The sequence below is a fragment of the Coffea arabica genome, chromosome 9e, assembly GCF_036785885.1.
Source record: "Coffea arabica cultivar ET-39 chromosome 9e, Coffea Arabica ET-39 HiFi, whole genome shotgun sequence".
Lineage (NCBI taxonomy): Eukaryota > Viridiplantae > Streptophyta > Magnoliopsida > Gentianales > Rubiaceae > Coffea > Coffea arabica.
Window position 1 is genome coordinate 3,916,189 of NC_092327.1, and position 72,089 is coordinate 3,988,277.

The window sequence follows — 72,089 nt, forward strand, 5'->3', positions numbered from 1 at the left end:
AAAAATCAGGGGTTGGTTCAACTCCTATAAATACCAGCAAATTTACAAAATTCTTGAAAAACCATGACTGTTCTGTTTTGTACATGAGATAGCAGTGATTTTGAATTGAAAATTTGACTAGCCTATGAGTTGAATTTCATGAAGATGTCTTCTAAAGTCTATTAGTACTTTGAGTCTATTTTCTAATGGTATAAGTTTTGTATTTTTTGACCTATGGAACTCAAATTATACTTTTTCAAAGAATGTCGCCAAAGCTGGAAATTTTGTCAAATGAATTGAGTGGAACTTGGAAAACTTTGAGAAAACTTTTCTAGGTCTTTAACTTTAATTGGTGTGATTTTGGATGGTTTTGTGGCCTTAAACAAGTGTACTTCATAACCCTAGAATGCACTTGGACATTCTTCGATTGGCTTTCAAGTTTGTCTTTGAGTTTTGAGGGACCGATTTTAGATAGGTGTATGGCTCATGATTAAGGCTAAAGTGAGCACCTTATTAACCTAAGTTTTGAATGATCGGACCATGACATCTTGTCTTGGTTACTTTTAGGGTTTAACGGTGGGAACGAGCACGACCCGGAGTCGAACGTTTAGCTTTGATCTACGTTAAAAGATGAGTGTTCCTTGCATGTGTATACTTTAAATGACTATGTGGAATGTTATGAATGTTGTCTAAATGTTAAATGCTTTCCAATAATTGCTAAATGGATTTTCGATGGGCGAGTGTGCACTTTATTGCACTCGACCCACGCAAAAGTGAATTTTCAATGGTTGAAAGCTGTCGCGCCCCATTTTTTAATAATAAAAGTATAATAAGTGAGTGAAGTATGGTTTGAAAATGGTGATGTGTGTGAAAATGAAAGGGAAAGGCCATGGGACTTTGAAATGCGACGTTTTGGCAAAAAATAGTAATCTAAAAAAGTTTTGGTAAAATGTAGGAGTCGCCACTCGGTATTGAGTTAGGGTGTACCAAGTCACCCAAAAAATGTGGATTTAAATGTAAAACCTTTTTAGATTGACTCCAAAATCTACGATAAATCAGAAAAAAATGGTTTGGGGGTCACAGTTGAAGAGAGGGAAGGCAAAGACAATGTCTAAGGCACCCTCTCAACCTAGCCTAAACTAGTTGCATGATTTAGTCATAATTTTCCTAATTTCTAACCAAAAGATGTATCGCATTTGGATGTAACTAATATGAATGCAATCCTAAACCTAATGAGGGATCGAAAGGGACAAATATCTCTTAGAGGCTCGATCGGACTAGATCACATGACTTGTGATAGCCAAGGATAAGCCCTCCAAGAGGTCACGAGTAATGCTCATGACAAGAAAAATGAATGGAATGAATGTATGCAATGTGAAAACATGAGCTTATGTGAAGTGAAAAAAGTAATAATAAAAATAATAGTGTAAGTAGGAGTGTGCAAATGGGGTGTAAGGTGAGGGATGTAAAGTGATAGTGTGAAGTGCACGTGTGCTCAGTGGTAGTATGTAAAGTGCCAGTGGTAGAGTGAGAATGTGTAAGATAAGAGTCATGTGAAGTGAACATGTGGAAAAAGTAATAGTATATGAAGTGAGAGTGCAAAGTGATAGTGAGTAAATGAAATGCATGAACCCTAGAGGAATGCAAGCAAGATGGGTACGGGGAGACCCTAAATCGTGACTTTTGCTTTTCCTTTTGGTTAGAAAAAGAATAAGCGTGCTAAGGCTATGTGTAGCCAAACTCGTCCGTCCCCCTTACCAAAAGAATAACTCCCTAACCTAATCAGGCAAATGACCCTAATGACTAGAGTGAAATGCAAAATCCTAAAGATCATACTTTGAATGTGGGAAAAGGGTAAAGAATCATGCAAAAACGTAAAAATGCTAAAAAAGGAAAAATGCATGAAATGTAGTGAAGGCATGCAAGTATGTACTAGCGAGAGGCGACCCTATTGGGTCTAGCATTGGACTAGCCCTTTACTAACGCTCTCTCACAAGCATTGGACTTGTGAGAGCTCGAGGGGAAGACCATGACTAGCATTGGACTAGCCACGGTAACGTACATTCCATCCACATAATCAGATATAATGATAAAAGCAAATAGACATGCGAGGCACATATTTTTACATAGCACGTAGCACATAAGCATGCTTATCTAGATGCAGAAACCTAGGGAAAGCGGTAACACATAGCACATAAGCATGCAAAACACACAAAGCAAACAAGCCCTAACTATTACATTTGAGGGGGGGCCTACTACAATCTAAAAGGGGAATATGAAATGAAATAATTAAAATAAATACCTAACTATTACAAACTTGGCATTCAAGTACCTTTCAAATGATCAAAATTGAACTAAAATAAATATACAAAATTAAAGCCAATAAAACAAATAAATAAATAAATGAAATAAAAAAAAAACATTCAAGAGGCATGCAATTACACACGTAAAGTCACATAGGGCACGTAGAGTCAAATAAAGTAAGAAATAAGGGATAGAGTGTACCTCCCTTGAGTTGGAGCCTTGATGACACGAATTTACTTATTTACCCTCCAAAAACAAAGAAAGGAGTCAAGGCATCACTTTAATTAACAAATAATCATGAAATTGAATCCGTTAAATCACGTAAGCAACCTATATTCAAGAAATAAAAACAAGAGAGAACTTAATTGCAAGAACCAACAAAGGTTTGGGGTCCAATTATAATTATCACAAAGATTCGGGGTCACAATTAAAGAAAAAAAAGTTTAGGGACCTATTTGCAATTAAATTAGGGACCCAAATGAAAGAAGTTAAAAGTTTTGTAGGGCCATAGTGAAAATATCCGAAAGTCAGGGAACTGGAATGAAATTTCGTCACCAGACTTCTTGACTTAGTAGGCCACTGGGCCGTTTTCTTTATTTGTTTGCGCCGAAACCCTCCTAGCCCAACCGAAACCCAAGCAAAACAGACGGTTTAGCCCATCTTTAGTCCAAGCGAAACCCCAACTAAAAACATATGGGCTTTATCCCTCAAACCCAAATTATAAATCCAGAAGAAAATATACCAAATCCATTACCAAACCCAACCAAATAAACCTCTTACCCAAAATCCAATTTCCCTAAGCCCAACAGGATAAAATCAACAAAATTATTAAGCCACAATTATGATCTAAAAACAAGAATTAATCTAGCTAAAAGACTACTCATGCATATTAAAAGATGATTAAAATCTGAAAGGGAGAAACAAGTTCACTTTTCCAATTTTTCGGGTCATTATCAGAACAAGGGGGAAGATTAAGGGGTTCCAGTGTAACACAAATAGGGACCTAATTGAATGAATTGTGAAGGTTTTGGGGTCGAATTATGAAGTTCTAAAACTTTGAGGGACAAATCACAGAGAAAAGGCAAATTTCGGGACTGAAATTATAAATTTAGTCAAATGATCATCTTCTCCAAGCGGATTGAACATCAATACCGCCATTACTGTTCGTCCTCAGACAAAACATCAGAAGGTTCAATTGGTACTCTCAATCAACAAAAATGAAAATCACGCAAGTTCAACTCTCAGTTGGGCATTTCATCGAGCAACAAATAGGCATTAAAATCTCACCGAATTATTGCTCAAATTGAGATTAATCAGCCCCAAAAATTGTTCAAAAACAAGAGATTTCAGTCCAATTCAACACATAAGACACATATAATCTAAAATTATGAACATTCAGCATGAACTTTGCACCAAACAAATGCATGGCAGACATACTCTAAAAATTTCCAAAAACCTACGCTTGAAGGAAACTTGAAGTGCAAAGAAAAGGGTTAACTTACAGCGTTTTCTTTCTCGATGAAATTCGCAGGCGGCAATGAATTCCGGTGGGACGGTGGCGGCTTCCTGCGAGCGGCGGCGGCTTCGGTGGTTCTTCTGATGAACCCGCTTCATTCTTCTAATGTTCCTTCACTTTCCCTTTGTTTTTTTCTTTCTTTTCTTTCCCGAATTCTCCCTACTTCCCTCTGCTTTTTTCCTTCAGCTCTGAAGCTTTCTCTGTTTCCCTTTCCGCCACCACTATATGCTCCCCCTCTTTTCTAGCTTTCCAAAACTATCAGATGGAACCCTCAGCTCTCGTTTCTTTCTAGCCTTTTCTTGCCCGTCTGTTTTTCCTCTTCGATTCTCAGCCGTCACACATACCTCTCTACCCCTCTCGGTCTTCTTTTTTCTTGTCTTCCTCGGCTCTCTTCCCTCTGCCCGAAAACTTCCCAATCCCCCCGAGCTTCCCCTCTATTTTTTCTTCAGCCGAGCCTCCCTCTCGGTTCTCCTTCTCCTCTGGCGGCGTTGTTCTCTTTTTTTTTCTTTCTTTCCTTCGCTCCCTTAAGCTTTTTTTCCAGCCGAACCTCCCCCCCAAATGCTCTCTATCCTCGGCTCTCCCTTTTTCTTTCCAGTTTTTCTCTTGTCAAACCCCCATCGAACTCCCCAGCTCCCTCTCACTCAGTCGTTCCTCCCCTCTCTCCAAAACCTAGCCTCCCAAAGCCCTCAATCCTTTTATTTTCTTTTTTTTGATTTTTGTCCTCTCAAAATTTCCTAAACCAGCCAAGTGTCCCAACACCTCACCTTCTAGGTGTTGTGTTGTCAAAGACACAAAGGGACACTTGTCCCACATGCAAGCTTACACCTATTCACACATTTTCCTTATTATTTTTTTTTGTATTTTTCCTTCAAAATTAATTTAGGTGAACAAACAAAATCAAAAAATGATTAAAAAAGATTTTTTTTGTGGAAATTTTCTTTCTCTGAAATTTAATACTAAAATATGTCTAAAATAAAAACTGAGAGACTAGAAATGAATAATAATTAATATTTAACCAATGAAAAAATAAAAATAATAGCAAATAAATCTAAATTAAAAATTTGGTGTCTACAAATGCTACTTGTGCATGAATGTAAGCCTTTTGGTTGAACTGGACCCTTGCCCTTCGTTGCCAGTCGACTCGAGTTAGAAGCGGACTCGGTCGGGCGGCTGGTGATCCTGGGACAATGTTTGGTATACTCGAATATTACCACAAAGTCTGGTGAAGAACTGGCCAGTGAATTCAATGCAATGAAATCAATGAATGAATGACAATGAATACTGGAGGAGTTTTCACTATTAAATGTTTTCAAATGACGGAGGAATAAGAGAAATGGTTGGCGACTGAATGACTAAATGAATTGCTCCAAGTTAGCACGTATCCTTCCAATGAATGAATGTTTATTTCTTGAATGACTGTTTATTATTGTGCAAAGTGTTCAAACTGTTAAATACCATACTTCCATGGTTTCTCTACCTGATTGCTTATTTGAGAACCTCACTGGGTTTTTAACTCATTTCTTTAGTTTTTTTTTTCCTTACAGGAATGGAGGTCCGGAGCAATTAAGTGTGAACTAGAGAGTATAACCCTCTTGTACTTGTACTCTTGGTTGATAGAATGTATTTTGACATTTGATGTTGTATCATACATTTGGCTCTTGGATTGTAAATTAACTTTGAATTGTTGGTTGGAAATGGAACTTTTATGTTAATTTTGAGGCTTGAACGGCTATTTCAAGAACGTTAATGAGTGAGTCTTGGCGAGAGTTGGGCAGGCAGTCCGCCAAACCCTTGGGTACGCCCTAGGGGGAGGTGGGATCGTCACAAAATGTCCTCCAACAATTAAGATATCCTCATCACCCTTTTTCCTCTGTTTAAACTTTTCTTTTGCCTTTTCAAATCTATTACCTTATTTAGGTGTTTGAATTTTTCAATTATCTTTTTGATGTTTATGCATTGACTAAAGACCAACTTCAAATGTCCTCCAACAATTAAAATGTCATGTCTCATGGGATTGTCCTATACCCTAACAAGTACCTTTTTCATGAGACTGACCTATACCCTAACAAGCCTTTTTCCCATGGAGATATGGGAGTGGAACTTTTAATACATTATAAATTTTTGTAGAGATATGATAATGGAAGTTTTAATACTTTATTTGGAACTTATTAGCCATCTTATTACCGTCCCAATATGCTTCCCTTGATTCAACCTTAAACCAATGTCCCACTAATCCTTTTGACAATCAACTAATATATTTTTCTCTCTCCTTGTTATCTTATTACTACTGTAATGAATAGAGTTACAAAAAATACCCTTTGTAGATACCTCAATTATGGTCAAAGAGTTTATCTATGTGATGGATTCAAAGAATATATAAATCCCTCGACTCCAAATACTGCAGTGCATCAACACACTTAGATATTTTAATTTGAAGCAAGTTTGATTACATTATTGTAGCCATATGCTTGATTCACATTGATTAACAAGTTTATGCTAGTAAAAAACATATTCTCTTTTTCCAACACTAATACGTGTTAGCAAAACTAGAATTTAGTGGAGGAATAATTAACACTTGTTTCGTTTTAACTTAAAAAACGCATTTGATTGCTGCATAGGAGTAGAATTTCTTAATGATTCACTTGTCACCATAAAATGAATTGTAAAACAACTAGTGAAAAGATTATAAGGAAAAAAAAAAGATAAGATGTCGAAAAAAGTTATGAAAATAAGGAAAAGGAAGCAAGGAAACAAGAAAAAGTGATATGAAAGATGCAAAAAAAATTTGAGAAAGAAGAAAATAATGAAAATTTTGAGAAAAAAATCATGTAGTAGAAAAAAGTAGTGAAAATATGGCTAATTACCCAAAAGATAGGGTTAATTCTAAAGTGATAACCAGAATCATCTATGTATGAAGAAACTACAATGTAACTAGCGTGGTAATTATACAAAAGTTTATTTAATAAGTAAAAGTGTACATTCAAAGCTAAAATAAATATATAAAATCTTAATTGAGAGGACAAAGATTAATCATTTGTAATAAAAAAAGGCTATGTGAATGACAAAAAATGTTTACTCAATTCAAATTTATAGTTTTCACGATTTTGTACTAGTATTGTAAAGTTCGATACTAGACATTGAATTTTATTTGTCTTTTGACTATGAATAATGTGAAACGTATATTATCAAAACTTTCTTTTATTTTTAAAATATAAACATAAATTACAATGTTGTAATAGTTAACATGCCATATCTACTATTTTTGCACCATTTTATATGATTATGGACTCAATTTAACCTTTTGAATTTCAATGATGGTTCATATGACTTCACACAAATAAAATCCAATTAATATTGTAGAAAATTTTGTCGTCCTATTAGGATAATTTTGTAATATTGAGGTGTAAAATCTAAGAATTGTAAAGGGAAAATTGTTCAAAACGTCCGTCACATTTTGTAAAATGACTTTTTTCGTCCCTCACTTTTAAAAGTGTATTTTTACGTCCCTTACAAATTCATATTGGTCAAATTTGATCCTTTCTTAGATTTTCGACTAGTTTTTCGCCTGAATTTATCACGTGCCTTGCACATGATCATTTTTTAGGGGTAAAATTGTCAAATTAAAATTTAAATAATTTGATCTATAGTCTCTTACATTTCACAACATGAATTGTTTCGTCCCTCACATTTTGCAAAATAAATTTTTTAATCCCTCACATTTGATAAAATTAATTTTTTCATCCCTCATTAACCATGTGTATAAATAATTTTTTTTAAATCCATGTATATATCTATTTGATTTCACCTTTGTTTTAAAGAAAAAGTTTTTTTCCATTAAACTGAAATCATGGTTACACTAGATGGATGCATTCACATCCAGCCACGAATCCGTGTACTAAACATTGGAAACCCTAACCGATCCATTCTAATATCCCCCCTGACCAATCGTGGAAGATCCAAGAACTTGTTGAACACCTGTCCTGCGCTAGAGTCAGCACCAAAGTTTGCAAGACGATCAGTCGGTGCGTTTGCCTCCCTGTAACAGTGTGATACCGTGTGGAAATACTGTTTGAACCTAAGCAACTCATCCAGATCCCTTTGCAATCGCCATGGGCAAGCACTAATCCCTTGAACAATCTGAATCAGGGTGAGAGAATCAGCCTCTACGTGCAACTCCAAGTACCCTCGAGCCACATAGTGTCTTATGCCCAGTAGCAGCGCCCGAAGTTCAGCCTGCAGGTTGGTCCTCATCCCGAAGTGCTCCGAATAGCCGAACACAAAATTCCCTTGACTATCCCACACTAGACCAACCCTACCACTCTATCCCGGGTTCCTCCAAGAGCATCCATCTGAATTTAAGTTATAGCCCCCTTACGGAGCTATCCAGCAGACTGGCTGAATAACCACCCTTTTTTGACGATTACCCAACTCACTAAGCAACCCTTCCCATGAGGGATCCGTACACTGGACCCCCGGGAAACGTGCCTGAAAGAAGTCATGCAGTAGCTGGACTATTCGACTCACCGTCTCCCTGACCCTTATCCTTCATCCTTCAAAAACCCTCCTCATTCCTTGCCTTCCATAATTCCCAGCAAATCACCGAAGGGAGAATATTATTTAAAAAGTTTAGATAAATATTACTCCCCCTCCTTAACCAGCAAGACCACACCATATGTCGCACCATATGTAGTCCACTAAATTCTCCCGCAATAATCTCGAAATGACGCCAAACTAATCTTGCCCCTTCCCCTGAACAAAACACGTGCTGCAGGTCCTCCTCCCGTGAGTCCTGGCAGCACCAGCATCTAGAGGGGCCACGTACCCCAAATCTCTTTAATTGGTCCATAAGAGGGAGCCTCCCCTGCAGCAGTCACAACATAAAGAAAGAGACCTTGACCGAAAGCCCCTTCTGCCATATACAGGCAGAAAACCAGGAGCTGTTATCGCCCTGTCGGACAAGCGAGTATGCCGATGATGTGGAGAAGGTGCCTAAGTTTGTCAATGCCCATACCATGCTATCCATGCCCCGACGGGGTGAGGGGTCAATCTCCAAAACTTGCCTGACCAGACCCTCATCCAAATACTGATGAAGCATGGCAACATTCCAGACCTCCCGATCGACAAAATCAGCCACCAAATGGTCGTCGAAGATCTCCACCTTGTCGCATAACACTCCTGATCCCAACCAGTTGTCGTGCCAAAAATCCATCACACCTTCTCGTACGACCCAGCTAATGTTGTCCTCCCCTACTCACTGCACCGCCACCATCCTCTGCCATGTATGGGATTCCCGATGCCCTTCATCAGCTAGACAAAGGTGCTGCCCTGCACAATATTTCTTCGACATAAACTCTGCCCATAGTGACTGTTTTTGCTGAAATTTCCACCAGAGTTTAATGGAAAAAGAGTCGAAGACCTCTTGCAACCCCCGCAGGCCAACACCCTCCTCTTCCCACGACCGACACAAATCCACCCATCACATCCAATGGAATTTGTCACCCGAATCCGATGACCCCACAAGAAATTAATGAATAACTTCTCCAGTGCCAATAAAATCCCCTTTAGAGGAGACGCAGCTGCAAGCAAATGAATTGGCATTGAGGATAACACTCTCTTAATCAACACCAACCTACCCCCAGCTGACAAACTCTGATTCTTCCATGAAAGGATCCGAGCCGCCACCGCATTGTATGTATCAGCATAGTAGACCTTCTTACGTCTTCCAACGTACAGAGGGCAACCTAGGTACTATATCGGAAAAGCACGTTTATGAAACCCAAGTACCTGTCCAACCACCGCTGCCCTCTGAGATGGAGTCCACGGATGAGTCAGAAAACAGCTTTTCTGGGGATTGACCCGCTGACCCGATGCAACACTATAATCATCTAGAACCCTTTTAACTAATTTTAGAGAAGACCTCCCACCACTGGGAAAGATGATCACATCATCGGCGAATGCCAAGTGCGATACTACAGGACATTGAGGAGGAACTCTAAAAGGGGTGAAGCCCCGCTGTGTGACTAACGAATTTAGGGCTCGAGATAGCACCTCTACTCCAATAACAAATAAGGCCGCTGAAATGGGATCTCCTTGTCGTAAACCCCGTGAGGACCTGAAAAAACCTTGTGGAGCTCCATTAACCAATACTGAAAACCAAACATTCGAGATTAGGCGCCATATCATGTCTATCCAAGTCTCACTAAACCCGAAATGCCACAGCACCTGTAGGAGAAAAGACCACGAGACTCTATCATAAGTTTTCATTATGTCTAACTTGATGACCACGTTCCCACCCCGATTTGATTTCTTGATATCAGTTAATAACTCCTGAGCCAGCAAGAAATTATCTGCAATATGTCTCCTTTGTACAAAACCGTTCTGCTATAGAGATATGAGCCGGGGTAATAGCGTAGCCAACCTCACCGATAATAGCTTGGAGATGATTTTATTAGCAAAGTTGCATAGACTAATTTGCCGAAACTGCGTGAAGTCTTGGGGGTTTTCCACCTTGGGTAATAGAACAATCGAGGTCACCGTGATACCCCTAGGGAGCTCTGCACCGCAGAAAAAACTCACAACTGTCCTGTACACATCCGAGGCCACCACCTCCCATGCGAAGGTAAAGAATTTCCCTGTGAACCCATCCGGCCCGCAGCGCTCTTCCCATCCATGGCAAAGACTATAGTCTTGACTTCTGTAAGAGAAGGAATCTCCGTTAACAGTGAGTTATCCTTGTCAGTGACAAGTTTCGGAATGGTCTCCAGAATGGCATTGGATGTTGAGCTCCCCTCTGCCGTGAAAAGTTCCTGGAAGAACCTCACGGCAGTATCACCAATCTGAGGCTCCCCCTCGATCCACTTTCCATTCGTCTTTCTAACCCGATGAATCACCGCTCTACGTCTCTTTTCTGTTACCAATGAGTGAAAGTACTTGGAGCTCCTGTCTCCGTCCAAAAGCCACTTCACCCGCGCCTTTTGCCTCCAAAAGCCCTCCTCAATGACCAGCGCGCACGTCAACCGAGCTCGAGCATAATATAGCTCGCACCGCAGCTACTCAGTCGGGTCCAGGTCATACTTCAGCTCGGCATGAACTACCTCGCGCTTTGCTTGACGGGTTCCCTAAAAAATATCACCAAACGACGTCCTAGACCATTGTTTAAGAAAGTGTTTAACATTCCTCATCTTCGTGGCCAGTATATGCAAGGGAGAACCACTGACTGACTGAGACCAACAATCTTTAATAACCCCCAACAAGTTGTGATGAGTGGTCCAGACATTCAAAAAAATGAAATGGCCTGGGCTTATTGTCCAGCCTCGTCACCACTGACAGTAACAATGGAGAGTGGTCCGATAGATCACGGCCCAAATGTTGAACCATGACTTGGTGCTGCAGCTCCAAAGCACGCCCACTTAGTTGTAATCGGTCAAGAAGCTTCCAAATCCGAACAGCACCCCGAGCGATTATTGCACCAGGTATACCTTGATCCAGAGAATCCCGCATCACTGACTCCAGCCATTGACATGAAATTCAAAAAATCTAACCCTTCCGACAGTCTAAATGGCAAACTGCCCCTTTTCTCCCCCTCATTTGTGACCACTTTGAAATCCCCCACCAAAAATCACGGGTTCAAGGTAGGCTTATCCCTCAACAAGGCACTCCACAACTCCTCCCTCCCCTGGTTCGTACACTTAGCATGTATGCATGACAAAATAATGGACTCTTGAAAAAGGTGAGATTGCACTTGAATAGTTAAGTGCTGGGGCGATTCCCCAACATTCTGACAAGTAAACAAAAACCGGTAAAACACCCAAACGGAACCCCATTGATTGGTCATACAACAATCCATTCCCAACTTTAATCTAATATCAGTTATAGCCTCCAACCTCAACTTAGGTTCAACAATAACCACCAATTGTAGTGCATACAGTTTAATAAGTTTCCTCATCCGTTTTAAGTTAGGTGCTCGAGTCACTCCTCTTATATTCCAAAACAGTAACTTAATCATCAGAGAGCACAGAGAAAGTATTTGTAGAGCAACTAACCATAGATCTTAGAGTTCTGTCAAACAGGAAGCCAGCACGAAGACCTCGCGACTTTGCAGCAATTCTCTCCTTACGACCCACGGCCTCCTGCACATGATTGCCAGAGATCGCCATCGTATCTATATGCAACGTCTCTAGTGGTGACACCTCCCCTCTGACACGATCCCTGGGACACCCGCCCCTGGGAGATAAATACTCACCTGTCGCTGAGCTTCCTGTATGTCATCAGCCATCGTTTCATCCTCTAAAGACTTTGCTGGCCGCTCAGCAGCCTGCACCACAACAACCCTCTCGGGCAACCCCTTTCCCTTAACTTGATGCTTTCCCCGCCTCCCCCAGAAATTGTCAACTCCACCCAAGCGCTTGCCTTGTCGACTGCAGCAAATACCTTACCGTCAGCCGTTGTTCTCCTCTCCTGCTCCACGATTGGAAGCGTAGCTATGGTGGGTTGCCACCCCTGTTCACCTTGAACTCCCTTATCCCTCAGTTCGTTGTCTTGCGCCTCCCCAGAGTCCAGCATGCCGCGTGAAGCAAGCCCCGAGGGTGCCACTATTGCCTCAGGATCAGTCGCCATCTCCTGCAGCATCAAGGAAGACCTTTCCCCAGTGCCCTCCGTTGGCACCTGACCTTGGTCGCCTGTGACAGCAGACGCCTTCAGCCGAAGCTCTCCTGTCCTAGTTGTCTTGGCCTGCTGGCCTGTAGAACTCCGCAACTCATGTTTTAGAACATGGCAGGTCTCCTTGTCATAGCCTTGGCAGAAGCAGTGTGAGCAATACCTAGGAGGATTTTCAACCACCAGCTCCTGCCAGAAACCCGCATGGTTACCATTCCCAATCCAAACCCGCGAAGGCATTGGTCTCAACAGATCCACCTCCACGCACATCAGCACCACACTTGGCCTTGACACAGCCAGGGTGGCCGCATCAACCAACAAGGGATTTCCTACAATGGAAGCAATCTGGAAAAACACCTCTTTGTTGAAAAAGTGCAGTGGAAGTTTTGGTAGTTGGAGCCACAGAGAAACCACCGAAGACTCCTTGTCAACATGGAAAGTCGAGGTCCATTTGAAAACTCTCATAGAAGCGAAAGACACATACCAGATCCTCCTAAACCATATGCAATGGAAATCCGCTTCATTGCGCAACTGAATCAGAACATTTCGCGCGTCCAACAAGCCCACCGTGGGGTTCTCTCGCAGATCCAGTGACGCAAAAAACTTTCGCACCTCTTCCATCTTCGGTCTGCCTCTGGAGAATTTACCAACCAATGCATAGCGAAACAGACTAGCTAAAGCTTCCACTGCTGCCTGTGAAAATATAACCGCTGGCTCCCCTTTGTGCGTAGCCTTCTCTGCCACAATGGAAAGCGAAGGCTGCGATGAGTTCTGTGCGAATAGCTCAGAAAAGGACTTGCGTTGGAAAGTAGGGGACACAAGATGCCCCCCATCAGGTGGATGGAGGGCTGCCATGGCTGGCCGCACCACCCCCTTGCACTAGCCGCACCCATGGACAAAACCCTAGCGCCGTAGCCCTCCCTACTATTTTGGAAAAAACCCCACAGAAAGTGTCGCCTGCAAAACTCTTACCCTATCAATAATACATCACTTCCACTTAGCTACTTTGCATGCCCTGCATTCCTCACCGATGCCGACGTCGCACGAGGTATAATATGGGTTTTACCTGAACAATACGAATAGCATATAATATATCTCTATTTGATTTCACCTAAACAGACTAATTGTAATTATATACATGCGATTCAATAGATATATACATGGGTTTAAATCTAACAATTGTGTTTTAAACCCATATATATATATTTGATTTTACCATGTGAATCTCTTCAATATTTGTAATATTTCTCTTTTGGTAATAATTCATTTATTGAGTTGTGTAATAATGTCATCTAATTAATTGGTCTTATTTCGAATTCTATAGTCATCTTAACAAATTACAGTTTAAATCTGAAATTTTTACTCGCTAAAACAGTTGAATTTCTTACCTTGTAATTGTCTTAAAATTTGAAAGTGTCAATCACTTACTTCTATTTGTCATACTTTTCTTTTGTTTATTTTTCTGTCCAAATTTAATTCGATATAAACACTTGATAATGTTTAGGATTAAATGTCTTCTTTATTTTCAATTTTCGAGTAAAAGGAAATGAATATCAGTGAAAAACTAATAATTTTTTTAAACTCCTATATATATCTATTTAATTTCACCTAAACAGTACATTCAGACAAAATCAAATAGAGATATATTACATGCTATTTGTATTATTCAGGTGAAATAAAATATATATATATATATATGAGTTTAAAAAAAGTTATTTGTACACATGATCAATGAGGGATGAAAAAATTTATTTTGTAAAAGATGAAGGATGAAAAAATTCATTTTGTGAAATGCGAGGGATGAAATAATTCATTTTGTGAAATGTGAGGGACAAAAAAGGTTATTTTATGAAATGTGAGGGACTATGGATTGAATTATGTAAATTTTGATTTGACAATTTTACCCTTAAAAAATGATCATGTGCAAAGCACATGGTGGATTCCGACAAAAAACTAATCGAAAATCTAAATAGGGACCAAATTTGATACATGTGAATTTGTAAGGGACGTAAAAGTATACTTTTAAAAATGAGAGACGAAAAAAGTGATTTTACAAAATGTGAGGGACGTTTTGAATAATTTTCCCAAAAGATAGGACTAAGATCCTTAAAAAACATCCATAGTTCCTACTACTTCTTTTGTAGCAAAAATAAATAATGTAATGAAAATGAATTTTCACGTATTACAACCTAAAAAGTGTAAAAAAAAATATACAACTTCGTTCCCCACCCCATCTTGGGGTTTGCCAAAAAAAAAACTTCAAATCCTTTTTATTTTGATTCTTCCCATGGCCTTTAAGTAATTCCAAAAAAAAAAAAAAGTAAATTTGCAACTAGTACATCTATTAGCACAATGTTACGACATTTTGAAAATGTAAACTATTTTTTCGATTATAAACCAGTCGAAATCACTATAAATTCTTGCCCCTATTTCTGTTTATGTTTTTACACTTTAAATTTAATTATTTCCACTCCAGTTTGTTTGATCTTATTGTTATTATTCTGATTTGGGGTGTTTTATTTGTATTCATATCTATTTATAATTAATCTTTGGCTAGTTTTTGTTAATTCCAAGACCCCTCAAACATCAATCCACTCCTCTAGGTTGGTTTACAGGGACAATACAATCATTCATCTAAAAATCTTCAATTTAGTTGTGCTTTCACAATGTTCATAGTTGAATATGCTTTTTGGCGCATAGCAAATAGTAACAAGAACAATCAATGCCAACTTTAAAAGCATATACACCAGAGATTTTTTTTTGTTTTGACCAACTTTTGTGAAAGATCTCTCATTTTATTCAACTTTGAAAAATATACTATTTAATGTAATATCATTTATGTATGTATCAACCTCAATATTTTCTGGTTAGATAAGGACGACAAATATTTATTTTAATTTATATTTCTCCATTCAGGAAAGCATCATTGCTTCTATTTGCATTTCTACATTAATGAGACACAATATTAACTTATAATGTCTCATCTCTCATAGTTAAACTACAATAAAACCTATATAAATTAATACTCAATAAATTAATAACCTCTATTGAATAATAACATTTCTTGGTCCCGACTTGGACTAACGAGCTAAATTATTAACTTTGATAAAATAATAAGATAATAATTCGGAAAATTAGGCATATGTAAGAGGAATGTTTTTGTCTTTCTTTCCCATGAATAAATAATATATCCATTGATCTAAAAAAAAGATAATATTTTTTTGAAAACTTTCAATAACCATTTGGTCCCATTCATATTGTAAATTGATGATTCACAAAAATTACATATCGTATTTTCCTAAAATTTGAGTCTACTATTAATTTGTGAAAACCTTTTACATAGGGAGCCATAGTTTAATGTTTAACAGTGAGATACATGAGAAAACTTTATGTTTATTTATTATAAAAAGACTTCCTTGTCATACACACACACACATATTATTAATATGATTCATTGTATGCATTTAATAAAATGGAAGTGGGCATCTATCAATAATAGTATTCTTAATCCTTTTGACCTCTTAATAATAGAAAAATGATATTAGTTACACACGTACATTGAAGATATTAATAGAATTAAATTATACATGTAAATCAAGTAGATACGAATTTGTTTATATTTCCTATATTTTTAGACTCCTTTTATTAATAAAACAATAGTTGATTAAATAAGTATTTTTTCAATTGAACCAACTCCCTTTAGAGGAGTTGGCCACCACATTAATTGTGAGGTGGGAGATCAAGAGTTCAATATGCCTCCCATCAATGTGCCTCAATACGAGATTTGTTCTAAATTCATACGGGTGTGTGGTGCACCCATCTGATCTGATGGTGGTTCAGTCCCCGTCATGTTCTCCTGACTCAGTTGAGCCATCCCATAGAGTAGGCTCCCCCTCCCCTTAGGAGTAGGAGTAGGCTAGGCTGGTCTAGATGTGCCGTTACGTAAAAAAAAATATTTTTTCAATTGTAAGTACACGATAAATGAATAAATTATTAATTTATTGATTAATTAATACCTCTTAAATTAATAGAATTTGTGTGGTCCCAAAGTTATTAATTCATAGAAGTTTTACTGTACTCTTATTCATTCACATACACATGGTTAAGTGTCAGCATTGACCATAGCCTTTAATGTGTATTGTGGAAGATTTTTGAATAGTTCAAAACTTCAAAAGAGAACAAGAAATTATCAAAAAATTCAAGCATGGGATTTACCATACATAAATCAGTAGCTTGCACGTTAAATTCAATAATTAATTCAGACCATTCGAGAGTCAAAACAAAAAGTGTTTTGAGGGTGCTTAGTCAAAATTATATTATAATTCCACACCACCTTTATGGAATTTTTGACTTTAATCACTTTAAGGGTGATAACCCTATATTTTATGTGAATACAATATTTGATGAGCATATTAATATTATTAATTCCTTTAACTATTTGTATCCAACCATTATATTAGCACATACACATTAAAGTGATTCATACTCATATGTGCTAATTTAATTTTACACCCAAAATCAAGAGAACAGAATAATATGGGCAATATAAAGTAATAATTACAAATTATTGGAATATAACACAAGTTAAAAATGAGAATACTTGTATAAGGCATAAGGATGCGATTTTGTCTTACTATAATATTAAATAGTAAATCTAAACTCATAAGCTAAAACAATAAGTTAAAGAAATAGTCCTTATCTTTGGGCATGGAAAAATTTGCTAATTTAATATCTAGCAAACTAACTTGCTCAATAGATTTACTAAATAATTAAATCATTAGGCGAGCAATCTATTGCATCACCATATCCTACCTTTGGATTAATAATGACATGCTAGTGTTTACTTCATAAGCGAGAAACAATTATTCACTTATAAAACCAAAACAAAAATATTATATTCAGTTGGGCCATATTACAAATGAGTGACAATTATTTCTTTGTATATATGTAATAAAGAAGTTATATATAATATAATAACTACTTCATGAATATAGAAATATAATACCTTTCGGCAAATTATAGTTCTATAATCATGATTTGACATGAATATAGATAACTATTTAATAAAATTTATATTGGTTTAATATATACTAACTTGGTTATCCCATGAAAAATTATTAAGAATACTTTTATTTCAAATTACCCAAGTACGCATTTATATATGCTCTCTCAAAATTTGAGCCTTATCATGAAATAAATGTAATTCTTAATATCAGTACAAAAATTTCATCCGAAAATTCTGCACATATCAATTGTCATTGACAAATAGCATGAAGACAAGTAATACTATATATGCACTAAATAATTTGGGCTTCTAGTTTTAGCTGAAGGATTCAAAAATGGTTCACCATGGCATAAACTACTGAGACCATGGAAGTAGTATACAATCAATCATCATAATTCAAGTGTAAACATTGAGGTTATTGCAATAAGAGCACATTTATCAGCGGTATATAATCGCTTGTAAATGGTGTTTCAGCCCAAGTACAATTTACGCATTCAAATTGTATTTTAACATCATATAGGCCGCATAAATATTCTAACATGTGTGTGTCAAACATAGGAAAGTATTGTGTCCTAGTCAATGAAATCAACGTGCAGAATAGAGGGAGCAGTAATATGAGCATATGGAATTTCGTGTTAACGACTAAAAGTACAGCACACATACAGGCACACATATATCCCAAAGTTGGCTATGCAATTCTTCGCATCAAACTTTAAGCCTTTATAATGGTTTCATGGAACTTTGTTCATTAAAATTCACGCCCACTGGTGCCCCGTGGGAGAGCAGGGCGGGTTGGCGAGAAGTTTAGAAACATGGAGCAGGGACCATGCCCCTCTGCCATCCCTACTGCAGCCTTGTGAACGTTTTTTGGCATCTAGGGTTAATGACAAATTTTCCCCCCACTGGAGAAAAAACTGCATTTAACATAAGTTTAATCTTTTGGTGTTTTACCTGTTATGATCATTAAATAACAGCAACAGTCATTGACATGACTTTACACCATATTCTTCATTTTAGGTTAAAAATGAATAAACAACTAAATAATGGAAATTTATATATATTTATATCAAAACTAGATATATTTTAGGCTTGTTATTAATGAGTGACTACTTTTGAGGTGAGGTATCAATTTTCGAAACAAAATGAAACAATGGTTAATGATGACAACTAGCAATTGTAGCAAATATTTCTTTAGTGGGGCATTGTTTTCGTGAGGCGAATCACATGGCAGATGCTTTGGCCAAGGTTGGGGCACAGTCTGAGGATATTGCCATTTATACCTCACAGTCGGAATTACCAAGATTGGCGAGGGTAGGCTTGGGTTTAGATAGGTCACAAACTCCCGTCATACGCATTAGAGTTGTTCGCAAATAATGCCTGTATAATTTTGCTTTGTGGTTATTAATAATATAAGGGGGTGGCATCCCTCTCCACATATGGGGTTAGCCAAAAAAAAAAAAAGGGGGGTCAAATATATAGGTTCCAAGAGCAATTGATCAACAAGAAAATAATTTCAGAAATGAAGCTTAAAATAATTTATTTTCATATAGTAACACTAACATTTCAAGAATAGAATCGCCATGGCCCCATAATCAAAATTACCTTGCTGAAATGACTTGGACCATCTATGCTAGTTTTCAAGATCAACTAAATACTTACCAACCTAAATTAGATAGGACAGGATAATTACTCAGAAACTTCATAATTTATACTAAGAGGAAACGATAAAATGTTGTCTCCAACAGCAATAGTGTGTCGACCAGATGCCAAAAGGCTGTAACCTTTGTAGTCAACATACCGCAAACTCTTGCAAGCATTCAAGTTGAATTTAACTTTGGCACTCTGTCCAGCTTGAACAAAAACTTTGTTGAATGCAACTAACTCTTTAATTTGGGCATCTCTAATCTCTGATGGAGGACTCCAATAAATCAAAATTGTCTCACTTCCATCTCTTTCCCCAGTGTTTTTCACCTCAACACTGAATTCAACATTTTGATTGTCACATGACTCAAGATCATCAATTAACACACCCGCACAAGAAGGCTGGAAAGCAGCATCAGTGTAATTGATTTGACGGCAGTGTTGATACTTGTTCAGCTTGATATCAAGTGATCTCTTTGTGGCAGCCAATGAGTAGTTGAATGTAGTATAACTTAAACCATATCCAAATGGATATACAGTAGAACCGTTGAAAAATTTATACGTTCTGCCTGGATAGCCTAAGCTGTCAATTGGCCTTAATGGCATAGATGTCATGGGTAACATGTCAACATACTCATTCTTATGCCATGTAAGAGGTAATCTTCCTCCTGTAGCAAAGAAGTGAATTTAGTTAGTACAAGTGTACCGAAACATTTTGTGTAAATTAGAAAACAGTAACTAAAAGGGCTAAACCTAAACATATGTGTACAAAAATATTTTTACCAGGGTTATATGCCCCAAAAACAACATCTGCAATGCCATGGCCACCTTCCTCACCAGGATATCCAGCCCAAAGAATTGCACTAATATTTGGGTGGTTCTTGGCAAATGTGATGTCGACACCACCAGCAGACATGATTACAAGAATGACTGGACCCTTGGAGCGGGTAGCAACTTGATTTATTAGTTCAGTTTGGTAACCAGGTAAGAGGAGATCTTCCCTATCCAGACTCTCAGCCTCGATAGATAAATCTAACCCTGCCACGATTACGGAGGCATCTGCATTTAGTGCTGCACGCACGGCTGGGTAGATCATGGTATCATTTTTGCAAACAACACCTTGACACCCTGTTGCATATGTGACTTTCCCATATTGCTGGAATCCATCAATTGGTGCAGTGAATCTACATGGAACACCTAAAAAAATATGTAGATATGCACAACATTTAGTAATGGTATTAATATTTCAACATTCAAACTAAACACATTGCATCTTTCTTGATAATTTTGATAATTTTTTGGTCGATGTACCTGCATAGTTGCCAATCATGGCATCAGTAGCATTCGCATGTGGCCCAACCACGGCAATAGTTTTAATTTTTTGCGAGTCCAGTGGCAAAGTTTGGTTATCATTCTTTAGAAGAACAATGCCTTCTCTTGCAGCTTGAATAGCTAAATTGATATGGTCTTGGGAACAGATATGATCCTTGCTAAGATTGTCAAACTTTGGGCTACCATCAAAGAACCCAAGTCTCATGAGAACAAAATAGAGGTTTCTTAAGGCCTCGTCAATGTCTGCCTCCCTCACTTTCCCTTGGGTTACAGCGTTTGCACCATAGTCTGAGTAAAAGCTTCCACAGTCTAGATCCAAACCTGATACATAAAGAAAGGAAAGAAAAAAGTAAGGGAAGACCGATGAGATGTAAGATTAAAAAAAAAAAAGAAAAAAAAAGAAAGCTAAGACTAGCCTTTAGATTAAATGAGCAACCAAATTTGTTAGTTATCCATAATTAAGTTCTCCATTAATTACAATTGGAAAAAAAGTAAAACAGCAATTAAATTATCCGTGCACATGCTATCAATAATTGGACGGAAAATAATACCGAAACGAAAAGAAGACAGAAAGAGTATAAAAGTGTCAATTAAAAGTTGACAAAATTTCCATTAGATGTGAATCAATTGTAGGGTAGAAAATAGGTCAGCATAAGCATAATAGGTATATAATTCAGCAGAATATTTCTTGACTAACTATTATGCTAACTTGTACTCTATCCATAAAATTTTAATTAAGCGCTATGGATTAGACACTAACCAGCTTTTAATGCTTGAGAAACTGCATCTTCTGCATCATCATTAAGCCATTTATGACGGTCACGCATAACTTCAATAGAATCACAATCAGAAACAATGTACCTGAAATAAGAAAGAAAAGGGATTGAATTTGGATTCTCAAATCAAGATTAACGAATAACCATAATTTAGGAAAAAATTAGAGTTTATTTTTTTTACCCATGGAGATCCCACTCTCCTCGAATGGTGTCTTTTAGAAGTCTTCGGTCTGCACAGGCCGGAATGCCATTGATACGATTGTAAGAGCACATCACACTTGTCACATCACCCTCCTTAACACACATCTCAAACGGTTTCACAAAAGTCTCTATCATATCTTGCTCTCTCACCTTTTACAAAAATTACATGAACATAAAGAGTTAGAAACATTGGAAATTCCAATATACAACACCACACAGAAAAATGGACAAATAAAATATTTAGCAAAAAGAATAAAAATAACCCAAAAAAAAACTAAATGTATCTAATTAGGACTCAAGCATATTCATTTTGGAAAAACAAACATTATGGGAGAACAATCCTTGGTGAATAAATGATTATAAATTTCTAGTGCTTGGTCAACTTGAAATATCTTACTCTAGCATCAAAGGATTCGCGGACAACTCCAAGCCAATTATCGACATCATATGCTGCATAATGCTTGCAACAGGCAGCAACTTTTAGGGGTCTACTGTTCAAGTCTGTGACGTTTTCAGTTCCCTCAACATCCTGCAACCCTCTCACATAATTAGCAGCATATCTCCCTACGACAAATGGATCTTCCCCAGGCGTCTCCAAAGCCCTCCCCCAACGAGGGTCCCTCACAACATTGATATTTGGACTCCAAAACGATAGTCCTGCATGGCCTACGTTGTGCATCGCTCTTGCTTCAGTAGAGACAACCTGCAAATATATATGAACCTCAATCATTAGTGTTTTAGTTCCATAACATTTTGCATGACAAATTCTGGAGTGGAAATCCTGATTGTGGTGGGCTATAGTTTTAAACGTTTTAAATTCTGTACCATGTCCATGTTTGCTATATCTGACGCTACATGCAAGTGTAACAATATACGAATCATAGTTTGACAAAATCTCCGTTTTCCCTCACATTGCTTCCGAACAGCCAATTTTATTTAGATGTATTACAGTGGTTTTGGAACTATTAAAAAACAAAAGTCGACAAAAGTTGAAATAAGAAATAACTTTAAATATTATAAAAATAAAAAACTCGAAGTAAATAAATAACTTTAATGCAATTTTTTCTTTATGTAATAGAGATTTCAACTTAGGGTATTCACCCTTTTTTTCTGTCGTGTAAATAAAAGAGCTATTTTACAAGCAACTACCAATAACAAAAAAGTTGTTCTACTGGCCATATGTCCTGGCTAACTCACATGATAGTACGATACAAGAATACAATGTCACGATTAAAACGAATAGCTAGGGTCTTCAATAAGATTTTCGGGACAGAAACAACGAATTGATGGTGAAGATTTTCATGAGTTAAAAATGTGTGTTGCATTTCTGTGAACAAGTGATTTACCTGACCAATTGTTTTCCATAGTGTCTCATTGAAAGATGCAGCGGTGAGGATGACCATGGGGAAACTAGTAGCACCAGGAACAACATCATCAAAAAATGATGCTTTACTTCCTTGTTGGCCGACGTTGGACACACCATGCAATGCTTCCGACCACCACTCGTATCTGGGCAGACCAATTCTAGGGACTCCCTTGGCAGTGTCACCAATTTGTTGCACTTTTTCTTCCAAGGTCATCCTATCAATCAAATCCTTGACCCTAATATGGTATGGAAGTGACGAATCACAATAAGCATATTTCTTGATGTCCAAACCAAGCTCAGAAAACCTTGATGGATGACAAACATAGCTGTAGCTAGTGGTAAGATTGAATGGAGAATCATCAATGGGTGATTCTGTTGTATGAATTTCCCTAGCTTTTGCAGAGGACAGACAACATAATGCTAAAGCTAGAATGGAAATGAAGCTAAGTTTTGCCATTGAAGAAGTATTGGTGAAAAGGATGTAGCAGCCTTGTGAGTTTATATAGAGTCGTGAGTGGTGGGATACGTAAATCACAATCAACCGTTAGAGAAAAAAGACGAAATATCAGACGTAATATCAAGTGTGATTTCGAAGGAGTGACTGGATCAACTGAGTTATCCTTATCAAATTACCAGTTGTAATTATGTTAAAATCTACACGGGAATCTTAGTTTATCCACATCTAATCTTATATAAGTATGATAATCTTATATTATCCAAACAAAGTAACTACTCTTATCTGGTATTCTGTTGGTAATCATTGAAATTAGTGTTTTGCCTAACTATATCATAGTTAGATGGTATACATTCTGCTGCATAGACACTTATTCTTTTGGTATTTTTGTAAACATTGGTAATGGGTGGAATATTCCAAGTTCAATTAGTTGGACTAATTTTTTTTAAGTGTTATTATTGTCAATGAACTCTGCTGGGACTCATTGTGGCTAGTTGCTTGTTGGCGAAACTCTATTCGAATTTTCTAAAGCTTAATGATCCTTGGAAACAATTGTGGCAGGTTCAATTACTTGAACTAATTTGTGGCTGGAATGATAGTTTTTTATGTGTATTTTGGTTTTTCTGAAGTGTTATTATTGTCAATGAACTCTTCTTGGACTCATTTGTCGCTGGTTCCTCTGCCCAAAATTTTCTTATTCTTAATGGGAAACAATTGTGGTGTGAGGATAACTGTGACACCCCGCAATTTTTTGAACTAATAAGACGCATTAGTTCAAATTTACCATATTTTAGAGATAAATTTTATTTGGGAGAAAAATTTTAAATTGCAAATCTATGAGCTATTTCTATAAAACTGTGAATCGTTAGGAACTTTAAAGAATATTATTAGTTAAATCTATTAGTAAGAAATAAATATAAGAAATGATAACTATGAATTAACTAAAGTGATGACTATGCAATTATAAAGAAGAGATAAGTCTGAATTTATTATGTGGTGGTTATGTGAAAAAAAAAAAGGTAAGATTTAGATTGGTCTGAATTCATCACCAAAGTCTTTTCCCAAATAGCCTATAGCTAAACCCTTTTTGTGGTGAAAACCCAAACGTCGTCACCAAAGTATTTGTGACAACAGGCCCAATCATCACAGAAGAACAAAACTAGTAACAACAATGCATCCCAAAAATTGCTTTTCAACAAGAGTCACAACGGAGGGAAAGGATGGATTAAGTGGTTTCAAATAAAGAAATGTAAGTGAGAGATTTTGAATTCAAAACTTTTCATTTACACTAATAAAAAAAAAAATCACAGTAACGGAGTTTTTGAGGTGAAGCCATTGTCACGGGTGACAAGAAGTTGATACAAAGCATAAGTGCTTTCATTCATGCTTGTTTCATTTCATTGCAGTCACTCCCAATTCCTTCTAAGAAATAATCATCCTCCTTCAAGATGGCTGCTAAAAAGCTAAAAGAAACATGATTCTAATAAAATTGTCCACATCATTATTAACATGTAAAAATCGTCAAAGACATAGGTTTCAGTACAATTTCATTTGAAATTCTTGTACAATATGCTCAAATGTATTTCCAACGAGATCTGCTGCATAATTGAAACCTCCATGATCAGCATATAACCTGTAAGTGCACAAAAGGTATCAATGCATTAGAAAGAATGAATAAGGTAAGAATGCCAAGTAACCAATACCAAAAGAACTCAAACTTTAAAACTAACATATGTACACATAGCTTAACTATTGAAATTTGAAACCATTCAACATAGAAAATAAGTACCTAGTTTTTGGCTGAGTGACTTTAAAGCACGCATGGTACAGATTCATTCAGGATTGTGCTATTTCGTGCACCACCTTAGCATTTGTGAACAATAAAGTTTCTAGACTCAATGGTAAATGAAAACTTCCTAGTTTCAGCTTACATTCATGTAGTGCAACATTGTAACAGCCAAACCATTCACAGCAGTCAAATCAAAAGAAAAATAAATCTAACCTACAAATCTGATAGGAAAAAACTTAACTCACAAATCACAACTAACCATACTCCCATTCAAATGAAACTGTGATAGTCCATAAACACATACTAGCTCACACTTACGTGTTTTTATTGATCATAACACCTTGCGAAGAAATAGCTTTCTGCCAACACACATGTAAAAGCAAAGAAAAATGTAAGTTTGGAAAGAAGTACATGAAGAACTGAAGATGATAATTTCAACAGCCAAAACAATTATTTCACCCATATGCATATTTACCTAGTAGCAAAATATCTGAAAATTTCTAGGACGAAGGAGAGGCAAAAATATAGGTGCACATTTTAGTCAAACTTGCATGTATATGATGATCCCAATATTTTCTCTTACAAGCTCACACTCACATGTATATGATGATCCCAGTATTTTGCCTCACACCTTTTTCCTATAAAATCAGTTGTATACAATTTGGATTTGGAGTAAACCTACCAGATATTCAAGAAATCCCAAAAGATATAGATAGCTGACATGCAAGCTCGTATCATCATCAATTTCCTCCAGCAACCACTACCCAAAAGCATTACACAATCTAGAGCAAAATGATTTAATTTCAACTTACATAAGATACTAGGTACTCAAAATAAAAATTTACAACCTAGAAAAAAGATAATGTTTAATTGCATTTTATAAGGAAACCGAGCAAATAGAAAGCACACATACTATTACCAGCCTCACGATTACACTATACTCCTAGTTAAGTTCTGACTTGATTGATATCAAAGGATTCAAATCCTTAAAAAACATAAACCCCCAAGAAGAAATATAAACAACATAAACTTGGAAAGCTCAAATAAAAAGAATGACAAGTAGACTATATCATAATTAATCTCCGGGAATACTGAAGTCAAAATTACATTAAGTAAATGCTTCTTACCTCATAAGCAATTGTTCAAACTCTTACCATTATATTCAAAATCCATTACTTCAATTGAACCCTGTAAAGAAATAACCTCTAGGGAGTAGTAACTGAAGCAATGGAAGATTTGTCAGGTTCCCTATACACTGTTTATACTCAGATTTATTTTCTAAGGAATAGTAATGACCATAGCATATAGCTATCAACCATTAGTAACTGTGGGGGTGACACAACCTCTAAGGTTGTGTCATGTAGGATACTCAATTCAGTTATCCGCGAATGATGATTTATCTCAGAATAAAAAAAATTCAAGTCAATATTATAATGGAAGCACTTTGTAATGATGTTTCTAACAATTATGCAGTTTTTAACCTGTCTACAAGATTATACTGAAATGTCCCTAGCATCACTATCATCAGACAAAACAAAGGGGAGACCAGCCAGAAAAACACCCAATCTGAACAGTTCCAGAAAAGTTTGAACAATTCTACTTAAGTTTCCTACCCATCTAACCATCTTGGACATATTTTCACTAGAAGACACACCTTATTAAGGAGCATCATATCCACTAGATTATACAAATCGCTGCTATAAAATAAAACTGTTTTAGAGTACGCCTGTTTACATATTTACATTATATTGTCCTTAGCTAGTAAGGGTCTGTAGGTTTTCGGCTGAAATGCTTTTTTGCATTTTTTTTTTGTTGGTTAACACACAGGCCAGAGTGGTCGCTGCTGATTGAGCAGAATTTATTCAGTCCATCTTCCTCATTAGTCCCCTCCTTACCTCATTCATATTCGTAAGCCAGTAGCAATGCAGAAACATTCGTACCTGCAACAGGTAAGCCACTAATGTCTAAAGAAAAGCAATGAGAAGTTGAAGTCTCAATAGTTTAGAAGCTACTTATCAATAAAAACATGGACTGATAATGATTTGCATGCGTGAATACATTTCCTCTGTGGAATCATTTTTGTATATCACATCATTTATTTCTCACCATTACAAATGATTATTCGACAAAATATCTAACGTATGGTCAGAAATGGAGAAGGAAATTATGGATGCTATTCATATATTTTGAAACAAACACTTGTATATGAGCTTTTCATTAACAAGACTAAATGAATTTCAAACAAGTACACAAACGATGCAGAGAATGACAGTAATCAAAGTGATTATCCACTTAAATATGCATCTACACACCATTCTTGTTGATGAAATTAGCCAACTTTTTCAACAACAACAACAAAGCATTCTCCCCCTTGGGAAAAAACAAATTGAAGACATGATCTTCCCCTGCAACCTCCACAACCTCCACATCTCCACCCCACTCACTCTTCTCCAAAGCCTCTTTATAAAGCCACCCCCTATCTTTCAGAATATCCTTTCCAGCAACATAAATCAGCACCCTTTTGCAGCCTAGCCTCGGAAGGTTTGGTTCCATCCCAGGATTCAGCAATGGATCATCAACCCCTGCAGATTTTGGGTGAACATAATGCCAGATGCCCTCAACATAGGCCTTTGCCTGTAATTTCGTTAGCTCAATACCGATTGGCTCTTTCCCCCAAAAATAAGGACAATTGAGAAAAATCCCATCCAGATTAAAGCCGTCCAGTTTCTCCAGTCCAACCCTTAACGTGTTATGACCTGAATTCATGGGAAGCTATTAAACTAACTACCAGAAAGAGTCAGCAGAGGAGGTAGCATGAGAAATGGGAGCACAGGGGAAGAATCACGTGACCAAGCCTGGTCCTAACAGAATGAAGAGTTTTGGCGGGAAAATTAGTTAATTGCTAGCAATCTGGTATTTGAAACAACACTAGGATTTGTATAAGTATTACATCTGCAATTGTAATAAGCATCAGATTCATTGTTGCTTAATTCTCTTCTCAATAATATCTCAGTCTCTCTCATTAACTTTTCCCTCCTCCCTCTGAAATTCTTCTTCTTTCTCCCTCCTGATTTCTCTTCTTCTATCTTCCCTACTGATATAATTCAGTTTCTCGACTCCAATCTTCAACAGTGGTATCAGAGCTTGCGGTCCTCGGATTGCAAGTTCTTCCACAATCCATAATGGCAGAAGGTACACGCATGAAAAGCTTCGAAGAGCAGCTTAGGAAACAGGATGCCAGGATTCAAGCGGTTCTCGATTCCATGATAGCAGACAAGCAGGTCATGGAGGAAAAGTTGGAAGTTAATCAAAGGGAGATGCGGTCCTTACTGGAAGCAAATAGCGCAGAACTGAAGAACTTTGTGAGTAGCCAGATCAGCTCGATTTTGAGAAGTTTGCAGGGGGACAAAGGCATTTTGGGAAATCCTAATGGTTCTGCAGAAAGGACTCCTAACAATCGAAATGCGGGAAATTCGAATACCAGGCATGGTGAATTTGGCAATTCCTCTAGAGGAGAGGGGCAACACTGGCCCATGGGGGTCCCCAGGTTGGATTTCCCCAGATTTGATGGCCACAGTCCTAAGGAGTGGGTCAGGAAGTGTGAGAAATTTTTCCAACTATTTCGCACTACTGAGGAGCAGCAGATGGACCTTGTGGAACTGCACTTAGAAGGAAAGGCGGATCTCTGGTATCAGAATTTCAAAAAAGATAGGGGAATAGTCCAATGGAAGGATTTTGGATCAGAAATATGTAGGAGGTTCAGCACTGTGGGAGAGGCTGATGCAGTGGAAGAGTTTAGCAAACTCAATCAAACCTCCACTGTTTTGGCTTACCAGGAGAAGTTTGAGGAGTTGAGGTCTATTGTAATGATCCAGATGCCAGAACTGACTGAATCCTACTACATTTCTAGTTTCTTAAGTGGACTGAAGGGGGAAATTAAATCTGCCGTGAAGATGCACAGGCCAGACAGTCTACAGTCTGCCTTTGAGATGGCCAGATGGCAGGAACATCACTTGGATCTGGTTCACAAGTCCAGTAGGCCTATACTCAGAAATACCATGCACTCAACCTCATTTGGAATTAACAAAGGAGGAAATGGAGCTCAGGATCCGGGAGCAAGACAAGCGGGAACATCACCAACAGAATTCAACAGGAAGTCTAATTCACAGCAAGTTTTCAAGAAAATCTCCCCCACTGAATTCCAGTACAGGAAGGATCACAACCTATGTTTCAGGTGTGGAGAAAGATTTAGTCCAGGTCACAATTGCAAAAGCAAGGGGATCCACATGATGATAGTAGGGGAGGAGGAGAAGGGTGAGGAAAATCACACAGCAGAAGAGGAGGAGGTTATTGAATACATGGGAACTCAGCAAGAGCATGAGGTGATGCTAACCTTGCATGCACTGTCAGGGGAATTATCCTCAAGCATTATCAAAATGCAAGGGGAATATATGAACCAGCACTTGACAATCCTGCTTGATGGGGGAAGTACTAATTGCTTCATCAGGAGGAGTGTGGCTCAGCAATTTCCAGAAAGGGTACAGAACCACAGGCCCTTCAAGGTCAAGATAGCTGATGGCAAGGAGTTGACATGTGACCAGTGGATTCCAGGGATGCAGTGGAGCATGCAGGGCCACAGATTTGCACACGATGTGTTTGTATTGGACCTGGAGCCTTATGACTTGATCCTTGGAGTTGACTGGATGAAGTCCTATAGTCCTATTACTTTTGATTTCAAGAAGCTGAATCTGTCTTTTGAAAAAGGAGGGGAGCAAGTGGTGCTAAATGGAGACTCCAACAATGCAAACTTAAGGATGCAGCAAGGTCCCTCAGCTCACAAGTATGTCAAACACAAGATCAGGAAGGCATTGCAGCAAGCATGTATGGTGAAGATTCACAACTCACAGGTAATTTCTGAACCAGATTCTCTTACTAAGTTGTTGGCTAAGTATGATGATGTCTTTGCAGAACCAAACACCCTTCCCCCAAATAGATGCCATGATCACCAAATTCCCCTCAAACCAGATGCCCAACCATTCAAAATTCCTCCCTACAGATACCCTCATGTACAAAAAAATGAGATTGACAGACAGGTGAAAGATATGTTGAACTCTGGCCTTATACAAGTTAGCCATAGCCCCTTTGCATCACCTGCTCTTTTAGTAAAAAAGAAAGATGGGAGCTGGAGGCTTTGTATTGATTATAGGCAACTGAACAACCTCACTATTAAAGATAAATTTCCTATACCTATTATAGATGATTTATTGGATGAATTATATGGAGCCAAGATTTTTTCTAAAATTGATCTGAGATCGGGCTATCACCAAATCAGGATGAATCCTGATTGACATCCATAAAACTGCTTTTAGGACTCATTCTGGTCTATATGAATTCTTTGTCATGCCATTTGGTCTAACAAACGCCCCAGCCACCTTTCAAGCACTAATGAACTCTGTCTTTGAACCTTATATAAGGAAATTTGTTCTTGTGTTCTTTGATGACATTTTAATCTATAGTCCAGACTCCAAGAGTCACCTACACCACTTATCCATAGTTTTGGAAACCCTGAGACAACACTCTTTGTTTGCAAAGATATCTAAGTGCTCTTTTGGTCAAGACCAAGTAGAGTATCTGGGACACATAATTACTAGTGCAGGGGTGAAAACTGATCCATCCAAGGTGGAAGCTATGCTGTCCTGGCCAACGCCCTCCTGTGTAAAGGCTCTCAGAGGATTCTTGGGCTTGACAGGTTACTATAGGAGGTTTGTTAAGGGGTATGGGGAGATTGCTAAGCCTCTTACTGAACTGCTAAAAAGGGATCAATTTGCATGGAGTACTGCTGCAGAAACTGCATTCCAACAATTGAAGCTGGCAATGAGTGCAGCACCAGTGTTGGCATTACCTGACTTCTCAAAGCCATTCCTGCTGGAAACTGATGCCAGTCAGAAAGCCATTGGTGCTGTTCTAATGCAACAGGGGAGGCCAATAGCTTATTACAGCCAAGTACTGGGACAGAATAATCAAGCCAGGTCTACCTATGAGAAGGAACTCTTATCACTCATCACTGCAGTTCACAAGTGGAAACACTACTTGATGGGACACCATTTCATTATCAAAACTGATCATGAGAGTCTCAAATACTTGTTGGATCAGAAAATTAACACCTCTCTCCAACAAAAATGGCTGGTTAAACTTATGGGAATGGATTATGAGATTCAATACAGAAAAGGGAAGGAGAATATAGTTGCTGATGCCTTGTCAAGGAGGGGTGACTTGGAGAATATAGCAGAAACATCTGTGCATACTATCACTGCCATCAAGCCTCAGTGGTTGACCATGGTAGCTGAGAGCTACAACAGTGATGAGATGGCCAAGGAGGTTCTGCTGAAGTTAGCTATGGGAGCTGACGCATTACCAGATTACTCCTATAACCAGGGAATTCTAAGGTTCAAAGGAAGGGTGTGGATAGGAGCAGATTCTGAATTAAGACAAAGGCTGGTTTCCTGTTTTCATGATTCTAGTCTTGGGGGACATTCTGGGAATCTTGGTACTTATCAGAGGATTAAGAGTTATCTATACTGGCCTGGAATGAAGAAGGAAGTGGAGCAATATGTACAGAGCTGTGAGGTCTGCAAAAGGAGCAAAAATGAAAATTGCCCCTATCCAGGTTTGCTGCAGCCACTGGCCATACCTGACCAAGCTTGGCAACAAATTTCTATGGATTTCATAGAAGGATTACCCAAGTCCTTTGGTTGTAATGTGATCTACGTGGTGGTGGACAGATTCACTAAATACGCCCATTTTATTCCAATGACCTCTCACTATACTGCTAAAAGTGTCGCAGAGGCATTCTTTGATCAGATTTTTAGGTTGCATGGCCTACCAACACACATTGTCTCTGATAGGGACAAGGCTTTTACTAGCTTGTTCTGGCAAGAGCTCTTCAAAATGCTAGGCACAGAATTAAATCTGTCATCTGCATATCATCCTCAGTCTGATGGACAGACTGAGAGGGTGAATAGGTGTGTGGAAAATTACCTGAGAAGTATGTGCATGTATCAACCAGGGAAATGGAGGAAATGGCTACCTGCTGCAGAGTGGTGGTACAACACTAACCACCATAATAGCTTACAAATGTCTCCCTTTCAGGCCTTGTATGGTTACAAGCCTACTCAGATGAACCTGAGGCCTGATAGCACACTAGTAGCTGCAGTGGAGGATTGGGCACAAGAACGAGTGGGCTGGAACTCCTTGCTCAAGGAGAATCTGTTGAAGGCTCAGAACAGGATGAAACAAATGGCAGATAAAGGGAGGAGTGACAGGGAATTTGAAGTAGGAGAATGGGCTTATTTGAAGCTTCAGCCTTACAGACAAACTTCTGTAGCTGTAAGAAGGAACATAAAACTGGCGGCTAAGTATTATGGGCCATATCAAGTAGAGCAAAAGTTGGGGACTGTAGCTTACAGGTTGAAGTTACCAGCAGGATCAACCATACATCCTGTTTTCCATGTCTCCTTACTCAAGAAGTCACCTAAGGGGGCTCCTCTTAGCACTGCCTTGCCTACCCTAAATGATGATGGGGAGTTTGGTGTTGCTCCCTCAGCAGTTATAGACCAGAGGACAATCTTTAGAAAAGGGCAAGAGGTCGAACAGGTGTTGGTGCAATGGGAAAACATGGAACCTGAGGAAGCCACCTGGGAAGATTGGACATTCATTCATGCTCAATTCCCTACTTTCCAATTTAATCAATCCTAGAGACTAGGATTATTTTTAGGGGAAGGCATTTGTTATGACCTGAATTCATGGGAAGCTATTAAACTAACTACCAGAAAGAGTCAGCAGAGGAGGTAGCATGAGAAATGGGAGCACAGGGGAAGAATCACGTGACCAAGCCTGGTCCTAACAGAATGAAGAGTTTTGGCGGGAAAATTAGTTAATTGCTAGCAATCTGGTATTTGAAACAACACTAGGATTTGTATAAGTATTACATCTGCAATTGTAATAAGCATCAGATTCATTGTTGCTTAATTCTCTTCTCAATAATATCTCAGTCTCTCTCATTAACTTTTCCCTCCTCCCTCTGAAATTCTTCTTCTTTCTCCCTCCTGATTTCTCTTCTTCTATCTTCCCTACTGATATAATTCAGTTTCTCGACTCCAATCTTCAACATAACGCCATGTTATGTGCTAAGTCCCAGCACTGTCCCCGCCAAAAAACACCCTATCAAAGTCAGCATAATCCCTGAGGCATATCTCAGGACCCTTGCCATTCGAATGAGAGGCAACCCATTTGACTGCAATCCAACAATCTTCATAAGCTGTAGGTAGAGGGTGCGAGCCGATAGTTAATTGAAACTGCTACAACACCAGCTTCTGCAACAACTGTGTTAAGGTGCGTGTGATATGCAAGAGAGAAGGCAGATTCGACCAAAAAACCTCCACCGTGGAAGTAGAGCAGAAGAGGAAGTTTTATATCCTGTTGGGCGTTTTTGGGCAGGTAAAGCCTAGCAGATATGTCTAGTTCTGGTGATATTTGGACATCTTTAGATTCAACTCTGGTTTCTGGATCCACTGATGCAGCTACAATATCTTTGCCTACTAATCTTTCAACTCGGCCATCCCTGTATACTCGGATCATGGGAGAGAAGTCATGGAGTATCTCAGTTGAGTTTGTATCCATTGTTGAAATCGAAGGTGAAGAATGGAGAAAGCACTACCGAGGTTTCAGGAATCAGAATAAAAAATGAGCAAATATTGGTGAAAAGCTTTTGCAATTGTAACTGCAACTATTAAAGAAGATTGTATCAACGACTTTTGGATGACTGTAATTCTCAAGATTATAGTATCCATACTACTATTCCAGATTAAGGTCAAGATTTTAACTAATTCACTGATAGGACAATTTTCATTTGAAATCTTTACTCTGCCTGTCCGGGAGTCAGTATTTGCCAGTGGCGGTAAGCAAATTAGTCATCGTGATGAGAATGGAGCAACCTACCTTTGTCTAACATGTGCTACTAGTCAAGTTCGGTTTGGTTCAAATACCTCGACAATGACAAAAGTCAATCGCAGCTGGAAACAAAAGAATAATTTTATAGGTTAAACTGAAAATTTTCTCCATAAACTGCAAAAACAATTACACTTTGCCTCCCCTAATTGGCTTTGTTTGGATAGAGTATTATTTCAAATAATTATTTGGAATAATTACTGTAGCACTTTTATGATGTGATATATGTGAGATAAAAAAATGGTTGAGAATATAAAAAGATGAATTGGGAAATGCGTTTATGATATGAGCGAAATTTTTTTTTGAAAAAATTATCTATTCAAATGTTTTTGGCAGTTCAATTGAGAATCCTTCTTCTTCTTCTTTGCCGAAGTGAGGGAATTCACTAAGCTAGTCTTAAAAGTTAAAAGTTAACAATCAAACTTGCTGTTCACCTTGTCACTACAGTAAATCAATCAATGCAGTCCCTATCAAGGAGATGAGCAAAATATGAGGTGGGGCTTTTAATTAGGAAAAAATGCCGTTGCTTTTGGTTTGGATGGATTACATGCTTCATAATCATACAGAATCTCATAACCAGTGTTAGAGAGGAGGGAAATGAGGAAGGAAATTAAAATATAGCTAAAATAAGGGATTTGTTTCAAAACACGAAAGAGCGGGTAAACTGCCTAAAAAATTAATTAGGGGAGGCAAAGTGTAACTGTTTGTGGTTTATGGAGAAAAATTGCAATTTAGGCCATGTTTGATAATCCAATTCAGCATTTAAAGTTAATGGGTTCAGGTCTTAACATATTCAAACCGTTTGATAACAAAAAATTGAACATCCGAATTAATTAAATAGCACTAAATATTTTAGACAAAACTTGTTTCCAAAATTAAGTGATAACTTATTCACTTATCATCGAATGTAATATTTATTTAAATATATTAAATTTAATATTTAATAATTTAATAAATTAATAAATTTAAATTTCAACTTCAGTTTTATCAAGCGCAACTTTAACCTTAAAATTATGCTTTTGTTTCCAACGACCATTGAATGTTGTCATTGTTGAGGTGTTTGAACCGAATGGAAGTTGACTTGTAGTACATGTCAGACAAAAGGTAGGCGGCTCCGTTCTCTTCCCCATGGCTATTTTTGACTCCCGCCACCGTCAAAATGCTGACTCCCGGAGGGGTAGAGCAAGGATTTCAAATGAAAATTGTCTTATCAATGAATTACGTAAAATCTTGACTTTGCACTGGAATAGTAATATGGAAACTACAATCTTGAGAATTACACTCAAACAAAAGTCGTTGTTACCACAAACCTTCGAAACAAGAATTCTGCAATAGCGTGAGCGATGAACGAATTCCAATTAGCATCGAATTGACAAACTGGCTTACAGGATGCACGCTGTGAAGCCATGTTTCCACTAATGCTATGTTTTCCTACTAACTAGATTTTTGTCCGTACTTTAGCACGTCTTTTTATTTATTTATTGTGAATTTATACAAATATAAATAATTTAAATACAAAAATTAACAACAATCATACATATTCATCTATATTAACTTTAAAAAATTAATGTATTTTAAACGTTTAATTATTTACTAATTTTTAAAAATTTGTTTATATACTTTCATTATAATATAATTGTATATATCAAATCATGTACCCCATATCAAAAATTTGGTAGATATTTATTTTTTACAAATATTTTTTCAGATAATTTAAGTTTTTGTAATGACCATATATCTAGAACTATATATTCATATTTAATTAAGTAGAAAAAAAATCTAGCAATTCATTTTTTTCAGCAATAAATATTCAGTTTTCAACAATATTGGTAATAAATCTATCAGTGTAACAGTTAATTCTCTTTTTTACACTATGTTAATTCAATTCAGGGAAGAAATGATGAACAATTTCAATACTAATCAACAATATGGTGGTGAAAGAAAGTAATTTCGGATACGTAACATTTCAATAATTGTGATTAAAGAAGTAATTTGGAATATGTAAGATTTTAATAATTGTAACTTGAAAAAGGTTTTACTATAGTTCTATATGTAATAATTTAATAGAAAGCAGAATCATTAAGATAAGATTAGTTTTTTTTAAAAAAATATCATTAAGATAAGATTTGTTATTTTTTAAAGTTATTTTAAAATTAGATATAATTTTTAAACATATAATATAATCCAAATAGAATTTAATATGGATAAAACTCAAGTGATGTATAATCTGTTAATTGTTTTTAATTAGACATGTACATAGAAGTGACAAAGATTAAAATATCTACTCTTATATACATATATATATATACACTATATAGATTCATGATTCTTCTTTTCTCAATAACCCACAATAAACTCAATCATAAATAGAGGGCTTGCCATTAGAATTTAATGACAAAGTCTAAATTACACAGATACCCAGAAGCCTTTTAAATCTCAATTTCTTAAAAAAAAACTGAGGCACAAGGGTACACTTGCTTGATCATCTGTAAATCAGTAAACGATTAAAAAAAAAAGAAATTACAACAATGGGAAGCAACAACATACCTGTAAGGGGGCAGAAGAGAAATTATTTCTCCAATGGAGCTTACTCTGGCTGAGAAATTGAACTCCTCCAGTTACTCCCACCCTATCAATTGTGACTTAATTCCGTTAAATGGTTCATTCATGTGTTTGTAGTGGAGGCTAGGGGTGGGCAAAAAATCCGATCCGATCCGAAACCCGACTAACCAATTCGATCCGATCGGAAAATAGGATATTCGATCCGATTTTTCTTAGCGGGGCAGATGCGGGTCGAGTACCCGCAAAAACGGATACGGATACGGATCAACAAAATAAAAATCCGCGGGTACCCGACCCGCAGGGTATATTATATAAATATTAAAAAAATAAGGGTTCATTATATAATTTTATAATTTTTAATCCTAAGTGTAAGTAAATTGGTTCACAACCTCATATTTTAATCTCATATGATTCGTCTCTCCTCATCTTGTCAAAAAAAAATGAATATTTTTGGTGAAACCTGAACCAAATGAATAAAACAAAGAAAAATTTGTGAAACTCTATCATAAAAATTGTTCATCCTTTTCATCATTTTTCATTTTTATTCTACTTCCATCGATCTTTCCTGCAAATTTTTCATCAATTCAATCAAAAATTTGTGTTTGGAGCTCCAATTTTCTGTTAGCTAGATAATTAAAACATTTGTGTCTTTCATTTATTTATTTATTTTATTGCAATTGTGTCTCTTAAATTTGTCTCCTTTATTTTAGTGCAAGAAATTTATTTTTCTTTTTCATCACCTTTAATGCAACAAGGTCTATTCCAAAGATGTAAGACAATTGGGGAAAATTTTTCAAGATTATTTTGGTTATACTTTCTTCAAAAATTATTAGCTCTGTTCAATTCTTTTTCGAACTTGATTCCACAATTGACTCATTTTGGATGCACTCTTGTACCATAATATCCTTAAGGAAGTTGGAAAAGTTGTCATATACTTATTATCCTTGTGTTTGTTATGTTGTAAAATAATGAAATGCGTGAGAATGGTGATGTACTCAAAATTATCATAAAACTTCGTTTTATCCTTGTGTTTGTTATACTTGGAAAAGTTGTCATATACTTATTATCCTTGTGTTTGTTATGTTGTAGAAGGATGAAATGCGTGAGAATGGTGATGTACTCAAAATTATCATAACATTTCGTTTTATCTATTAGATATTATAATTATAATATGTACTAAATTTATGAAATCAGTTTGATTATTGGATGAAATGTGTGAGAATGGTGATGTATGGATTTTGATTATAATATCTCTATCAATGTTAATTGGAAAGCATGCTTTTTTTGATTGAAAAACATGTTGATATTAAGTGAAAAATATTTTTATTGGAAATAGTTTTTTTTATTTAGGGGCGGGTACCCTATGACCCGCCCTTTTTTTTCGAATACCCGCTCAATATTAGGAGCGGGTTAAGGTCACAAAATAGCTGATCCGATATTTTAGGATCGGATCAGCCATATCTTGTTAGGGGCGGGTACCCTACTCATGTCCACCCCTAGTGGAGGCAACTTATTTAAACAAAAGCCAAAAAGCCTAACAGCATAAAGAGCCCAAAAGCCGGAGAGCATAAAGTCCACTTGAAGAATAAAAATGTAACCCAAAGACTGCGAAATCAATTTACCATTTTCCTATGCATTACATTTTCTTTTAATTTTTTTTAAATAAAAAGTTTTAAATCTGATATCTCCTACTTACGATCCTTCCCAATTTCTTATCCAATGCGAAGCAAACAACATACTTGTAAGAGGTACAAGAGAATTATTTCAACAACATATAGGGCAGAAGAGAATTATTTCACCAATGGAGGTTACTCTGGTAATGGCTGAGAGATTGAACTCCTCCACTAACTCCCACCCTATCGATTGTGTCACACTTCCAGTAAATGATTTATTGATGAGGTTGTAGTAAAGGCAACTTCTTCAAACAAAAGTCCAAGAGTATAAAGTCAGTTAAATGATAAAATATAATTATAAAAACTTACCAAAAGGCTGAGAAAGTAATTTACCATTTTTCCATGCATTATATTTTTTTAAAAATTTGTAAGTGAGAAATTTTGAATTCAGAATCTCTTAATAACAATCCCTCCTACCTTACCATCCAACACAATTCCCCCTTCCCCCATTTTCCCATGCGTTAAACCGTTTTACAATATGCTAAACCAATTTATTTAAGCAACCAATCCTAAATCACTAATTTACCCTTCCATGAGGTAGAAGAAATTTATCAGTACTTAACCTCTTCCCCCACAAACTGCTTCTTATATCTGAATAGGATAAAGGACTAATCACAAAAACTTTGTCATAAAAAATACTTTTTTTGTAGTGATTTTCAACACATTACAGCACAGTGCTCTAATTTATCCCAAATTACTATAATCTTGAATATTATGAATGAAAGTACAGGAAAAATATTTTGATGATGGGTGCAATGTGCCCATAACAGAATTTAGAGTGTACTATGGCATATTCTAATGATTTTAAGGTGTAAAGTATTCAAAATTAAGAGTGCGGAAAATAAAATATTCAAAAATAAGAGGGCAGGGTGTAAAGTGAAAATTGTTGAATATGTAAGGGGTGAAAATTTGGCATTAATCCCACAATCAAATATAGTCGAAATAAAGAGCAGAACGTAATTATGAAGTGTAAAGAAATCGATAGAAATATTATTCGAATTGGTCGTTGTTTCAGGAAAAGACTAGACAGTATCCAATTGAGTTGCCTAAAGAAATTTGAAGATACAACCAAAAGACAATATGACAATTTTGCTAAAGATTTTCGTTAATTATTCTCAGTCAAAAAACAAAGAACTAAAAAGTGCTTATTTATTTTGCATTAAAATATTCTAAAATTTGTTATGGCCCAAATTGTACTTTTGCCAGTATTTTCTTCTAAAATATACTTGGCAATCTGGAGGAGCATTCAGAAAATAATGTAAGTTGAAGTTGGGCCAATAAAAGTTTCAAAACGCGTACAAGACAGAAAATTGTAGGTAACCAATATGCATAAAAGTGTATTGATAACAATTGGATTTATCTTTTGTTTAATTAGAATTATCTTCGTATCACTAAAAATCCAACTTAAATTACAATGTTGAGGTCTTGAAACAATAAAAAAAAAAGTTAAACAAAAGTATTCTGTTTTATGTGTCAATCTGTATGGATTAGCGCACACACATTTCTTTATCAATTCCAGTGATAAGAAAAGATGATGTCGGATGTCATCATGAAGTATTCATGGATATACTCTTCATTTTTTATTTTTTATTTTTTGTTGATAAGCAACCCGCAGTTGCTATTCAAGAATGCGCACTAGATAAATCCACCCCATGCAATAGCACACGAACCAAACGGAGAGTTAAGACGCACTAAACTATGCAACGCGCGAATGTCCCAAGAGAGATTCGAACCCGAACTAGCAGGAAGGCATGACACCAATTCTACCATCTCGGTCAACTCAAGGAACAATATCTTCTTCATGTTGACATCATTTTGTTTTTAGTTCTCTTGGGAACCTTTGTTCATATACTTACCAATTACTTTTAATCTCATTTATTGATTCTTTCTTTCCATTTTCGTATGTTGTCATTTATTTATTTATTTATATTTGTGGTTAATTAAACTATGGTGGATTTCAATTTTATATTCGTCTCATCCCAATCGAAAGATGAATACTAATGTTAAAGTAATAATGTCGGGATCCTTTTTCTCTCTTATGTTTCTATTAACTCTTTTATCACATATTATAATTCCTTATGACAACAAGAAAAATCGGTTGATTTGCTAGTGAGAGGATTTCATGAGCAGTATTATCATATCAAACCAATTGTTCTGATTTTTTTGGTATTGAAAGACTTCAAGAAGTATTAGCTTGTACATAGAAAATGTGTAAAAATCAACATACACATCCCAATTGTGTCCATCTGAAGTCTGAATGATATTAGTGATTAAAAATGTATGTGTGATATAATATACTTTCCTTCCTAATGCGTCATGCAATCTCAATAGTATTTTGACCTGAAATCTAAAGGGGAGGGTGGTGGCAGTGGTGGAGGAGGGAGGGTGGTGGTGGAGGGTAATGGGTAGTGGTGCGTAGTGTGTGGAAGAAGAAAGGTGGGATTTTTTTTTGGTTATTTTTAAGTATATTTGAGATGTTGTGTTTTTGGAGTTGTTTTTAGAGTTCATTTCTATAGATTTGAAAAACAAAAATAATTTTTCAAAAACACTTTAAATCTAAATGGAGCCTAAATTGTTAGTTAGCAAACATATGTATACTTTCTTTGTTTCTTAATTGACAAAATGGATCTGTATTTTTCTTTGACTTCAATGAATGTTATTTTGAGAACTCTAGATGCATTAAGCAAAATGTGTATTAGATTTGTGGAAGAAGTTGGATGTTTCAAAAACTCGATATAATCACATTATGTGCTCTTAATTGAATTGCAATTAACTTCATTAAACCTCTTTTTTTGTTTTCTTTAACTTCACTAAACCTCTTACCTAAAGAGTGTGCCAAATACAAAGATTTTGGTGCATTTGTTTTAGGTAGACACGTACTTCTCAAATTTTTTTTAAAAAAAGGATTAAGCTAACAGGAGCCATCAACACTCGTTAATACACTTGAATTACACCTAATTTATTATATGAATACACACAATTATAATTATTGCACTTGTGTATTTAGATACTTTCCCAAATTAACTATGGTTGTGTATGGATTATGAGTATTCCATTGAATAATTTGTGATTATTCGGTCAAATAGTCTGACCGAATAAGAATAACTCAATCCCGTATGGATAGTCGATTTAATGAGAATACAATATAGGATTCGCGTTTGGATAATATATATTCTATTCTGCAAGTATTAAATTTTTTCTAAACACCGCTTTTTTGGTTATATCACATTATTCACCTCAAATTGCAACCTCTTTGAATGAAAGTTGATATTATGTGATTTTATTTTGCGGCGACGAAATAGTTCTTCATAAAATTATGATATACCAAATTAAATATAGATTACAGTACTTTCAATACAGAGACGTGGTCTCACACTTGTGAAGCAAGCATAAAGGAATTAGGAAACATACAGACATGACACAAACAAGCAAATTTTGAGGAATTTAAAATGATGCAGTAGTACTTGGATTAACCTTATTCGCATCACACTAGTAGTAACACACAGTAGTCATTCGCTTCTAATCCCTCACCTTCGCCTCGCACTCCGATACGCATTCCACATTCCATTTGCCATTGCATCTCTCATTTCATGCCATTCATTGACCTCTTCTTGCGAGGCACTTAGGGGTTGAATTTCTGGCATTGGCGGGACCCCACCTTCTCCTTCGATATCCATCTCTTGCTCATGATCATTGAATATGTCATCATCTGGTAATTCGTCCCGTATGAAATTGTGTAGAGTGCAGCAAGCTATCACCACATTTATTTGTGTACTCATATAAAAATTAGGTACAGGACCGCGTAGGATGGTGAATCTCCTTTTAAGCACCCCAAAGCATCTCTCAATTACATTTCTAAGTGATGAGTGACGAGTATTGAAAAGTTGCTTCGGGGAGGAACACCCACGCCGACCCTGTGCAGGTTGTCGAGGTGTTCCACGATAAGGTGCAAGAAATCCAGGAACATTTCTATATGCCGAGTCCACAAGGTAGTATTTTCCTACAAAATAAAGTGGAATAAAGGTAAAAAATAAGTAAGTACACACTACGATTTCTTTAGTCATTCACTCACATACAGTGCCAAGCACATAATTGGACAAAAATTTATAAAAATATTGTCATGCACCTGGAGGGGGCATCGGAAAATGTGTAGGTCCTGTTAGTGCTCCGTCCAAGACACGTGCATCATGGGCGCTTCCTTCCCAACCAGCATAAATATATGAAAAGCGCATATCAAAATCACAAATGGCTAGTACATTTTGAGTTGCTTGTCCATGCCTATTCGTGTACGCCGTTTGCTGTCCAGGTGGCGGATGTGCTGGAACATGTGTACCATCTAATGCACCTATAGCATTCTTGAACATTTGATAAGCTAGTTAGTTGGTAAATGCATAATGAAATTTGACACGATAATTGGATATTAATGCACAGCGTGTTGGAACCAAAGGGTAAGCAATACTTTATACTATTTTACCGTAAACCACTGGGCAAATCTCCGATCAGTGTAAATCTTAGGATGCACTTCGTTATGTCCTCTTGGACGAATGAGAATTTTTCCCAACTCACAAAGCCCCCGTAACACCTCATGAATGTTCCGGCAGATGGTCTCCGGGGAATGTTGGAATCGTTCAGCCAGGCACCGCATTCGATGATTGTGGCTTAACATAACTAATGTCATGCACACTGCTTCCTCTATGAGGACTCTTTTCTGGGGATTTTGCGGTACATATCCTCCACTCACAAGAATGTCACATAAGCGCATGAAGCTATCCACCGTTATTCTACAGTTCTCAAGTACTCTTGCAGGATGACCATTAATCACTTCGGCCACATACGCCCGGCAATATATATCCTGCTAGACGTTCAGCCACAGGGTTGAATAGAATAACCGTCGCCCATTGGATGAGTTGCCAGTCGTCGTCATCATCATCAGCATTATTCGAAGACGATCCCCAATTATTCCAACTGTTATCCATATTTGTATTTTGGCTGTCGATGAAACCTAGTACACCACCTGTCCAAACGAAACTTTAGCTAATCTATTGAACGGATGACTCCAAAGTTAGCTATAACATCAACAAATTTCATGCAGTAATATACCTATTGCCTAGCTAATATACCTGTTGCTAATAAATTTGTCTAGTTTAGCTAATATTTTTAAGAGTTTAGAAATGTAATATACCCTAGCTTAGGTAATATACCTTAGCTAATATTTTTTAATAGTAGAAAAAACCAAAACTGATTGTTATAGTAATATACCTTAGCTAATATTTTTAATAGCTTAGCTAATATACCATTAGGCTAATATTTTTTAATAGTAAAAATAACCAAAATCCTATTTTTATAGTAATATACCTTAGCAAGATATTTTTAATAGCTTAGGTAATATATCTTAGCTTAGCTAATATACGACTGGGCTAATAGTTTTTAATAGTAAAAATAACCAAAAGTAATTTTTATGGTAAAAGATAGCTTAGCTAATATTTTTAATAGCTTAGCTAATATACCTTGATTGATAGTTTTTAATAGTAAAAATAACCAAAAGTAATTTTTACTATTAAAAGATAGCTTACCTAATATACCTTAGGTAATATATTTTAAAAGTAAAAATAAGCAAAAGTAATTGATATAGTAATATACCTTAGCTAATATTTTTAAGAACTTACCTAATATACCATTAGGCTAATATTTTTTAATAGTAAAAATAAGCACAACTAGTTTTTACAGTAATATACCAAATGTAATAGTTTTAATAGCTTAGCTACTATACCTGGGCTATGGCAAGAGCTAGTTACAGGAGCAATAAAGCCGGGGATGTACCAGAATGCCTATGGCTTCAACACTGCCTCGGTTTCTGAAGCTAGTAGTTCGATATAGGAAGTCTTGTACACACTGATGAACTTATGGCTTTATAGAAATTTGACAGCTCTCATGGAAACCAACCAATTTCATCTATCGACTGTAGACATGGTGAAATAGCTGCAGCCACTTGTTCATAAAAAAAAGCTGCAGCCAAATAATGCATTGCATGTCCGTAGCTTATTTTTGATTGATAGATCACTGATGCTCGGACAAATAAGCACGCGAAGACAGCAGTGATTTTGACTTAAAGGGGCATTGAATATGTTAAAGGCGTGTCCGAATATCCCGTGAACTACTGTGTTACCCATGTGCCGTTTCCTGCAAATAAGCTATCGGCCAAGCACTGCAATATCCCCTAGCAATCAAAAGAAGGAAAATAATCTAGCATAGTAGTAGTCCATGTGAAATGCTGCCCGCATGTTCAGGCGTGGGCCTGTAGTATTTGAATGAGAGGAGTAGTGTCATATGCTATTTGAAAAAAAGAGTAGTCAGTTAGTGGGTGTCAATAAGGCACCATTGTAGTCACATTGAATTGAAATCCCGGCTGGAATCTATCTTTTGTAAATGTACAAACTTTATACACACAACTGCGTAGACATGTTAAGGCATAGGAACTTTATATTTATAAATATTGGTCCTATATATATACATATATACAAATGCTTGCTTTTGATTCACAACAATAAGAAACGAACCAGAATGTGAGAGCTGTACTAAAGCCAGCATTTAAATAACCACAAGAGTAGCCAGCATTTAAATAACCAGCATTTAAATAGCTAGCATTTAAATAACCACTAAAGCCAGCATTAATCAATTGGCCAATAAACCAATGCCAATCAACTAAGGGGCCATCCAGACTCCCTGCGCATAAAGAAACTATCTAACATTTTTAATAGCTAATATAATTGAAGAAAATGAAGAAAATTCCACATAAATGAAGAAAGTGAAGACAAATAGGCATTCAAAGCGAAGCAATACAGAATGTTCATAAGCCGCAGGAAAGTTAGTGTCTCAAATACAGACCTAATCCAAGTCTAAGTCAATTGTCAAGCAAAGTACATATAATATCCGCAAGACTGGGAATTTTTAGTCATAGACAAGCAATCCAAAATTGGTCCTCCAAGACACAGTTATAGAACCCAGCCAAATTTCCATTAGATGTCCAGTAAGGCACCATAAACGAAACTCCAATTATAGTTGCCTATGCAGCAACTATTTCGGATCAAGAATGGTATCAGCATACCAATATTGGAAGCCTTCATCCGACTGGAGAAACATGTGGCACCACCTCTCGGAATTTTCAAACTCTTTCATGCAAGCAAGACGTTTCCGGGACCACAGTTCAACGGGCTCATGTCTTGGGTAGCATTTGTCCCAAACTTTTAGCGCCGCTATGCACCAGTCATTTCGTCTAGTGTTTTCCTCAATTTTGATCATGGACAGCTTGCCGATGTTCGTTGCTGCGTCTCGTAGAGCTTCCCCGGTCTTCTGAGACTTAGTGCTCCTTGAACCATCGTAGGATGATGTCCCCCGACTCGATACTGGGCGTTTACCCGGCCTACTAGCAACGAATTCAACTTCTTCATCCCGCACTGGAATGTAAACATCCTCCCCCCAAAAGTCTGAGGTTGGTCCATCAACCTTTGCCTTCCCCTTACGCCTTGATGCGGCCGCGGTGGTCTTTTCAGCAGAATAAGGAGAGTGGTGGACATCACTCTGAGCAGACGAATAGGCATGCTTTCCGGTGGCTGTTCGGCTCTCTAGAATTTCTCCCAATTCATAGAAGCAACCGCAGCTGCGGCCTTCTTTGAACCTCCCATAGAATTTGTTTTCCTGCAATCCATGTGAAATGCCAACTAGTTCAACTGGACAAGCTGATACGGTTTATATAAAAAGCATTCTTGTTGTGTACTACTAAGCTGTTATTTCAAATAAAGAGATTACACATCACCAGGCCAGCAATCAATCGTGATAAGGCCAGAAATGAAAGACATATACCTATAGCATTACACAGCAGTCAATCCAAGCCAGTAGTATCAGATACGTAGGCCAACAATGAAGCATAAGTCGGCCACAATTAAATTACACAGACCAGCCCAATAATCACCTTAAATTATTACTGTACCAACCTAATCAATGCATAGGAATTTGTCCTCCCCTCTCAATTACATTTAGGGGGCAATAGTACTCTACAAGATTAATAAAGTAGCCTCCAAACATAGGGGGGAAGCCTTAAAGTGCACATCAATACTATCAACCTAGTGCGGCAGCAATGAAAGTCATAAAACACTAGACCAAATATTACATAAGTCAAACTTTCAGCGACCCTGAAGCAGTGACGGCTCAATATTCCATAATATATCACATAAAAACACAGGGAAACATATCTATCGAAGCCTAAGGGCATTTTGAGATACAATTAATAGAGACATTGAAAAAGTTTACCCGCTTTAGAGCGCTCCATTTTTCCTTCGTAGCCTGAAAGCATAGAAGCTCTGAATTAAACCCAACTCCCGTCTCAGCCGTGGTTTGGGACATCCCCGATAAGCGGACGAAACACTTCCACTCGGATTCCAACCTATAGAATTTTGAACGGTACTGTTCCCACCTCAAATTGACGTGGCACTTGTCGTTCATGTGTAGGCTAAGATGGTGCCAGTTTGACCTCCCCTTTTGGTGCTTGTCCCAAGTACCATTCCTGTGCCACTCTACAAGTGTTGCAACGAAAGTTGACTCAAGCGTAGGGTGATTTTTCCAATCGGCCACTTCAGATTCATCATTCATCTAATGCAATAAACCAGAATAATCCATAGTAAATAACATTTAGATTGTACAAGGAAACACATAATAGAGACAAATGGGTGCTGGTACTTCATAGTAGGAACCGTTTGCATACCTTTACGAAATAGTTTCTCGCACAAGCAGCCAAATCGTTTGAACCGCTCTCGGAATGTGCTTGCTGGACTGCATAAAAGTGAAATATACGCAATGGTAGTAAATTTGGTTCCATTAATGAAGACAAATAGGCATTCAAAGCTGTCAGCAAGCCCAAGTGCACAATTTTTGGGTGAACATAGTATGAGATCATTAACGAATGGATAGAAACTGAAAATAATAGCAACTGAAACCAAAATTATATGTCGAGGAAGGTCTTACCGCTACTCTTTCGTACTCGACGGCGCTTATGTGGCATATAAACCAGGATACAACGAAAAATGGCAGAACCTAAGAGCCACACACCAACTGGCTGTTTTAAAAAAAAAAAGGGCAGAAAAAATGAGAATTTGGTGACGAATAGTTCGTAGTAAAACCTTTAACATACCAGCAAGCCTATTATGATGCCTTTAATTGGACAGAGACAGCAGACTCTACATCGTGGACTACATAGAAAGGTAAAAATCAAGAAACTTAGGATCCAAAATGCAGCTACATGGATTAACCTGGGCAATAACCCTTTGCGTCAACTGCGCTTGGGATGCTCTAGTAATGACACTTCAATTATGTTTAGGAGCTGAATCAGATGATTCACAACAAAGGACTTGAGGATGGTTCTATACTTCTATCATTTCTGTCTACCTTTAACATATTAATATATTTTTTTACAAGTGTGCAAATAATCTTGGATAACAAGACATATATGTTACATATCCAAAAAAAAAATAAAAATAAAAAGAAGGCCACACTTGTTATAGATTGTATTGAGATCACAAGTTTCATATATTATCAGATTGTATTGCAGTAGAAGCATCAGGAACTTACTTTCCTATGTAAATTTAGATTTATTTCAAATATGTCATGCAACTTGGAATTAGGACAAATTTGTTATGGCATATATACCTTAGAAAGAAATTTAAACCAAGAGTGCTCCTCCATCCTGGCATTCTATAATACTTTTCGTTATGCAGCAAAAAGCTAGGGAACATTTTTAAAGCAATTGGCCCCTTTAAACTGGCCTTCTTTTGTCCCACATACCTGGTAACTGGCGAAAAATGGCCACTTTTTTTTGGTATTATTTTACTCTATTAGACATTGTCAGGTCAGCAATGTGAAGAGAATAAATTTGAATCATGAATGTGAAACAGATATAACTTACACTTCAGTATCTATCCACAGTTTTCCATGCCAAGAATTTAAATAGTACTACATCAAGGCTTCAAGGAAATGGAGCATGGTAATTTTTTTTGTGTAGAAATTAAGGAATGAAATTATCATCTGAGGTTACATTTTGTGCAACAAAGAAGACAGGCTGCAGTTCCACAGGATTTCTTCTTGGAGCCTGGACAAAAGAACCACTGCATCTTCTCTGCTGGACGGTAGACTTAGAATTTGGATTTCAACAAGTCTTACGAGTTTTTGATGTTTCCACCTAGTTTGAGATGGTAACAACTAGGTAAAAGAAACCAATTTTTTTTATCCATAAAAAGGGATCAGTGTACTAGTTCTATAATAAAATATTTAGACAAAGTCCTAAATTCACGTTCCTACTGTCTAAATTCATACCGTTAACGCAGCAATGACTCATACCATTAGTATTAACTAGAAAATGAAATTGAGAGTCGAAAGTGTAAATTTAAAATGGAGGCACGTGAATTCATCTTTTATATCCGGGATTGAAATTGTGCTACTGAACGGATGAGTAAAATTTTTGCATAAAGAATTAAATACCAATTCATAAATAAAATGAGTTAAGAATTGGCCGCCGCTGTGAAAGAAATTGACGAATCAAATACTGCTGCATATTCGTGTTTACACAATTTTCAGATTGTGCAGGGAAGCTAATTTTGCCAGTGGAGCTACCGAACGCTAATTACAGAATACAGAGAGGACTCGGGCACTACATACCCATTTGCTTCTTAACATAATGGCAAACTGGAATGGATCAGAAGAAATTTGAAAGAAAAAATCCCATATTCATCTGCAAGAATGGGGGAAAACGCACCTTGAGGCTCAAAATTTGGAAGCCACGCACACAATATAGTAGGGGCTAGATAGAAAGCATCAGCGCCGGCAACAGCCGCTGGTGTCACTGCTGAAGCTTAATCGAAGCCAAATTTGACAGCTTTAATGCAGATCTGTTCTTCTTGTTAATGCAAACTTCACAAATTGCTGGTCATTTGCTTGGCATAACAATTACTAAACCCACCGGCTGAGATAAATGATATGTCAGTAGAGGTTGGGGGTGATGAAGAGGGGGGGTAAAGAAGAAGAGTAAAGGACTAGGCCAATTTGTCGGCTTCTCCCTGACACAAGACAACGGTCAGAAAAATTTTCAAGCGCTTTACTGTTTTGGGTCTGAAAAAGTTGGATGCATTATTCGGTCAAGAAAAGTTGTAAAATATTGTGAATTTACTGTTCCAGAATATAAAAAACAAAATATTATCAGTCCAAACAAAGCCTATATTTTTCTAAAAATTTTGCACCGGAGTTCCCTCTTAATGAATACCTAATGGATACTAGTTAGGCAAACCAAAGGTATATTAATTTAAATTTTATGGTTCATATGACTCTAATTCTAGCAAGTTGGTTCATATTGCTAGTGCCGAAGAGGTCCGATCAGATCCCACCAGAAAGTTCTTTATTTGAGCTTACTTCATTTTTGGTAAAGTTGAAAGAAAGATCACAGAGCCGATTACCTGAGCTTCTGCAGTCAATTTCTTCAAACAGAGCCGATTACGGTGCTCATCAACAACAGATTGGGACTTTCTCTTGGCCGAATTTTCCAGCTTCCAAGCTAAGGAATTATTTCTTCATTGGCTGAAACTTTTCAAGAATTGATAGTACAATCCTATTAATTGATTTCGAGGTCCGTTGATTGTTGACAAAAGCACTTAGAATTCATATATTCCATTTTTTATTTTTAACATTTGATTGCTGGCAAAAAATTTTCGGGTTTAAATTTGGCCAAATTTCAAGAAACATGTGAGTTAAAACCATGCCTACCAAAAGTTTGAGAAAATGTCCAAATTAGCAGAAATAGGAGATACTAAAACATATCCAGGGCTGCTAGAATAACCATCTCCAGGGGATACGTCTGGACACCATGTCTGACTTTCAGCCTCCGACTAAAGGGCTAGAGGACTCCCCATCTACAAGGAAGTCCTTTGCTCAACTGTTTACCCAACCACCCGCCTCACCCATTCAGTTTCGACAAGTGACTTCCTACAAAGGAGAGGCAGCGGTATTCTTCCCTAAAGCTGAGGTGGAAAAACTCGCTGCACCATTTTGATGGGCCTTAGTGGGGAAATTTTTCCATGGCAGACCATCACTGGAGGAGATACGGAAGTTTTTCTCTACGCTCAACTTGAAGAATCAGATAACCATTGGCCTGTTGGACTATCGTCATGTGCTGTTGAGATGCACGGCAGAATCGGACTTTACCAGAATCTGGACGCGAGGGATTTGGCAGCTGGCCAAATTTCCTATGCGAGTTTTCCGATGGATGAGAGATTTCCACATTCATAAGGAGTCCTCCCTAACTCTAGTGTGGTTCTCATTACCTTTTTTGCCGGTCCATTACTTCGACAAACATTCTCTTTACTCGATTGTTAGTCCTGTGGGAAAACCGCTCTTCTTGGATGCAGCCACAGCCTCTGGAACGCGGCCAAGGGTGGCGCGGGTTTGCGTGGAAGTAGATTTGATGAAATTGCTTTGCTCCAGAGTCTGGGTGGCAGTGGAAGGAGAGTCTGGCTTCTGGCAAAAACTTGTGCCTGAAGACCCGCCCGCATATTGCTCTGGGTGCTGGCGCCTAGGCCATACGGTGGCCAAATGCAAGAGGAACGCTAAGGAGCACGGGGTGTCGAAGCCCAATGCGCAGCCTTGGGTGCAGACTCAAGCTGTAGCCGACCCACCATCACACGTGCACGGTCAGACGAGAGTTGCTGTGGCGCAAGAGACAAACGACACTTTTGGTGAAAGATGGGTACCGCTCCATGTACAGCTAGATGCAGGGAAAGAAACTCAGGAGAGGCAGGCTCCCAAGTCGCCGACGGGGCAGGAGTCTGAGAGTGATGCAGGGAACCAGCAGGATAACATTTCTCCCGAGTAGGCCGCAATAGAGGCTAGGCCGGTTGATGCACAGCAGGAGGAGCACAGTGAGGAAGGCGTACTCCAAGGGCACCTCTCCTCCAGAGCAACAGTCGACGGGAAGGGTGAACTACCTCTATTGAGTGACTTGCGCGAGGCGCTTGACTGGCGTGAGGACTTCCATTCAGGCGTGGCGGAGGCGGTGGATGCAGGCCATGTTAATGCTGGGTCAGCATCGAAAGCCTCTACTGAATCAGCATTGCCGCAACCAGCTAGCGAGGATCAATTGGAAGCGCAAGAGCAGCTCCATGGCATTGAGATGCACGCCATGCATGGAGGGGTTACCTCCTCGGGTATGGCACGAGTCGAGCAAGTGCCGATAGACATGAACATGGACACGAATGAAGGAAGGGCCATCCACCTGATTGCGAGCAACCTATCTCCAAGGATGGTGACTATACTTGAAAATGAATCAACTTCGTTGGTAGTGGAACTGAACATTGATCATGCTGGGGGATTACACGATTTCACCAAACCGAGGGGAAGGGGTGCTTGCATCCGTCAGCCGTCTGATAGAAAACTCAGGTCAACAACATTTACCCATAACTCTGACCAGGATTTACATCATGATTAACGCACTTTTATGGAATATTAGAGGGGTGGCTCAAGCCCCAAATTTGCGTAGACTTCGTAAATTAGTACGATTACATGATGTCAAATTTTTGGCTATATCAGAACCTAAGCAACCCATTTGTAATATTGATCACATTCGCATGAGGTTGTCGTTTGATTCAGTAGTTGTTAACCCTTCAGAAAATCTCTGGGTCTTCTTTAGTAGTCCTTTTATATGCTCGGTTGTTAGTAGTTGGGCTCAACATATTACGCTGTCGATTTATCATCCGTGGTTGTCAGGTCTTCTGTTCTTCTCATTTGTTCATGCAAAATGTACAATGGAGGAGCGTCGTGAGTTATGGCACCACTTGCTGAGGGATAAACCAAATGCTTCTCCTTGGTGCATTGGGGGTGATTTTAATGTGGTAACAACTCCACATGAAAAACGTGGAGGACGGCCTTATTCCATGGCAGAATGTGAAGAATTTCTGATGTTTATGGAGGAGGCAGGGGTTTTTGATGCGGGATTTTCTGGATCGAGTTTCACTTGGAGTAATAACAGGAGGGGACGAGCTCGAATTTGAAAAAGGTTGGATAGATTGTTACTCAATGAGGAGTGCCTAAATGTTGCTTCAGCAATATCTGTTGCACACCTGGCACGACATCCTTCGGATCACTCTCCGCTAAAATTCTCCTTTGTGTCACGATTAGACAATAAATCACGGCCTTTTCGCTTCTTGAATGTATGGGCAGCAAGGCCAGACCTATTGGAGGTAATTCGACGTGCATGGAATGAGGACATGCAGGGTTCACCCTTGCGGATCTTGTGTTCTAAATTGCTGGCGACACGGCGAAGCATTTAGGATTGGAATAAGCAGTCATTTGGGAATGTATTTGATGCGGTCCGGGAGGCAGATGCGGGAGTATTGAGAGCCGAGGCTACTGTGGAGAATAAAACATCGGAGGAGACGTAGATTGAGCTACAAAGAGCTCAAACGGAACTTACAAGGTCGTTAGCAATCGAAGAGCAATTTTGGCGGCAGAAGGCAAGAGTGAAATGGCTTCGTAGTGGGGACCGGAACACCAAATACTTTCATGCGGTGGTTAAGTAGAGGAGAATGCACGAAATGATACACAGAATTAGGAAGACAGATGGGCAATGGATGGAGGATGAAAATGCAATAGCAAATGAGGCGATTCTGGAGACACGACCTACGCCTCGGGTGGACTACTAGATTTAATTCCATCCTTGATCACGGGGGAAGACAATTCGATGTTAGAGGAGGCGCCGACACTGGACGAAGTCAAACGAGTTGTATTTACAATAGATGGGGATAGTGCTGCAGGCCCTGATGGGTATACGGGCAGGTTTTTTACCTTTGCGTGGGACATCATTGCTAGTGATGTCCATAGGGCAGTGGTGAGTTTCTTTTGTGGAGCAGAGCTACCTCAATTTGTAACGTCTACCTCTATAGTGCTTCTTCCAAAAGTTCCGAATGCCCAAGATTTCTCCAAATTTCGACCGATCAGCCTTTTTAATTTCTTTAATAAACTGATTTCCAGGATATTGGTTGACCGTGTAGCTCCGATTTTACCAAAACTTATATCCCCTCAACAGACGGGGTTTGTCAAAGGGCGAGCCATCACGGAAAACTATTTATTAGCCCAGGAGCTGGTGACAGACATTGGTAAGAAGTCGAGGGAAGGTAATGTGGCTTTAAAGATGGACATGACAAAAGCATATGATCGCATATCTTGGATGCATATTATTGCTGTTCTACGGAGATTTGGCTTTGCGGAAAGATTTATAGACATGGTGTGGCGTCTAGTTTCGAACGTCTGGTTCTCGATTCTTATTAACGGGGTGTCTCAGGGATTTTTTAGATCTACCAGGGGATTACGGCAGGGGGATCCCCTATCCCCCGTGCTTTTTATTATTGGGGCGGAGGTGTTATCACACGGTTTAAATAATTTAACTCAGCAAGTGGGTTTTTTGGGTTTTAGGGTCCCAAGGGGTTGTTCTACTATTACGCACCTCGCCTTCGCAGACGACGTGTTAATTTTTTCGAATGGCTCAACCGCTGCATTGAAAAACGTTATGCAAGTTTTGGGGGAGTATCAGCAGTCGTCGGACCAATTGGTAAATGTCCAAAAAAGTGGGTATCTAGTGCACCCGTCTATATCCTTGGCTCACAGAAGGGTGATTGAGCGAGTTACACGATTTTCAAGGCAGGTTTTTTCATTTCGATATCTTGGTTTCCCTCTATACATCGGCAGGAGTAAACCGTCATACCTCGAGGAGGTTGGTCAGGCTATGCTGAGTCGAATCGTCTCCTGGAAATCTAAGTTTCTTTCCTAGGGAGGGAAACTTACCTTGGTCAGGCATGTTTTGGTGTCCATTCCAGTACATTTGCTAGCAGCGACTGTGATACCAACCTCGGTGTTCAAAATGGTGGAAAAGGTATGTGCAAATTTTCTCTGGGGTGAATCAGAGGCAGGGTTGAAATACCATTGGATTGGATAGTCTCACTTGTGTTACCCGCTTGAGGAGGGAGGAGTGGGGATTAGACATTTATGTGATGTGTATGCGGCATTCTCTTGCAAACTATGGTGGCAGTTTAGGACGGGCTCATCGCTTTGGGCAAGTTTTCTACGGGCTAAATACTACAGAGATCTTCACCCATGTCAGGTTGAGTTCAGTCGGCAGGCCTCGGGGACATGGCGGAGGATGTTCAGTGTCAGTCGGCAAGTGGAGTTGTCTATGGTCTGGCTAATCCAGGATAGAACTTGTCATTTTTGGATGATAACTGGCTGGGAACTGGCGCATTGTTTCTTAAAACCACAGTGCATCCAACCCTTTCTTTCAAAGATTTCATTACAAATGGGAAGTGGGATGCAAGTTTGCTCTCTCGGGTCATTACTCTCAACATTCTCCCTTCGATTTTACATCATCCGGTTCCCCAGCATGGGCGGGCGGATGAGGTCATTTGGAGCTTGTCTTCATCTGGCAAATTCTCTCTATCATCGGCATTCGAGGAGATACGGCAAGGCCGAAATTCCTCGTTTGTTCTCTCTCACATCTGGCATTGTCGCATTCCGACAAAGGTGTCATTCTTCATGCTGTGCTTGTTGCTCGGACGACTGCCAATCCCAGACGTCTTCGGTAAGATGGGATTTCATTTGCCTTCCAAATGTTTCTGCTGTCATAATGGAGCAATTGAGACATTGGAGAATCTCTTCTCGGAGGGACAGATCGTGATGGAGGTATGGACATATTTTACTGGCTTAAGTGGCCTCCAGACTATCATGTCACCTTTGCGGGCTCAGATAGTGGCTTGGTGGATGGTGGGTCCGAGAGCTGAGAAAAGGCGTATACTCTTCAGGATTTTGCCTTTTTATATTTGTTGGCACATATGGAAGGCAAGGAACCAAGCAGTATTTGAGGGGACTCGGATGTGCTCAGTCACTATCCGACAAGCAATTATGTCAGACGTTGCGGCAGAACTGGAAATTCAATTTAATCAAAGGCTGGGAAGGGTCACGTTTCCCCAACTATATGACTGGTCGGGTCAGCAAGTAAGCGGAATCACCTATCAGATTGTACGGTGGCAGGCAAAGAAACATGGAGTTTTAACGTTGAATACGGACGGGTGTTCCAAAGGCAACCCAGGTTGGAGTGGTGGGGGAGGGATATTGCGGGATTCTTCGGGCAGCCCGGTATTCGATTTCTCGGCATTCTTTGGAAGAAGATCCAATTTGCACGCGGAAGCTCTGGCAATGCAAACAGGGCTGCAGCTATGTGTAGAGAAGGGTTTCAGCAGTGTTGACATCCAATTGGATTCTCAGGTATTGGTAGGGATTGTACAACGTCACTTTCAATGTCCGTGGCAGATTCGTCGAGAAATACAGCAGATCTGGCAAATGGTGGGAGATGTGACGCAGGTTTCTCATTGTTTTCGAGAGGCTAATCATGTGGTGGACATTCTGACTAACGAGGGTGTTTATCGTCAACAACGTGCATGTACTGTCTATGAGAATATCCACAGTTATCCAAAACTAGCTAGGGGGGAAACCCGCCTAGATAGGCTAGGCATGTCAGCTGTTAGGAGGACATCAATGGAGGGAGATTGACCGCTGATTTTCAAGGATCATCCTTCAGATTGACTGGAAGAGCTGAAGTTGAAAAGGGAACATTTAATCTTAATTTTGGATTTTAAATGTTTAAAATTTTCACTATGATGTAAATTTGTTGTTGAATTGTGGGTTGCTGGTAAGGAGTTTAGTCCCTTTACAAGGGGAAACTCTGTCGAAATTTTTATATAAAAAAAAAGAAAAAAAAAAGTAACTCAAAGGTCATTGTTACTAAAAAAAAAAAAAGTTGTGTATATTGTCCTTTTCTTATGCTTCAGCAGGGAGAAATAGTGCTTCCCACAACCATTGTAAGTCTTTAAAATTTTACAAAATTATATAAAAGTACAGTAATGTTGGTATTCTACTAAAGTAACCTCTGACAATTAAGATGTTGAGAACTTCTCCACAAAATGGATCTTGATCCTTTATCATGTCAAATTTAAAAAGATCTTGGTAATTACAAAATTTAATTGTTTTGGAATTTTGAGAGAAAGGAAACATTTACGTTTGCAATTACCAACTATGCCATAGGGATTGTCTATTGTTAATGCTTATCAAAACTAGAAGCACAACAAAAATTAACTTAGCTTGTATTCATGACCATTTTCCTTTTGAAACATTTATGTTGATATATTTTCAAGAAAGAAAATTGTTTGTACTTGATCCTTTAAAATCTCTATAAAAAATAATATGTTTCCAACAATAAAAGAATATAATTGTCTGCCTATACTCAATTTCAAGTAATAGTAATTGGATTGAAATTTCTTACATTGTCGATATAAGGAATTGTTTACACCACCAAATCATAATACATAATAATTTCAGTGCATATTTATTATATCCCTTTTTCACATGTCGCATACATTTGGACTCATGCATATTAAAAAATTGTTATATAGTTAGTATAGAAAATAATAATATGTAGCAATTGAATTTGCTCGTATAAAAGTTCTTTACAGATACTAATCCATAGTAATTACTCCGAAAAATCTTAATCATGAGTATATTGAAAACATCAGTTTGATAGATGGGCTATTAATCATGGTAATGGGCTATTAATGTGCTGCTGTTTTCTTCCAACGCAATCCGCATACTTGTGGGATAATTTCAGAAACCTCCCTTGAGGTTTTTAACAATTTCATTTAACTCTCTCGAGATTTTAAAATTACACATACCTCCTTTGTCATTTAGAATGACAATATTACCTTAAAATATTTTAATGAAATTCCCTTGTTTGATATGTTTATATTTAGAATGACTTTTAAAATTATTTTTTATTTTTTTCCTTCTTATTCCTTTTTTTAAAATTTTTTGCCAATAAAACTGTAGAACTACCTCTATTACCTCTAGTTTCTATTGTAACAAAATATTAAACTAGTGATTTTTTTAATGAATTAACTTTATATACAATCCAATATTTTTGCTGATCTTTGTTTTCTATTTTTTTGTATTAAAATTAACAATAAATCAAAAGGAAATGGCCCAAAACCACTACTAAATTATGATAATCCCACTACTCGAAAAATTCATACACTCAACATTTTCTTTTCTGTCTTATAAATTTAAATCCATAATAAAATGCCATTAAAGTATTCTATTATAGTGATAAAATTATTATTATAGTTATTTATTAAATATAGCTATGGACATGAAAAATTTGGCACCTTTTCTTATAATTATATTAGATAATCTTATAATTGTATAGGAAAGTGAATTAAAACTCATTGCATAAGGGCATTTTTGGATATTCATTTAAAAATTTGACCAAGTCAATATTATTTTAAGATTTTGTTACTAAAACTATCAAATCAAAGGAGATAGGTGTAATTTTTCAAATCTCAGGGGAACTCAGTGAAATTGTCAGAAATCTCAAGGGAGGTTTCTGAAATTATCCCTTAGTGTGTGTGTGTGTGTATTGTCTTAAATTAACTAGAATTAGTTCTGGTAAATCAAGCAATATAATGATATAGTTTAAATAAATCGAGCTTATCATGAAAACAATAGTAAATATAAAGCATCCATACTTTCAAGTCTTAGCAACAGGCGACATAAAAGCTTTGCCAAAGATTATCAGCAATTATCTTTTCTGTGACAGCCTAAAAGTTTTGGCTAAGAACATCGTCGATTATCCTCTTCCATAAAACAAAATACTACAAAGTGTTGATGCTTCATTTTTGCAATAAATATTTTTTTAACGTTTTCTAGTCTAATTTCTTTGTTGCTCAATATACCTTTCTTTTTTTTTTTTTTAGTGTAAGTGGAAGAATTTGAATTTGGGATCTTTCACTTACACTTCTTTCCCCATATCATCCAATTGATCCCTCTCCTCCTAAACATTTTTTTTTTGGGTAAGTGGGGATCAATATGCTTTTCTTACAAAAAAATTGGAAAGAAACTTTGAATGATTATCATTTCAAGAAAATGAATGTTAAAGTTCAGGCACGTGAAAGTTTTGAAATGCATAGAGAAAGAAAATAAAAGACATCCAAGGTGCATAAAAATGTACTGCTAAAGATTGAAATTATCTCCATATTATGAAAAAGGCCCAACGTAGGATTACAATGTAATCATTGTTAGAACCCTATAATATGCAAGTTATATGCATTAGGAGACGCAGATTTCACTTACTAGCTCCACTGATTACCACAATTTACATAGTTGTCATCAAAAGAAGTTTCATGAATTTCTTTATGTTGGAATCTTTATTTTGTTTTTTTTTTTTAAACTTCTATACATCTTTAACGTTCCTCCATATACATACCAATTACTTTTAATCTTATTTGCTACGCTCTGTGCTTCTTTCTTTCTTTTTTTCTAATTATGTTGTCTTTTAGTTGGTTATTTATTTTGACTTATAATTTAGAGGATTGCAATTTCACATCCATTTCTTCCCAATAGAAAAAATGAACATTGATGTTAGAATAATAATGTATGAATATGTTTTTTCACTTATATGTTTATTTGGTCATTTATCAATCATTATAATCCTCTAAAGACAATACAAAATCAGATGACATACCAGTAAGAGAATTCATGAGCAAAATTATAATATCCAAACCAGTATTCCTTTCTTTTTTTGTGATCCTTTACAAAGCTACTGCAACGAAAATGTGCATATTTGTTTGGGTATGAAGTTGTTTGCAAAAAAAAATTTAATTGTCTCATAAACATATTTTTTAATCACCCTTCTATCTTTTTAAATTCCTTTTTATCTCATATGCATCATATCACAAAACATTGTAAAGTGTTATTCCAAAAAATTTTCCCAAATAACTTCCTACCTAAACACACTAATTAATGTCTCAAATTTTTTTCACTTGAAGTCTAATTGGTTTTAGTAGTTGGTGACATATGTATACTTTTCTCTTAATCCAACATGTAAATACCAAATACTTTTCATCTCAAGTTTAAATGCTTTTAGTAGTTAAAAACATTTATATACTTTCTTTCCTTATCCTTATCCTTTTCCTTTGATTTAAATGAACAATTATAGTGTGAGTATAATTTAGAATTATGCCCACATTAAATGTTATTCCCAATTTGAGCACAAACTTTGGGTATTGAAGATTTGGCATTATAAATAAGGATAGAATAGATTTTCCCTCGAATATGTTCAAAGAACTTCAGCAATTATAGTGTTGGAGGTTTTGGCCATTAGGTCCCCTTTGAAACCAAATCAGTTTGGGTTTAGATTCTAAATCTTCTACCATCGTATGTGGCTTGGCTTGATAGAGATGACCACGATAAGAGATTGTTAGGAAATTGGTTTAATTTCTTTCAGACAGGTTTCTTATTTTGTATGGAAATAACTAGTTTTCTAATTAGTTTTAGTTACTTGAAATAGTAGCCAAGAAATTTCCTATTTTGTTTCGAATTTAGAAGTTATTTCCTATTTTGTATAAGTCTAGGAATTAGCACTGATTTCCTATTGTTATTTAGGTCTTGGCTAGATAATATTCCCTAAAAAGAGGTGGGTTGACATATTACACAAGGGATACACAAGAGCACATAAGGGCGATATGTAGCCTTATACACGGGGTATAAGAGAAAGTTCTTGAGAGATGAGAGATGATATACAAGGGTTGAATTTGGATTCAAGTTGTATTTTGTATAGGATTTTCCTCTCATAATAAAGAACGGATTTTTCTCCGTGGACGTAGATTCAATGGTGGAGTCGAACCACGTTAAATATTGTGACCTTTCATGTTTGTGACTTATTTGTCATTAAATTATTATGTACTTGATATCTCAATATTTGTGTGTTTTGCGCTTGGATCCTAACAAGTGGTATCAGAGCATGGTTGCGAGACTGGGCTGCTCACAAGCAGTTGGATCCCAACAAACTGAATGGTTGGATCAAGAGTTTGATTGTTCAAGGTTAGATCCTGGTTAACTATTGAGATCAAGTTGATTGGTGGCTGTTACCAATTGAACAATTTAATGGGTGGTATCCTTGTTTCAAGAGTTTGGTAAGAAGCATTGAAGGTGAAGGATGGAAATTCGAAAAGCAGGGAAATACTTGATGGTGAATCTAACCAGGTGATTCAAGGTCAAGAAAAAGGTGGAATCCAATATTGATTTTGGACATAAATCGATGGAGACTTTCTCACACCTTCAATGGTTGATACTTCATTCCGGTGGCTTTTAGATTTCGATTATGTTTTTTGGGTGGTGTGGCATGTTTCCCAAAGAAACAAAGAGATCTAATTTCCATGCACTAGAAGACTCTGACAGTTACGAGTTTTTCGTTTTAGATGGAGTTTTGGAAACCACACGTGGTAAGACAGTCCTGAGAATGAGAAGAAGTATGGTGATTTTATCTTGATTGCCTCAATGATTAGGGTTAGAACTCACAGAAGGGGATCTCAGGTTGCAAGTGGTGGTGAGAAAAAATTCTGCAAAGAAAGATGGTGAATTGAGGCACCTTCTCACGAATCAACTGGAGGTTGGACTTGGGGTAACTACATATGTTCATTTGCTGATTGAATCAATTTGGTGTCAAAAGTATATTGATTCGGGTGTGTAGTTCGGTGCCATACTATTTGGTAGTTGAAAACAAATGGTTACTAAAGAAATTTTTCATCAAAGTGAAAATTTGTTAAGAAATTGGCTTAATTTCTTTTAGACAAGTTTCTTGTTTTATATGGAAATAACTAGTTTCCTAATTAGTTTTAGTTATTTGAAATAGTAGCCAAGAAATTTCCTATTTCGTTTAGCATTTAGAAGTTATTTCCTATTCTGTGTATGTCTAGGAATTAGTACTGATTTCCTATTGTTATTTGGGTTTTGGCCAGATAATGTTCCTTATAAATAGGTGGGTTGGCATATTACACAAGGAACACATAAGCACATAAGGGCGATATGTAGCCTTATACATAGGGTATGAAAGAGGGTTCTTGGAAGATGGGAGATGATATACAAGGGTTGGGTTTGGATTCAAGTTGTATCTTGTATAGGATTTTTCTCTCATAATAAAGAACGGGTTTCTCTCCATGAATATAGGCTCAATGGTGGAAGCGAACCACGTTAAATATTATGCGTCTCTTATCTTTCATGTTTGTGGCTTATTTATTATTAAATTATTGTGTAATTGATATTTCAATAGTTGTGTGTCCCGCACTTAGATCCTAATAGAGATCAAGAGTCATTGGCATGTGTTTATCTGAAACACCTTAACTTTGACCAGTAATAGGTGCAATGGAAGCTTTTCGGATCAAGAGTCCCTACAATTGTCAATGAGAATTGCACCGTACAAGTACACCCTAGCAGAATAGATGTAGATACTAATTACTAAATACTAAAAGTAGATACTAACACAATAACGTACAAAACTACAATAAATTCTTCCATCCATTGAAATTTATCCCTAGTAGTTGTGTTAGGGTTTACCGTTATTATTTTAGTATTTATATTTGTTCTACTAGTGTCCACACTACACAATACAACTAAAACTGGCAATTGTAGAAGGGCCTAAACTGCATTTTTTGATACACTTACATTCATTACGGAATTCTACAATTGTTATTTTTTCTTGTCTATACGATAGGTTGTATATATTAATCGAAAGTATACACAGTTCAAGCAAAGGTTTGGATGTTCTATACAATTGTGTATTTAACATAGTAGGTTAGGGCTGGCCCATTCTACATCATAATAATTGCTCAAGGCATGAGCACTAAAATAATAGGTAAGAGCATTCTTGTTTACTTCATTCAAACAAAAGGAACATTTGTAAAACAAAGTACTCAGCTCTCGGATATCTTGCAGGAGAGTAGCAGTCCACTTATCCATATTTTTCTTCCCTTGAATTTGTTCCAACAGTTGTTTGTTAGCGACATTAACTTTAATTATCCTCCATCCTTGTTCTGCAGCTTTCACCAAAGCAAACTTGATAACTTCAGCTTGTTGTTGGACTTGACTACCTGTTGCCCTTTCCCTGAATGCCCATCCCATAATGTTTCTGTCTCTTCCATCTCTTGCTGCTATGCCATAACCTTAACATTTAGCTTCCTTATAGCTTTGAACACCAGTTCTAATCCTCATGCAATCTTGTTCATTCCTATTTGACACTCTGGTGTTGATCCAAATTTGCTGGTGATGTACTTGCATTTTACCTATGCTTCTGATCATGATTTTTGAAGCTGCAATATCAAATTCTGCCCATCACTAAGAATCTTATTAACCACTTGCGACGGATCCTTGGCTTTGTTGTTGAATTCTCTATCATTCCTTTGTTTCCAAGTCTGCCACAAAAGATTCGCTATGAAAGTAATGTGGTCTCTTTCCTAGTTTCTATGTCTGGCTTCTATAACTAATGACCACTATCTTTTGAAGTTCCCTGTAAGTTCACCGATCCCATCCCACTGTATAGGTGCTAGCTTCCAGATCTCCTTTGTTTTGTGACACTTCAATAGCAGATGCTCTAGTGTCTCCACTCCTCCTCCACATGCTGAGCACATCGGGTTTCTTTTTTGCATTCTTCTCCAACTCATTTCCTTTGCGAGAACCCGTAATTTTCTTAATTACTAGGTTTTATTTTATTTTAATTGCACGCTTTTCCACATTTTATTTATTCGAAAAAATTGTGAAAATAATTTTTATGAGTAAAGATGATTTTGAAATCATTTTTCTAGTATAAGTTAGTTTATAAGATTTTAAGAGTGTATATCGGATGTGGGACCCACTAGTGCGGTAAGTTTGATAAAATTCGGCCAATTAGGTTAAGTTGTGTATACCGGATTTAATTTATCAGGTGTTAAGAGATAATTAAAAGTTACCTAGATGGATTATCATTGGAGATACAAAAGGATAGTTTTGCATTAAATAAGGGTGACAAGTGTCACTTTCCTATTTCTTCTTGGACTTTGACCTTTGTACCAACTTTACCAATTAATCAAAATTGACCCAAAATCATCCTCATTTCAAGCTTCTTGTGGCAGACTCTCTCTAAGAGAAAAGAAAAGAAAACTCTCAACTTTCTTGCCTCTAATCTTGCTCAATCTCCCAAATCAACCGATTAAACTTGGAATTCCTCCATAAAAGCTCTTGGTTTAGTGGTAGTAAGGTTGGTTGTGAAGTGGTTTGGAAGAAAGCGGTACTAAGTTGGCTCCTTTCTTGAGTTAGTAAGGTGAGTAGCTAAGGAACCTCTCTTTTGTTTTCAATAATGTTTAATTAGTAGCTTGTGTTGGTTAAAGATGTGATTTGGTGGAAGATTTCTTGACTTTTGGTAGAGATTGGTGAATTTTTATATTTATTCTTGATTTTTCTGTTTTTATATGTTTAATATCGTGTGGCCATGGTTGATGGTTTGGGATGGTCTAGAATGGACTCTTAGTGCGTAAATTGTAGCTAATTGCGAAAAATTTCCATGTTGTGCGGAAAATTCTAGATTAGGGTTTCAATTTTCCCTATTCTGTCCGGTACTGTTACCCCTAGGTAGAGGCCGAATTGGACTTAGTATAAAACATGAAAGTTGTAGAGAATGATATTTTGTAGTTTCCTGCAAAATTTCAACTCAATCGGAGTAACGTGGCCTGTGAAAAGACCGAAATACCCCTGCTGCCCTGTTTCTGTCCGAAACTGATAATCAGCTTCGGTAATTGGTTAGTTTGACCGGGAATACTACTGATTTGGTTATTGATGTCTTCTTAAGAATTATAGCCTTGTATCTTAGCTTTCAAATGGATTTAGAATTACCTGAATCGGAGTTGTGTGTGCTGAGATATGATTGAATGAATCATGACTGCTAGTTGAGTTTCACAGTGAGTTTCGAACTGGAAAATCTGGGGCTGTTTTGGTAACTTTGACCTAGTTAGGATGAGAACTGGACTAAGTAGTCTTCATCAAAGATATATCCCTCTGTCTTAGTTTCGAAACGGTATAACTTGCACTTCAATCCAATAAGCGTAGTTTCTGTTATGTCCGATACGCTAAGTAGCGGTGAATCTGCCTTTTTGGTTCCTTAGCTTAAAGCTCATTTCCGGTCATTTTCCTAGCTAAATCTTGTATTTGAATGACTTTGAGCCTATTGAACGGCAGTTGTGATGAATTTATATTGCGTATGACTTTGGAATTGATTGAGGAAAATAATGAAGCCATAAGTGGATGGGAAAATAGGTAAATACAGAGGGCATGCTGCCCAAAATTTTAGGGCTACGCGATTCCTTCAATTGAGTTTTTTTTAGTACAAATGAAGGGTTTTGGGGGTTGTTTGTAACCCTAGGACCAACTGTTATCTTTTTGCTCAAAAGTCATATTTTATTCTTTTGTACTAGTATTTAACCTGGAAAGGCGTACGACTTGTAGTCCAGCCTCACTTGTGCATTCCGTTTACTCGATTTTGGATGTGAAACCTTCAATTGATTTACTTTGATGATTTTAGGGTTTCTTGGCGATTAAAGCCAGTTTGAAGTGAAAACTTTTGAAGTATCTGTACTTGAACCGGTGAGTGTACCACTCCCCTCATTTACTGTTTAACTTGGTTTCTGCCCCTGCAATCTGCGATTTAAATGACTGCACTATCTATTTATTCTGTTTGAGACGAGGGTGTACTTTATCACACTCGTTCTTTTATTTGTCCATATGCCTATTTACTGTGTATAATCTGTTAACTGTATCTGAGTCTGTTCGGACGTCGTTTGGAGGCTGGTATCCAACGACCTTTCTGTGACCTCTGAGATCAACACCTGTGGCTAGTTACTCAAGTCGGGTCGGCAAGCGCCTGGTCGATTAGATAACGAACCACGGTAGTCTGTTTTGCGAATCTTTGGGTATTGATACTCTTGATTCCGGTATACTCGAGTATTACCATTACTGTTCCTGAATGGAGTTCGGGCCCGGTAGGGGTATGTTTGGTGGACGGAAATTGGTGTAAAGTGGGGTCTACGGATATGTTGGTTCTATTTACGTTGACGGAGAGTCAACGGGTTCGGATCAAGTACTGCAAATGGAAATCTAGCTCCTGAGAGCCACTTGTATCCTTTCCCTTTATATCACTGTGTCTAAATGCTTTCCTTTATATCTGGTATATGTATCTAATTGATTAAATGTGAAAGACCATGATTTTACTCCTATATGTCTGGTACCTCATTGAGCGTAAGCTCACCCCTTTCTGTTGCCTTTGTTTTCCTTACAGGGGACAAACTTGAAAATCACGGTTTTAGAAGAAAAGGGTCAAGCTAGTATATATGTCATGTTGTTAAACTCTTTTGAAAACGAAACCCTAATTGTATTTTGTGTAGTTTGAGTTCCTCGGATCGCACTGTATGTTAATTTGTTCAAGACTTCAATGTAAATATATGTATAAGTGTTTAACTTTGTCTATTAAATGTATTCCGTTGAGACTATGATTTTATGGTTTGGTAGGCATGTTCTCACCTTACTAGTTTCCGATTGTTTATTTCTTTGGGTCCTATCGAGCGTACTATGTTGGGTTTGTGTGAATCGTCTTCATAATCCTGGCGAGAGTTGGGCAGGCGGTTCGCCGAACCCTTTGGTTCGCCTTAGGGTGAGGTGGGGCTGTCACATCCTTCACTGGTACGGCCTCACTCATGCATTTCCAAATGAATAATTTAATTTTATCTCTGATGTTAAGGCTCAATGTGACTTCCCAAACTTGTTGGTTCACCTTGTAAGAGATAGTAGTTCTAGTTGATTTTGCCGTCCTTGTTCCTTCTTCTCTATCTATCCTCCCATATCTTAGTATTCTTTCCATTACCCATCCTCTTCCAAACACCCCAACTGATGTCCCCTCTTACTCCCATAATGCATTGCCAGAACCATGAAGCATTGTTTGGCACCTTGCAGCTTTGAATGTTGCCTTTTGAGAAGTACTTTGCTTTAAAAACCTTGTTAGCTAGCAGATTTGGATGAGTGATGATCCTCCAAATCTGTTTAGCTGGTAAGGCTTTGTTGAAACTCTGGATATCCTTGAATCCTAGTCCACCTTCCTTCTTATCCTTGGTCATTTTCTTCCAGGATACCCAATGAATCTTGTTCCTGTTGTCTTGTTCTCCCCGCCAATAATTGGCCATCAGTGCACATATTTCTTTACACAGCTTACAATGTAATTTGAAACAAGCCATAGTGTAGGTTGGCATTGCTGTTGCCACTGACTTACTTAGAATTTCCTTGCCTGCTGAGCTTAGAAATTTGTTCTTCCAATTCTGCATTCTTCTTCTGATGTTATCCTCAATGTACCCAAAAATCAGTTCCTTTGTTCTGGTGATGACCATTGCTAAGCCTAAATATTTCCCTTAGGTCACTGGCTGTATGTGAAACCCACGACCATTGGCACCGATTTTATTACCTTATTTTTTTATTTATTGTTTTTATTTCTCTCTCAATAATTAAAAAGATAAAGTTGCAAAGTAAAAAAAAATAAAATAAAATAAAATAACTGTAGGATGGGATCAGGGGTACTAATATAAATAGTGTTAGGTTTAGGGTTTTATTAAAACCCTAGACAGAAAAAAAATAAGCCCAACCTTACTTTTCTTTCGTCTGCCACCCTAGAGCAAGAGCCGTCAAAGAAGAGAGAAGGAGAAGCAGGCAACATCGTCACTCGATCCAACGACTAGGCACCTAAACCTATAAGTCTCGAGTTTACGCAAGAAATCTCTCTTTAAGTTTAGTAGATGTATTAATTACTCTAGGAATTTTATGGACATGTATTGTCACTATGTGGGTGTAGATATATATGTTTTGATAAAATTCGTATCTGGATTACTAGAAATAGAGGGGTTGATTTTAATCCTGAGATTAGAAGGTGTTTGAATCTTTTTTAAAAAAAATGGGGAAAAGAAGAGCAGTGGCTGCTGCCGCTACTCTGTTTTGGCTTGGCGTTGTTTCTGTAACGCCACACACACACACACCCACACGCACACGAAAAAGAAAGAATGGGGGGCCGCCATCTCTGGTGGCCGAGAAAGAATTTGCTAACGTTGGCCAAAAAGACCGAAGAAAAAAAAAATTATTTGATGTCGCCAGCACTGGCTGGCGACAATGAATAAAGGAATGGTTGGCCTTTCGGCCAACCAATGGGAGCAAAGGGGTTGCCAGCAAGTCTGGCGACCATGGTCAGAATGGTTGGCCTTTTGGCCAACCATGGACCCCACCCATAATTAGAAAAAAAAGGGAATGTATACATAATAATAATAATAATAATAATAGTAATAATAATAATAAACAAAAATAAATAAGTAAAAAGGGAGGCAATTTAAGCTTGGACCAAACTACAGTATAAAGATTTAGTAAGTGCTTAATAAATAGATTTTAGATATAACTAGTCCATTTTTATAGTATATCGTGAATAATAAAATGCAAGACCCAATTTAAGGCAATTGTTAAAATGGAAGGGTTAGTCATGTAAAGTTATACTTAGCTAATTGCGTATAAGATATTTTAATGGAAACCCAAAACATTTTAATCTAGCTGTATTAAGCCAATTAGACAAGGTAAGATAAGTGCTAAATTGTCACCCGAAATGTTAGAATCACAATAATAATAATAATAGTAATAATAATACTGAATAATTATCTTCTTTTAAATTAGGAAACTTTACAAAAAGAAGAACCTTTTTCAATTAAGAAACTTTCTGAATAAGGAAACCTTACAAATGAACACTTTCCAAGTTAAGAGACTTTCTAAAAATAGAAACTTGCCAAAAATGGAAAGCATCCAACCTAAGGAAAATACTATTAGGGTCTGTATAATGGTCGAGATACGAATAGTTTACTTACTTAGAGGTGGTATATTTATGCATCTATAGGAAGTAACAACTAATTAGAGAACCTATGCGTTTGATAGGTACGATACAAAGACCTAAGATAGTTCCACTCGAGCAGCCAACAGAGGTAGGTGGTACTTACCCTTCTGAGATTTCAAAGGTGCAAAAATGAAATTTTTGTTTTCAATCCTATGTTGTTGTGTTGAATCGAAATGTATTTGGTTAAATGCTTTACTTGGATATTTATGAAAGTTATATTTCTTTTTATACAAAAAACGGACCATGTGACTTCTTTGAAATGTTTCGATACGTTATTATATACCAAACGAACGGAATCTTTTATGAAATCAAAGATTTATATAAGTGGCGTGTGGAATGAATTTTTGACAAGTAAAACTCAAAACAGTTATGTGATAGACGGTAGGGGCTATAGTCCTATCTAACCACCATGGTAGCCTGGTATAAAGTCCAGCTGATTGGCGAGGTCATGGTAGCCTGGTATAAAGTCCAGCCGATTGATCGATTGACAAAGTCATGGTAGCCTGGTATAAAACCCAGCCGATTGACAAGGTCAGGGTAGTCTGGTATAAAGTCCGGCCGATTGACCCATGTATGAAATGAGACCAATCGGTAGTCATGAAACCTATTGGTCGCCCACCTAGAAGGGGTAAAATTTCTAGACTGAGTACTCAGTAGCCGGTCATTGCATGTACTTGTTATGAGCTGAACTGAAAGAAGGTTTATGAACGAATATGAAATGATTTATGAACTGCTTTGAAATGATCTATGAACGGATATGCGACGTTTTATGGGATGATTCATGAATGGATATGAAGAGACTTATGAATTGTTACAAAGTGATTTATGACATTGCGATTTCTCATGTATGGTTATCAATAAAGTGCTTTTAAATTCCTTGTCATTCTTTACTACTGATTATTTTATAAATGTCGTTACTTTCAAAATTAAAGAGGTGATTTATGTGCAAAGGATTTGATATACATTTATAAAGTTACAATTACATGGTCCAACAGAAGGGTAGATATTACCTACTGGGCGATTTGTCACTCAACCCACTTTTTACCATTTTACAGATTCTGAGGAGTATGAATTGGTTTACGTAGAAGACCCTGAGGATGACTTCTATTAGTTTGGAAGTTAGCAGGCTAGCTACTCTAGTTGTTAGCTTCATTTACTTTTGTTTCCGTGGTTTCAATTAGAGAATAAATGTACGAACGTCTTGGGTTTTCGTAGACTACCTTTTATATGAGATGTGTACCGCACTTTGTTTAATTATATTATACTGTTTTAGTACTTGTAAAAGTAGTCTAGTTAATGTAGCCTTGTATTCTTGAGTGGGACTTGGGAATACGGTGGATGTCACGTGACGGACACGTGCGGGCTCGGGGCGTGACACTGTATCCTTTCCAATTGCTAACATACTTCTTGTTTGGTGGCAGAAAAAGACACTTGATTTTTCCAGATTGATCAACTGACCAGTAGCACCTTCATACTTTCTCAAAACTGTCATCAACTCCTTCGCTTCCTTGGGGTTTGCCTTACAAAAAATCAAAGAATTATCAGCCAAAAATAGATGTGTTATAGCTGGACCTTGTCTGCTGATCTTCATTCCACTGGTTTTCTTTACTTGAGGAGTTTTCTTCAAAAGGTTAGAGAATCCTTCTGAACGTGTAAGAAACAAGTGACGTGATAGGGGGCACCTTGTCCTATTCCTCTCCCAGGTTTAATGAATTCCCTGTACTCCCTATTGATGTTGATAGAGAATGAGATTAAGTTAACACAATTCATCACCCATTTAATCCATTGCTCACAGAACCCCATTTTTGTCAATCCTACTCAACTTATCATATGCCTTAGACATTGACGGGATATTTATATCAATGCAATTTTAAATCCGATTTTATACCCGTTGACTGCAAGTATACAGGCCGAAATCGTAATGTAAGGAATGTATCGGGTCGATCTCACGAGAAGCAAATTAAACAAGTACTAGGTCCTTATTTTCTCTATTATTTAGACTTACAAATAAATTTGAGCAGAGAAAGTATATGCTATTGTCTACAAATTTGATCTACAAATCTAGTTTAACAAATGCTAAGTGCAAATGAAGGATTTTCACTCAAGGATAAATCTAGGGATGTAGCTTCCACTTATGGCATAAATAATGCAAATGAATAGATTTATCTCTTGTTATTATTCTTGTTTAACTAGGGATTCATTTCCAAAATTACCAAATCTCATTTTCATGATGAAATGGCTTAGAGCAATATAGTTTTTCCTATTTTCATGGTGAAATGCTACTACTACTCTGTTTTCTTTCATGAAATGCTAAGTAATCCACCTAAGTGTATCTCTATTTTCATGAACATACAGCTTAAGCTCTACTCATGTGTTTCCATTGTTACTACCAATTCTCATTGAACAATAACAACTATAAACATGCTATTGGTGATCAAGCAATAACAAGTAATCACAACTGCACAAATAAACAAGTTAATACAAGATATAACAAGTGTAAATCACATTCAATTCATATCATTTAGCCATAAGTTTCATCTACTCCCTAGATTAAGAAGTTTAGCTACTCATGAATGATTTAACAATCAAACTCACAAGTTTATTAATGCAAAACATCATAAAGTACAAGTACAAGAAAGATAAAAGAAAGCTTAGCCAATTGATGGTGAAGCCCTCCAATTTCTGCTATGTTTTTGTATAAGATGATTACAAGTGAAAACTCCAAATGCTTCTCCCAGAACTCCTAACTAGAGAGAAACTAGTTACAAGAAGGAAAACTAACTACGTAAGGTGATTGCTTGCTTCTTCATTGTGTCTCTGCATAAAAGGTGGTAGAAAGGCATTTTTTTCTCCTTCATGATTTCAACCACTTAGATTTTGTAAAGGAAGTCAAAAAATATATTGTTTTGATTTGTCAATAACTCATTTTGTCTTCGCTTTTGTTGCAGAAGCATGTGCCACCGAATTCACTCACTTTAAATAACTGAAAAGTTGTGTGAAATGGGAGAAAAAATGGTTGTGCCACTTGCAGAAGAAAGAGACAGATCCGAGCCTCGGATCCGAGGGGTGAAGATCAATCCGAGCTCGGATCTTATCGATCCGAGACCTTTTTCTGATAGATTCGAGCTCGGATCGTTTGTCCTCGGATACACTACTCCAGAAGTACAGACGAGGGCTCGGATGCCCTTTACTCACACGGATCCGAGCTCGGATCCGTGCTGGTGATTTTCCAATTTTTCTCTTCTTTTCCTTTCTCTTCATTTTTGCTCCTAATTTCTAGTGTACTTTATCCTTTGGATGATCCTTACATTTCTTTCAGCTCGTGCATGAATTTCATACATCAATATCCTTCACAATTTCACCAAATTAACGCATTAATCCACCCATTTATCAAGTTTTGAACACTTAAACAATATTTAAGCAATTATCACCAAAAGAGTTCAAATATGGCTTTAATCTTCTCAAAATATACCAAAAGTTCATGCCAAACTTGTACAAAATGTACGTTAAATATTCACTTATCAGACATATCCAACTTCACAGCCATAAAGCTTTCCTTCCTCTATCTTTTATGTTTTAAATAGTGCAAATACTCATGTGAGATGATAATATTATCAAGAATTTGCCTTCCAACAGCAAATGCAGATTGATTTTTCCTAATGCAAATGGTTCAGTAAAGGTTTTAACCTGTTAACTAGAATCTTAGCAATAGCCTTATAAATGACATTGCACAGGCTGATAGGTCTAATATTGCTTAAGATTAGTAGGACAAGGGATTTGGGGATCAAGGAAATGATAGTATGTTTTAAAGCTCTAAGCATGAGACCATGATGAAAGTAACTTTGAATTGCATTTACCACATCTCCTTTAATGATATGCTAGAAATTTTGAAAAAAAAGAGGGGTGACATACCATCAATTCTAGGAGCTTTGTTGTT

The 72,089-nt window shown here is 37.3% G+C and overlaps 3 protein-coding genes, 1 long non-coding RNA gene and 1 pseudogene across 4 annotated transcripts; all 5 read right to left on the bottom strand.

Moving 5' to 3' along the window:
• Window positions 1-12,085: 12,085 nt before the first annotated feature.
• Window positions 12,086-13,309, bottom strand: LOC140014566 (uncharacterized). Its single transcript, XM_072065617.1, has one exon. The coding sequence runs from the start codon at window positions 13,307-13,309 to the stop codon at window positions 12,086-12,088; it is 1,224 nt and encodes a 407-aa protein (XP_071921718.1).
• A 5,684-nt stretch (window positions 13,310-18,993) lies between these two features.
• LOC113710081 (probable beta-D-xylosidase 5) lies at window positions 18,994-23,161 on the bottom strand. Its single transcript, XM_027232928.2, has 7 exons — window positions 22,756-23,161; window positions 21,807-22,112; window positions 21,390-21,559; window positions 21,193-21,293; window positions 20,412-20,753; window positions 19,884-20,297; window positions 18,994-19,768 (listed from the first exon to the last, which is right to left on the bottom strand). Exons 1-7 carry the CDS (start codon window positions 22,987-22,989, stop codon window positions 19,146-19,148), a joined length of 2,190 nt encoding a protein of 729 aa, XP_027088729.2. The 5' UTR covers window positions 22,990-23,161; the 3' UTR covers window positions 18,994-19,145.
• A 4,161-nt stretch (window positions 23,162-27,322) lies between these two features.
• LOC113710079 (probable carboxylesterase 7) lies at window positions 27,323-33,697 on the bottom strand (annotated as a pseudogene).
• Window positions 33,698-41,561: 7,864 nt separating this feature from the next.
• LOC113710078 (uncharacterized) lies at window positions 41,562-43,095 on the bottom strand. Its single transcript, XR_011821497.1, has 3 exons — window positions 42,734-43,095; window positions 42,386-42,604; window positions 41,562-42,259 (listed from the first exon to the last, which is right to left on the bottom strand). It is a non-coding gene; the product is annotated as an uncharacterized lncRNA (long non-coding RNA).
• A 22,970-nt stretch (window positions 43,096-66,065) lies between these two features.
• Window positions 66,066-66,620, bottom strand: LOC113710076 (uncharacterized mitochondrial protein AtMg00310-like). The gene has a single exon (XM_027232925.1). The coding sequence runs from the start codon at window positions 66,618-66,620 to the stop codon at window positions 66,066-66,068; it is 555 nt and encodes a 184-aa protein (XP_027088726.1).
• Between the last annotated feature and the right edge of the window lie 5,469 nt (window positions 66,621-72,089).

Coding starts and splice junctions, on each gene's coding strand:
- LOC113710081 (XM_027232928.2), bottom strand. CDS start 22,989: ATGACCTTGGAAGAAAAAGTGCAACAAATTGGTGACACTGCCAAGGGA. Junction 20,298..20,411: donor CATGATTGGCAACTATGCAG/GTACATCGACCA, acceptor ATATTTTTTTAG/GTGTTCCATGTAGATTCACT. Junction 19,769..19,883: donor TTTTGGGGCATATAACCCTG/GTAAAAATATTT, acceptor TCTTTGCTACAG/GAGGAAGATTACCTCTTACA.
- LOC113710076 (XM_027232925.1), bottom strand. CDS start 66,620: ATGGTCATCACCAGAACAAAGGAACTGATTTTTGGGTACATTGAGGAT.
- LOC140014566 (XM_072065617.1), bottom strand. CDS start 13,309: ATGGCAGCCCTCCATCCACCTGATGGGGGGCATCTTGTGTCCCCTACT.